This window comes from Hordeum vulgare, chromosome 6H (genome assembly GCF_904849725.1).
Source record: "Hordeum vulgare subsp. vulgare chromosome 6H, MorexV3_pseudomolecules_assembly, whole genome shotgun sequence".
In the NCBI taxonomy this organism is placed as follows: domain Eukaryota; kingdom Viridiplantae; phylum Streptophyta; class Magnoliopsida; order Poales; family Poaceae; genus Hordeum; species Hordeum vulgare.
Genome location: NC_058523.1, coordinates 407605548 through 407677636, shown reverse-complemented (window position 1 = coordinate 407677636; position 72089 = coordinate 407605548). Strand labels below are relative to the sequence as shown.

The 72089-nt window shown below is 44.6% G+C and overlaps 2 protein-coding genes across 3 annotated transcripts; one reads left to right on the top strand and one right to left on the bottom strand.

Annotated features, from left to right (window-relative positions):
* The first annotated feature begins 36549 nt into the window (after positions 1-36549).
* Positions 36550-48478, top strand: LOC123406397 (transcription initiation factor TFIID subunit 4b-like). Its single transcript, XM_045099901.1, has 13 exons — positions 36550-36859; positions 40041-40558; positions 41172-41267; positions 41443-42108; positions 46067-46170; positions 46281-46368; positions 46455-46590; positions 46688-46743; positions 46812-46868; positions 46953-47093; positions 47543-47608; positions 47676-47895; positions 47990-48478. The coding sequence occupies exons 1-13, from the start codon at positions 36805-36807 to the stop codon at positions 48163-48165; spliced, it is 2379 nt and encodes a 792-aa protein (XP_044955836.1). The 5' UTR covers positions 36550-36804; the 3' UTR covers positions 48166-48478.
* Positions 48356-52472, bottom strand: LOC123406398 (serine/threonine-protein kinase D6PK-like). 2 transcript variants are annotated; one of them, XM_045099902.1, is made up of 3 exons: positions 51999-52472; positions 50354-51718; positions 48356-49457 (listed from the first exon to the last, which is right to left on the bottom strand). In XM_045099902.1, exons 2-3 carry the CDS (start codon positions 51481-51483, stop codon positions 48575-48577), a joined length of 2013 nt encoding a protein of 670 aa, XP_044955837.1. In that variant the 5' UTR covers positions 51484-51718; positions 51999-52472; the 3' UTR covers positions 48356-48574. The 2 variants fall into 2 exon arrangements, with proteins under 2 accessions (XP_044955837.1, XP_044955838.1); XM_045099903.1 differs by having other exon boundaries at positions 50354-52472.
* Between the last annotated feature and the right edge of the window lie 19617 nt (positions 52473-72089).

Genomic DNA, 72089 nt, shown 5'->3' with positions numbered 1-72089 from the left:
GACTCCGTTCTCCGGAACGATGGAGCGTGCAAGTGACTTGTTGGAAATCATACATACCGATGTGTGTGGTCCAATGAGCGTGGAGGCACGCGGCGGATATCGTTATTTTCTCACCTTCACTGACGATTTAAGTAGATATGGTTATGTCTACTTGATGAAGCACAAGTCTGAAACATTTGAAAAGTTCAAGCAATTTCAGAGTGAAATGGAAAACCATCGTAACAAGAAGATCAAGTTCCTACGGTCTGATCGTGGGGGTGAATATCTGAGTTTCGAGTTTGGTACTCACTTAAGACAATGTGGAATTGTTTCGCAGTTAACACCGCCTGGAACACCACAACGTAATGGTGTGTCTGAACGTCGTAATCGTACTTTGTTAGAGATGGTGCGATCTATGATGTCTCTTACTGATTTGCCGTTATCATTTTGGGGTTATGCATTAGAAACAGCTGCATTCACTTTAAATAGGGCACCATCGAAATCCGTTGAGACGACACCATACGAACTGTGGTATGGCAAAAGGCCAAAGTTGTCGTTTCTTAAAGTTTGGGGATGTGATGCTTATGTCAAAAAGCTTCAGCCTGAAAAGCTGGAACCCAAAGCGGAAAAGTGTGTCTTCATAGGTTACCCAAAAGAGACAGTTGGGTACACCTTCTATCTCAAATCCGAAGGCAAAGTGTTTGTTGCAAAGAACGGAACTTTTCTCGAGAAGGAGTTTCTCTCGAGAGAATTGAGTGGGAGGCAGATAGAACTTGACGAGGTTGTCGAACCTCTCATCCCTCTGGATGGTGGCGCAGGGCAAGGGGAGACCTCTGTCGTTGCGACGCCAGTTGAGGAGGAAGTTAATGATGATGATCATGAAACTCCAGTTCAAGTTTCTGTTGAACCACGCAGGTCGACGAGATCACGCGCTGCTCCAGAGTGGTACGGTAATCCCGTCTTATCAATCATGTTGTTAGACAACAATGAACCTGCAAATTATGAAGAAGCAATGGTGGGCCCAGATTCCAACAAATGGCTAGAAGCCATGAAATCCGAGATAGGATCCATGTATGGGAACAAAGTGTGGACTTTGGAGATACTACCTGAGGGCCGCAAGGCTATTCAGAACAAATGGATCTTTAAGAAGAAGACGGACGCTGACGGTAATGTGACCGTTTATAAAGCTCGACTTGTGGCAAAGGGTTTTTCACAAGTTCCAGGAGTTGACTACGATGAGACTTTCTCACCCGTAGCGATGCTTAAGTCCGTCAGAATCATGTTAGCAATAGCTGCATTTTTCGATTATGAAATCTGGCAGATGGATGTCAAAACGGCGTTCCTTAACGGTTTCCTTAAGGAAGAGTTGTATATGATGCAACCCGAAGGTTTTGTCGATCCTAAAAATGCTGACAAGGTGTGCAAGCTCCAGCGATCCATTTATGGACTGGTGCAAGCATCTCGGAGTTGGAACAAACGCTTTGATGAGGTGATCAAAGCATTTGGGTTTATACAAGTGGTTGGAGAATCTTGTATTTACAAGAAGGTGAGTGGGAGCTCTGTGGCGTTTCTAATATTATATGTGGATGACATATTACTGATTGGAAACAACGTAGAGCTTTTGGAGAGCATAAAAGGTTACTTGAATAAAAGTTTCTCTATGAAGGACCTAGGAGAAGCTGCTTACATACTAGGCATTAAGATCTATAGGGATAGATCAAAACGCCTGATAGGACTTTCACAAAGCACATACCTTGATAAAGTTTTGAAGAGGTTCAAAATGGAACAGTCCAAGAAAGGGTTCTTGCCAGTGTTACAAGGTACGAGATTGAGTAAGACTCAGTGCCCAGCAACTGATGAAGATAGAGAGCATATGCGCTCCGTCCCCTATGCTTCGGCCATAGGTTCTATCATGTATGCAATGTTGTGCACTAGACCGGATGTTAGCCTGGCCATAAGTATGGCAGGTAGGTTCCAGAGTAATCCAGGAGTGGATCACTGGACGGCGGTCAAGAATATCCTAAAGTACCTGAAAAGGACTAAGGAGATGTTTCTCGTGTATGGAGGTGACGAAGAGCTCGCCGTAAAAGGTTACGTCGATGCAAGCTTTGACACAGATCTGGACGACTCTAAGTCGCAAACCGGATACGTATTTATTCTTAATGGGGGTGCAGTAAGCTGGTGCAGTTCCAAGCAAAGCGTCGTAGCAGATTCTACATGTGAAGCTGAATACATGGCTGCCTCGGAGGCGGCTAAGGAGGGTGTCTGGATGAAGCAGTTCATGACGGATCTTGGAGTGGTGCCAAGTGCACTGGATCCAATAACCTTGTTCTGTGACAACACTGGTGCCATTGCCTTAGCGAAGGAACCAAGGTTTCACAAGAAGACCAGACACATCAAACGACGCTTCAACCTCATCCGCGACTACGTCGAGGAGGAGGACGTAAATATATGCAAAGTGCACACGGATCTGAATGTAGCAGACCCGCTGACTAAACCTCTTCCACGGCCAAAACATGATCGACACCAGAACTGTATGGGTGTTAGATTTATTACAATGTAATTCACATGGTGATGTGAGGGCTAGATTATTGACTCTAGTGCAAGTGGGAGACTGTTGGAATTATGCCCTAGAGGCAATAATAAATGTATAGTTATTATTATAATTCCTGTATCAAGATAATAGTTTATTATCCATGCTATAATTGTATTGAATGAAGACTCATTTACATGTGTGGATACATAGACAAAACACCGTCCCTAGCATGCCTCTAGTTGGCTAGCCAGTTGATCGATGATAGTCAGTGTCTTCTGATTATGAACAAGGTGTTGTTGCTTGATAACTGGATCACGTCATTGGGAGAATCACGTGATGGACTAGACCCAAACTAATAGACGTAGCATGTTGATCGTGTCATTTTGTTGCTACTGTTTTCTGCGTGTCAAGTATTTATTCCTATGACCATGAGATCATATAACTCACTGACACCGGAGGAATGCTTTGTGTGTATCAAACGTCGCAACGTAACTGGGTGACTATAAAGATGCTCTACAGGTATCTCCGAAGGTGTTAGTTGAGTTAGTATGGATCAAGACTGGGATTTGTCACTCCGTATGACGGAGAGGTATCTCGGGGCCCACTCGGTAATACAACATCACACACAAGCCTTGCAAGCAATGTAACTTAGTGTAAGTTGCGGGATCTTGTATTACGGAACGAGTAAAGAGACTTGCCGGTAAACGAGATTGAAATAGGTATACGGATACTGACGATCGAATCTCGGGCAAGTAACATACCGAAGGACAAAGGGAATGACATACGGGATTATACGAATCTTTGGCACTGAGGTTCAAACGATAAGATCTTCGTAGAATATGTAGGATCCAATATGGGCATCCAGGTCCCGCTATTGGATATTGGTCGAGGAGTCTCTTGGGTCATGTCTACATAGTTCTCGAACCCGCAGGGTCTGCACACTTAAGGTTCGACGTTGTTTTATGCGTATTTGAGTTATATGGTTGGTTACCGAATGTTGTCCGGAGTCCCGGATGAGATCGCGGACGTCACGAGGGTTTCCGGAATGGTCCGGAAACGAAGATTGATATATAGGATGACCTCATTTGATTACCGGAAGGTTTTCGGAGTTACCGGGAATGTACCGGGAATGACGAATGGGTTCCGGGAGTTCACCGGGGGGCAACCCACCCCGGGGAAGCCCATAGGCTTTGGGGAGACACACCAGCCCTTAGTGGGCTGGTGGGACAGCCCCAAAGGGGCCTATGCGCCAAGAGAAAGAAAATCAAAGGAAAAAAAAAAGAGGGAAGAAGTGGGAAGGGAGGGGGACTCCTCCCACCAAACCAAGTCCAACTCGGTTTGGGGGGGGAGTCCTCCCCCCCTTGGCTCGGCCGACCCCTTGGGAGTCCCTTGGACCCCAAGGCAAGGTCCCCCTCCCTCCTCCTATATATATGGGGCTTTTAGGGCAGATTTGAGACGATTTTCTCACGGCTGTCCGACCACGTACCTCCATAGTTTTTCCTCTAGATCGCGTTTCTGCGGAGCTCGGGCGAAGCCCTGCTGAGACGAGATCATCACCAACCTCCGGAGCGCCGTCACGCTGCCGGAGAACTCTTCTACCTCTCCGTCTCTCTTGCTGGATCAAGAAGGCCGAGTTCATCGTCGAGCTGTACGTGTGCTGAACGCGGAGGTGCCGTCCGTTCGGTACTAGATCGTGGGACTGATCGCGGGATTGTTCGCGGGGCGGATCGAGGGACGTGAGGACGTTCCACTACATCAACCGCGTTCTCTAACGCTTCTGTTGTATGATCTACAAGGGTACGTAGATCACTCATCCCCTCTCGTAGATGGACATCACCATGATAGGTCTTCGTGCGCGTAGGAAAATTTTTGTTTCCCATGCGACGTTCCCCAACAGTTAGAGATGCTATTTTGCCTGATGATGCTATGCTTGATACTGCTAGAGATACTACTTTGCCTGATGTTCCACTAGGGGTATTCCTTGATACTCATATTGCTAGAGTTACTGCCAATGCTCGTGATGCTTCTGAAACTGCCGATACTATTGAGATAGAACCTGCTTTTGCTCCTGCTAGATCTAGCTCTCCTAGATATGAATTGCCTGATATACCTGAGGGTTACGTTATGGAGGGAGAGATAGCTGAGGATTTTCTTGCGTGTAAGGATGCCTATGACGCTGAGAAATTACTTCTCAAGTGGAAGGAAAAATCTCTGAAAGCTAGGATGAAATACGACCCAAAGTTTGCCACTTCACCTATCTTTATCACCGATAAGGATTATGAATTCTCTGTCGACCCTGAGATAATCTCTCTAGTCGAATCTGATCCTTTTCACGGTTATGAGTCTGAGACGGTCGTAGCCCATCTTGCCAAACTACACGATATAGCCACCCTTTTCGCTAATGAGGAGAAGATCCGCCACTACTATATCCTTAAGATGTTTCCTTTCTCTCTAAAGGATGATGCTAAAGCCTGGTTCACCTCTCTTGCTCCTGGATGTGTGAGTAGTCCCCAGGATATGGTCTATTACTTTTGTGGGAAATATTTCCCTCCCCATAAGAAGCAAGCTGCCTTGCAGGAAATATACAACTTTGCTCAACTCCAAGAAGAGAGTCTTCCACAAGCTTGGGGGAGGCTCGTCCAGCTACAAAATGCTTTGCCTGATCACCCTCTTAAGAAGAACGAGATACTTGATATCCTCTATAACGGACTTACCGATGCTTCTAGAGACCACCTAGATAGTTGTGCCGGTTGTGTTTTTAGGGAACGAACTGTAGAACAAGCTGAGACCCTACTGAATAACATCCTAATCAACGATAATGCTTGGACTATTCCCGAACCACCTCCTAAGCCAACTCCGAAGAAAAGAGGTATTCTATTCCTTAGTCCCAAAGATATGCAAGAAGCTAAGAAATCTATGCAAGAGAAAGGCATTAGATCTGAAGATGTCAAAAATCTACCACCTATCGAAGAGATCCATGGTCTCGATAACCCGATACAGGTAGTAGAAGTGAATTCTCTGCTAGGTTTGATGAGAGTGATATTCCTTTTGACAAACCTGCTAGCCTATGCTTTGATGAATTTGACAACTTTGTTGCCAAACAACAGAGTTTCAATGATTATGTTAGCAGACATTTGGAACAAAGTACTCGTATTCTTAGCCATTTAAGTGCTTGTGTAGATAGAAATGTCAATGATCTGAAGCTTCTGAGTAAACATGCCTCTATGGTTACTACTCAGGTAGAACAAGTACTTAAAGCTCAGAATGACTTGCTCAATGAATTAAATGACAACTGTGTCAGAGTCATTACTAGAGGAGGCAAAATGACTCAGGAACCTTTGTATCCTGAAGGTCATCCTAAGAGAATTGATCTAGATTCTCAAGGAATAAATGCTGATACACCTAGTCATCCTAAGGAGAAGAAGAAGGATGGTAGAAACCTACATGCTAGTTCACCAAATACTGTCACACCTGAAGAACCTAATGATATTTCTGCGTCTGATACACAAACACAATCTGGTGATGAACATGAACCTGGTGACAACATGGACAGTGATGTTCATAATAATTCTCAACCTAGCAATGATGAGGATGTGGAGATTGAACCTTCGGTTAATCCTGATAACCCACAACCTAAGAGATACGATAAGAATGACTTTACTGCTAGGAAGCATGGTAAAGAAAGGGAGCCATGGGTTCAGAGATCTATGCCCTTTCCTCCTAAGCCATCCAATAAAAAGGATGATGAGGATTTTGAGTGCTTCGTTGAGATGATAAGACGCATCTTTCTGCAGATGCGGTTAACTGATATGCTCAAAATGTCTCCGTATGCCAAGTATATGAAAGATATCATGACTAATAAACGGAAGATACCAGATCATGAGATCTCCACCATGCTTGCCAACTACACTTTTAAAGGTGGAACTCCTAAGAAACTTGGTGATCCCGGAGTGCCCACTATACCTTGCTCCATTAAAGGAAACTACGTAAGAACTGCCTTATGTGACCTTGGAACCGGTGTTAGTGTTATGCCGCTTTCTCTTTATCGTAGACTTGAATTGGATAAGTTGACACCCACTGAAATTTCTCTGCAGATGGCCGACAAATCAACTGCTTTCCCCATCGGCATTTGCGAGGATGTGCCTGTTGTGGTTGCTAATACCACTATCTTAACAGACTTTGTTATCTTGGATATTCCCAAGGACGATGCCATGGCTGTCATCCTCGGAAGACCCTTTTTAAACACTGCAGGGGCTGTTATAGATTGCAACAAAGGCAATGTCACTTTCCATGTCAATGGTAATGAGCACACAGTGCACTTTCCGAAGAAACGATATCAAGTACGTCGCTCAATGCTATCGAAAAAACTTCATCGATTCTTATTGGGAGCTTTGAATGCCCTATTCGTCGTGTCAAAATGAAGTATGATTTGCTTGTTGGGGAGATACATATCCCCATTCAGGTGACTTAGTGGCTATTTGAAAATTCTCCATTCTCTCTTGAGAATCGAGAAGGTTTTGTCATGAGGACTTGATCAATCTCATTGATGGATTTCTTTCGATGACCATGAAATGGATGAATCAAAGAGTCACATACCTCTGTTTTGAGATTTCATTTTTTGTTGCTTAGAAGAAAAATGATGGAATTAGTTTAGTTTTTCCTGTTTTCCGTTTTAGCGTCCCGGAGAAAAATACCTCGAAAATAAAAGTTCTCGGATGGTCCTGATAATTTAGTATGATTTTTTCTGGAATTTTTGAAAATTACTGGGCCTGAGAGCTGGCCTGGGGGCTAGACCAGTGGGCCACAAGCCCTGCCACCGCCACCCCCTTGGTGGAGGAGGGCAAGCTTGTGGGGCCCACAGGCACCCCCTCCACTCATTCCAGCTCCCAGCCTCTTCTTCCACCTCCAGAAAAAATTGTTTCGCAGCTGAAACCCGTGTTCTTGCTCATTTGGCTGTGATTTTCGATCTTCTTGCTCAAAGCAGCATTCTCCGAACCGTTTTGGGGAAATTACACCTTGGTAAGTGACTCCTCCATTGGTCCAATTAGTTTTTGCTCTAGTGCTTTATCCTTCGCATATTCTTGCTACCTTGGTGACCCTGTTCTTGAGCTAGAACGGTTGATTTTAGCTGGTCCCAAGTAGTTTTAGCGTGTGATATAGTCTCTAGGCACTAGTAGGAGTAGTTGCTACAAGTTGGGTTAATCTTTATTCACTTTTCTTTCGAAGCCTCTAAAAATTTCAGAATTTTTCAGAGCTAGAAAAAGGAAAAGATGAGGAGGTTCTTGAGAGGCTCTTCAAGCCGTACCCCAAGGAGGATGAGAAGAACCACCCCAAGTACGTAGTCCCTCGAGTCACAGAAGTTCGAGCGTCACTGGGCTTTATGAAGACTTTTATTACTTGGTGGAGAACACAGGTCTTACTACGTTCGTTGCAGATAAGTGCTCACAATACCTCCTCCTCACCAATATTTTCGTTCAAAGCTTCAAATTTTATTCGAGGAAGAATCCTCCCATGGTTGAGTTCATGATATACGATGTTCCCCAGTGCATGACACTACAGGATTTTTGCAATGTATGCAAATTACCTTATGTTGGGGATATCCATGACCCTCGTCCACGGGACTTGGAGGATTTCATTGGTACTATTGCCGTTGGAGAGGGGAGAGGAGTGTCTCGTGCTAGAATTGCTAGCATACATTTTCCTATGCTTCGGTACTTCTCACTATTTGTGGGAAAATGTTTGATTGGCCATGGGGAGACTGGATCACTTAGTTCTCGAGACCTTGCAGTTTTGCGCGAGGGCCTTTATAATGATAAGACTTACAGCCTAGGTGCTATAGTGGCCCAGCGGTTGAACATCAACCGTTCCAAGGGTGTCATCTATGGAGGTATCTACGCTACTCATCTTGCCAGACACTTTGAGATACCCATTAGACTGGGAGAGGAAGGAGATATGCTTCTCCCTGAGAAATATCTGGATTATGACAGCATGGTTCCCCATGATTTTCTGGATATAGATGCTAGTAGACGGATGATTTATAACCTGGTATTTAGTCAGGGTACTCGATAGACTATTACCTTGCCTGCTCCTTCTTTGTTCGATCTTCATGCAGGCAGGTACACTATTATGCCCTCGGACATCTACGCATATTGGGGCTTGGCCCAACCACAGGCGTCCGTGCCCGAGTCGTCAGTCGAGTACCAGACGCCAGTTTATCAGTGGGAGCCAGAGGAGCTCATACAGCAGTGGCATCCACAGTCTGCTCCGGAGTATCCTGGAGCTGGTGATTTCCCACCATGGGAGTAGGCCAAGCTAGGCCAAAAGCCTAAGCTTGGGGGAGTACGTGTTCTCACCGACTTTACATTCATGCTTATGCTTTCACTTTGTTAGCCAATGTTAACACTTTGCCACTGTATTATCCATGCTAGTTTATTTTCGTTTTCTTGTTTTGTGTCCTTTTGAGAAAACCCAAAAAGATTTTTATTTCTTCTTTTGCTTGTTGGGAGCTTTTCCGTGTAAATAGATTTCTTTTTCTTTGGGTCAAGGTAGAAGATATTGGTTTCAATGTTTAGTGGTTCTTGCATGCTTACTTGTTTAGCTTTCAAAGAGCCATATTACTTTGTCTTCTCCTTTGTGTTTGCCTGCAGATTCAGCTTAGTCCAATGCACGAGCACTCTTATTATTGTTCACATCGTTCGATCGTGCAAGTGAAAGGCAATAATGATGATATATGATGAAGTGACTGAGACTGAAAAGCTGGTATGAACTCTATCTATTTTGTTTTTGTAAATATGACTAGCTTGTCGACCCAGATTTAGCTTTGTTGTGAGAGAACCATGTTTGCAATGACAACTTAGAGATCATAGTTTCTGATGCCATGCTTATTTAGCTGAGAGTTTATAATGGTTTGTCTTGAATGCCAACATAGATTTTGAAATGACTATGATGTAGTATGATAGGATGGTATTCTCCTTTGAATGTTTCAAGTGGCTTGACTTGGCGCATGTTCATGCATGTAGTTGAAACAAAATCAAAATAGCCTCTATGATGTTCGTGTTCATGGTGATTTATATCATGTTCATGCTTGCATTCAGTGTTAGTCAAACTCATTGCATCTTGATGACTGTTGTCGCTCTCCAGTTGGTCGCTTCCCAGTCTTTTGCTAGCCTTCACTTGTACTAAGCGGAATACTGCTTGTGCATCCCCTTCCATAAACCCAAAAGTTTTTCCACGAGAGTCCACCATACCTACCTATTTGCGGTATCTACCTGCCGTTCCAAGTAAATTTGCATGTGCCACTCTCTAAACCTTCAAGAAATAATCTGTTTTGCATGCCCGAACCGCTTATGTAGTGACAGGGGGCTATTGGTATCTTCCATGCTAGGAGTGTTATCCTCGACATGTGTTTATTCACTGTCATTCACGAGAAAGGGGCCGGTAATTGGAATGCCCAGTTCCACGCTTAAATCGAAAACATAACTGTAAAACAAGACTCCCCCGGATTGATGTTAGTATGGACGGTACCCGAGGATTCGGCTAGCCGTGGAGTGTGATTGATTGGTGGTGGGAGAGTTAAAACTTTACTTTTCTGTTTGGGAACCGCCTATAGCTTGAGTAGCATGGAAGATATTGAGAACTCTTGGTCATTGCGTTGACAATGAAAGCATGCCACCCAAAATTATTATCTCTGTTTTCAAAGCTTGAGCTCTGGCACCTCTGCAAATCAATGCTTCCCTCTGTGAAGGGCATGTCTATTTATTTTCCTGTCGAGTCATCCTCCTCTTATATAAGCACCAATTAGAGAGCATCTCTGTCATTTTTATGATTTGCTTTTGATTGATATTGAGTATGACTATGACTGGATCTTCGTTGCTATGAATTACAATGTTTAGTCAGCCCTTGATCTTTGAAAGTGCTCCGCATTTATGTTTTGCAGTCTCAGAAAGAGCTAGCGAGATACCACCTATTCATATTGCTTCATGCTTGTTTTGATTGAAGTGTTGGTATTTGAAACTCATTATTATTTGCTCGTTAGCTGATTATGCCATTGATATTAGTTTACCGTGAGACCTTTGTGTCACTTGCTTATGTGGTTAACTTGTGATCTTGCTGAAATTCTGGTTATGAGTTAGACATAGTTGCAACAACAAGATCAAACAGAGTTTGTCAAAGTTTTTCTTTCTCTCTCAGTTTGTCAACTGAGTTGCTTGAGGACAAGCAAGGTTTTAAGCTTGGGGGAGTTGATACGTCTCCATCGTATCTACTTTTCCAAACTCTTTTGCCCTTGTTTTGGACTCTAATTTGCATGATTTGAATGGAACTAACCTGGACTGACATTGTTTTCAGCAGAATTGCCTTGGTGTTATTTTTGTGCAGAAACCAAAGTTCTCCAAACGTCCTGAAAATTTACGGAGAATATTTCTGGAAAATATGAAAAATACCTGCGCAAAGATCCACCGGAGGGGATGGGCCAGTGGGCCACAAGCCCTGTAGCCGCCACCCCCTGGTGGCGGCTAGCAAGCTTGTGGGGCCCACGTGGCTCTGTCGCCCCCAAACTCAGGTCTATAAATTCACTTTCGTCCCAGAAAAATCAAGAGAGAAGATTTCGTCGCGTTTGCGATATGAAGGCGCCGCCACATCCTATTCTTCATCTGGAGGACGGATCTGGAGTCCGTTTTGGGCTCCGGAGAGGGGAAATCGTCGCCATCGTCATCATCAACCTTCTTCCCTCTCCAATTCCATGAAGCTCTTCGTCGTTTGTGAGTAATCTATTCGTAGGCTCGCTGGGCGGTGATGAGTAGCATGAAATCTATCATGTAATCGAGTTAGTTTTGACGGGGATTGATCCCTAGTATCCACTATGTTCTGAGATTGATGTTGCTACTACTTTGCCATGATTAATGCTTTTCACTAGGGCCCGAGTGCCATGATTTCAGATCTGAAATTATTATGTTGTCACCAATATATGTGTGTTTTAGATCCGATCTTGCAAGTTGTAGTTACCTACTATGTGTTATGATCCGGCAACCCCAGAGTGACAATAACCGGAACCACTCCCGGTGATGACCATAGTTTGACGAGTTCATGTGTTCACCAAGTGCTAATGCGTTGGTCCGGTTCTTTATTAAAAGGAGAACCTTAATATCCCGTAGTTTCCTTTTGGACCCCGCTGCCACGGGAGGGATGGACAATAGATGTCATGCAAGTTCTTTTCCCTAAGCACGTATGACGACACACGGAATGCATGCCTACATCACATTGATGAACGGGAGCTAGCCACATATCTCTCCGTGTTATAACTGTCGCATGATGAATATCATCCAAACGAACCACTGACCCATTGCCTACGGGTTTGTCCTACTGCTGCTGTTACTTGTCTTGATGTGCTGCTGTTACTTGTCTTTCTTTGCTGCTACTATTGCTACTACTGTTGCTACTTGCTACTGCTGTCACTACTGCTTTTCCTTGCCGCTGCTATTGCTCGTTACACTGTTGATACCTTCTACAATCTTGATTCGTTGGTCGTTGATGGGAACTGACAATTTCTGTCAACAAGGCAACTTGGCGCCATTGATACAATTGTTAGGAATAGTCTGCCGTCAACATATCGTTTCTGACACCGTTGTTATCATACTACTTTTCTACTGATACTTTGCTTGCAGATACTAATCTTTCAGGTGTGGTTGAATCTAACATATTCAGCTCCTAATACTTGAAAGTATCCTCTCACCTCCTATAGGAGTACCAACAAATTTGGGTCGAATACTCTACCGTCGAAAACTGCTACGATCCCACGCGCTGGTGGGCCGTTAACAACATTCTTCTAGTTTCAATTGCCGGAGAGTGCTAGCAGCATTCTTCTGGTGCCGTTGCAAGGCAAGGTCTGCTGTTGCGGAGTCAGACATCCAGGTCTCGCTATTGGATATTGACCGAGGAGTCCCTCAGGTCATGTCTACATAGTTCTCGAACCCATAGGGTGTGCACACTTAAGGTTCGGCGTTGTTTTATCGTATTTGAGTTATATGGTTGGTTACCGAATGTTGTTCGGAGTTCCGGATGAGATCACGGACGTCGCGAGGGTTTCCGAAATGGTCCGGAGACGAATATTGATATATAGGATGACCTCATTTGATTACCGGAAAGTTTTCGGCATTACCGGGAATGTACACGGAGTGGTGAATGGGTTCCGGATGATCACCGGGGGGGAATCCCACCCTGGAGAAGCCCATAGGCCTTAGGGGTGCCGCACCAGCCCTTAGTGGGCTGGTGGGCAAGCCCAAGAAGGCCCCTGCGCAGGAGAGAAAGAAAATCAAAGAAAAAAAAGGGGAAGTGGGAAAATAGAGAAGGACTCCACCTTCCAATCCTAGTTGGACTAGGATTGGAGGAAGAATCCTCCTCCCCCCACTTCGGCCGACCCCTTGGGGCTCCTTGAGCCTCAAGGCAAGGTCGCTCCCCTCCCTCCTATATATACTGAGGTATTAGGGCTGATTTGAGACAACTTTGCCACGGCAGCCTGACCACATACCTCCACGGTTTTCCCTCTAGATCGTATTTCTGCAGAGCTCGGGGGGAGCCCTGCTGAGATAGATCACCACCAACCTCCGGAGCACCGTCACGCTGCCGGAGAACTCATCTACCTCTCCATCTCTCTTGCAGGATCAAGAAGGTCGAGATCATCGTCGAGCTGTACGTGTGCTGAACGCGGAGGTGCCGTCCGTTCGGCACTAGATCGGAGCGGATCGTGGGACGGATCGCGGGACGATTCGTGGGACGGTTCGCGGGGCGGATCGAGGGACGCGAGGATGTTCCACTACATCAATCGCGTTTATTAACGCTTCCTGCTGTGCGATCTACAAGGGTACATAGATCGGAAATCCCCCTCGTAGATGGACATCACCATGATAAGTCTTCGAGCGTAGGAAATTTTTTGTTTCCCATGCGACGTTCCCCAACAGTGCCTTCATGAGCTAGGTTCATGCGTAGATGTCATCTCGAGTAGAACACAAAAGTTTTTGTGGGAGGTGATGTGCGATTTGCTTCCCTCCTTAGTCTTTTCTTGATTCTGCGGTATTCTTGGATCGAAGCAGCTCAGACCGACATTACTCGTACACTTACGAGAGACTGGTTTCATCGCTACGAGCAACCCCGTTGCTCAAAGATGACTGGCGAGTGTCGGTTTCTCCAACTTTAGTTTAATCAGATTTGACCGAGGAGGTCCTTGGAGAGAGGTTAAATAGCAATTTATACATCTTCATTGTGGTGTTTGCGTAAGTAAGATGCGATCCTACTAGATACCCATGGCAACCACGTAAAACATGCAACAACAATTAGAGGACGTCTAACTTGTTTTTGCAAGGTATGCTTGTGATGTGATATGGCCGACGACGTGATGTGATATATTGGATGTATGAGATGATCATGTTGTAATAGTTAATGTCGACTTGCACGTCGATGCTACGGCAACCGGCAGGAGCCATAGGGTTGTCTTTAAACTAACGTTTGTGTTTGCAGATGCGTTTACTATATTGCTAGGACGTAGCTTTAGTAGTAATAGCATAGCATACACGACAACCTCGATGGCGGCATGATGATGAAGATCATGATGATGGGGATCATGGTGTGGCGCCGGTGACAAAAAGATCATACCGGTGCTTTGGTGATGGAGATCAAGGAGCACTTGATGATGGCCATATCATGTCACTTATGAATTGCATGTGATGTTAATCCTTTATGCACCTTATCTTGCTTAGAACGATGGTAGCATTATGAGGTGATATATCACTAAAATTTCAAGACGAAATTGTGTTCTCCCCGACACTGCACCGTTGCGACAGTTCGTCGTTTCGAGACACCACGTGATGATCTGGTGTGATAGAGTCAACGTTCACATACAACGGGTGCAAAACAGTTGCACACGCGGAACACTCGGGTTAAACTTGACGAGCCTAGCATGTGCAGACATGGCCTCGGAACACAAGAGACCGAAAGGTCGAGCATGAATCGTATAGTTGGTATGATTAGCATAGAGATGCTTACCACTGAAACTATTCTCGACTCACGTGATGATCGGACTTGAGATAGTGGATTTGGATCATGTACCACTCAAATGACTAGAGAGATGTACTTTTTGAGTGGGAGTTCTTAAGTAATATGATTAATTGAACTAATTGTCACGAACATAGTCTAATGGTCTTCGCGAATTACGATGTAGCTTGCGCTATAGCTCTACTGTTTTTATATGTTCCTAGAGAAAATTTAGTTGAAAGTTGATAGTAGCAACCTTTGCAGATTGAGTCTGTAAAACTGAGGATTGTCCTCGTTGCTGCGCAGAAGGCTTATGTCCTTATTGCGCCACTCGGTGTGCTGCACCTCGAGCGTCGTCCGTGGATGTTGTGAACATCCGACATACACGTTTCTCATGACTACGCGATAGTTCAGTGCAAAATACTTAATGGCTTAGAAGCAAGGCGTCGAAGACGTTTTGAAACGTCACGGAACATAAGAGATGTTCTTAAGAGATGAAATTGTGATTTCATGCTTCTGCCCTAGTTAAGAGGTATGAGACCTCCGAAAAAAATCTTTGTCCACGAAGTAAAGGAGAAAAGCTCAATCGTTGAGCGTGTGCTCAGATTGTCTGAGTACGACAATCGCTTGAATCAAGTGGGAGTTAATCTTCCAGATGAGATAGTGATGGTTCTCCAAAGTCACTGCCACCAAGCTGTGAGAGCTTTGTGATGAACTATAACATATCAAGGATAGATACAATGATCCTTGAGCGATTCGCGATGTGTTGACAGTGCGAAAGTAGAAATCAAGAAGGAGCATCAATGTTTGATGGTTAGTAAAACCACTAAGTTTCAAGAAAGGCAAGGGCTAGAAGGGATACTTCGTGAAAAGAGCAAAATAGTTGCTGCACTAATGAAGAGACCCAAGATTAAACCCAAACCCGAGACTAAGTGCTTCTATTAAGAGGAGAATGGTCACTGAGGCGGAGCTACCCTAGATGCTTGGTAGATAAGAAGGCTGGCAAAGTCGAAAGAAGTATATTTGATATACATGATATTGATGTGTACTTTACTAGTACTCCTAGTGGCACGAGGGTATTGGATACCGGTTCGGTTGCTAAGTGATTAGTAATACGAAATAAAAACTACGGAATAAACGGAGACTAGCTAAAGGCGAGGTGACGATACGTGTTGGAAGTGTTTCCAAGGTTGATATGATCAAACGTCGCACACTCCCTCTACCATCGGGATTGGTGTTAAACCTAAATAATTGTTATTTGGTATTTGCGTTGAGCATGAACATGATTGGATTGTGTTTATTGCAATACGATTATTCATTTAAACAGAATAATAGTTATTCTATTTGCTTGAATAATTACCCTCAATGGTTTATTGAATCTCGATCGTAGTGTTACACATGTTCATGATATTGGTGCCAAAAGATACAAGGTAATGATGATAGTACCACTTACTTGTGGCACTGCCGCTTGAGTCATGTTGGTATAAATTGCATAAAGAGGCTCCATGCTGATGGATCTTTATACTCACTTGATTTTGAATCACTTGTGACATGCAAATCATACCACATGAGCAAGGCCTTGTTTTCATTGAGATGAAACAAGATAGTAACTTGTTGGAAGTAATACATTTTGATGTATGCAGTCCAATGGGTGCTGAGGCACGCAGTAGATATCATTGTGTTCTTACTTCAATGACGATTTGAGTAGATACATGAGTATTTACTTAATGAATCACAAGTCTGAAATATTCAAAAAGTTCAATTCTGTTTCAGAGTGAAGTTCGTCGTAACAAGAGGATAAATTGTCTACGATATGATCATAGAGATGAATATCTGAGTTGCGAGTTTGGGTACACAGTTAAGACAATGTGGAAGTTGTTCACAATTTATGCCACCCAGAACACCATAGTGTGATGGTGTGTCTGAACGTCATAGCCGCGCCCTATTTGATATGGTGCAAAATATGATGTCTCTTATCGAATTACCACTATCGTTTATAGGTTATGCATTAGAGACAACAACATTCACTTTAAATAGGGCACCGCGTATTTCCGTTGAGATGACACAATATAGACTATGGTTTGGAGAAGCCTAAGTTGTCGTTTCTTGAAAGTTTGGGGGCTGCGATGCTTATGTGAAAAGGTTTCAGTCTGATAAGCTCGAACCTAAAGCGGATAAATGCATCTTCATAGGATATCCAAAACAGTTGGATACATCTCCTATCTCAGATCCGGAAGCAAAGTGTTTGTTTCTAGAAATGGGTCCTTTCTCGAGGAAAGGTTTGTCTCGAAAGAATTGAGTGGGAGGGTGGTGGAACTTGATGAGGTTAATGAACCGTCACTTCAACCAGTGTGTAGCAGGGCGCGGGAAGATGTTCCTGTGGCGCCTACACCAATTGAAGTGGAAGCTGATGATGGTGATCATTAGAGCTTCGGATTAAGTTACTACAAACCTCGTAGGCCGATAAAGGTCGCGTACTACTACAGAATGGTACGGTAACCCTATCTTGGAGGTCATGTTATTGAACAACAATGAACCTACGAGTTATGGAGAAGCAATGGCGGGCCCGGATTCCAACAAATGGCGGGAGGCCATGAAATCCGAGAGAGGATCCATGTATGAAAACAAAGTGTAGACTTTGGAATAACTACTTGATGGTAGTAAGACTATTAAGTAAAGATGGATCTTTAAAAGGAAGACAGACGATGATGGTGATAAGTCACTATTAAGAAAAGCTCGACTTGTCGCAAAGATGTTTTCGACAAGATCAAAGAGTTGACTATGATGTGACTTTCTCACTCATAGCGATGTTAAAAGTCTGTTGGAATTATGTTAGTAGTTACTGCATTATTTGTGAAATATTGCACATAGGAGGTCAAAACGTTGTTTCCTCGACGGTTTCCTTGAGGAAAGATTGTATGTGATACAATCAGAGGGTTTTGTCGATCCTAAAAATACTAACAAGGATGCAAGTTCCAGCGATTCTTTTATGGATTGGTGCAAGCATCTCGGAGTTGGAATATACGCTTGGATGAGATGATCAAAGCTTTTGGGTTTGTACAAGGTTTATGAGAAACTTGTATTTCCAAAGAAGTGAGTGGGAGCACTATAGTGTTTCTGATAAAGTATATGTGGTTGACATATTGTTGATCAGAAGTAATGTAGAATTTCTGTGAAGCATAAAAGGTTGTTTGAAAGGAGTTTTTCAAAGGAAGACCTGGATAGAGCTACTTGGACATTGAGCATAAAGATCTATGGAGATAGATCAAAATGCTAAGCATAGTTTTCAAATGAAATGCATGCCTTGACAAGTTTTTGAAGGAGTTCGAAATAGATCAACAAAGAAAGAGTTCTTAGCTGTGTTGTAAGGTGTGAATATGAGTAAGACTCAAAAGCCCGACCATGGCAGAAGAAAGAGAAAGGACGAAGGTCGTCCCCTATGCCTTAGCCATATACTCTACATGTGACAGCCCGATGCCGACGATCCAGAATATTCCCCCTTTATTCCGTTTTTCGTCGTGTGTCTATTTTCTTTTGTCGCATCATGCGCATCACCAGCATTGCATCGGCATTCCGTTGCCTCCAGTTTTCAAAACTTGCATCCGTTAGTAGTTGCCGGTTCTCGTCGTTGTCCGTTCTGAGCCCGACCGCACACGCACGCGCCCGCGGCATCGTCAAACCTTGTTTTCCAAAAGTGTGTGTAAAACTTTCTCTGATAGAGTTGAGATTTGACGTGCGGTCTTATTTTAATATAGGTGGGCGTCTGTCAAATTTCGTCGCGATCGGAGTCCGTCTGGTAACCGAACGGTCGAGCGTAGCGGCACCGTATTCGGTCTATCGTCGGACGTGTTCCGGTGTTTAAAACAAATACGTAGCCGGGTGCCGTTTTCCCTCTCATCTCCGCCTAGCCCCTCTGCACAGTGCATCGACCCTATGCGCAGCCCAGTCCGAAAACCTCCCGGTACCCGAAACACACGGTCGTAACCGTTGGGTCCGGATCAACCCCGTTTTACCCTAAACTGTCATCGGTTTGTTCATTGGTCTCCCTAACCTAATAATTTCGACCGTTCGATTTCAATCGAAGGGATGAGATAACCCTGGCCTAATCCGAGAGTATATAGCAGCCCAACCCTAGCCAAGAATTCCGCTCCACCCATCCATCCCTAGTCCCATCGACCCGCCGCCGCCAGCCTCTCCCACCTCGGGATCTCGTCCCGATCCCCTCGTAGCCAACCAGCACCGCCCTTGCCCGACCCAGCACATCACCGACTCCCTCGCCCCACCTGGTCTCCTCCTTGCTCTGCCCGCCGAGCCAGCCTGATGCAACAACCTCCTATGCGTGCTAAGGACCTAGTCGAACAGCACCCTTGCGGTAGGAGCCTTGCCTCCCCTCACCGCATGCAGCAGAAGATCGAACCTTCAGAATCAGCCCCGTCGCACCCTATCCTTGCTGTGCTCTCTCCTTTCGTTCTCCTTCCTCCTCTTCTTCTCCCTCTCTCCCTAACCTTCCCTTCTCTCTGTCCTAACCCGCAGGTGCCATGGATCCCAAGGGGAGCTCCGCCCGTGCCGGCCCGGGCGTCCTTCGTCGCATCGCAGGCCAGATTCGGCCTAGTTCCGGCTCAGCCCCCTCTGCCCAGCGCACCTCTCTCGCGACCCCTCCTTCCTTCTGCTTCCTCCTCTGATCCCTCTCATCTATGCTTCTTTTCTTTCTTTCAGAGACAGAGTGACGCCTGCTGTTGCCGCCGTTGGAGCTCGCCCGTCCCATCACCTCAAGGCCCCTCGTCCCCGGGAATGGATTCCCCATGTCCGAATCCGTCAAACTCCGGTCCCTCTCCGCGTCAGCTCACCATAGCCGTGGCCTCTCTGTACCCCGATGTGAGCAATCCCCGTATCTGATCTATGTTTTTTTTCTTAGATCCATTCGGTAAGTGTAGGTTGTATAGGGTGGGTACTGCTCCTGTTAACGAGCAGCATGCTAGGTGGGGTGGCTAGCACAATCAATTCTTATGCAAGGGCTCCTAGGACTGAATCCCAGCTTGCCCCATATTTGTTTCTCCTCTTTCTTTCTGCACTAGGATTTTGTGAATTTCAGAAAAAAGCATCGATTTTCAAACACCCGTGGCTTTTAGACCGTGCATCGGATCGAGACGTGTAATATATGGTTTTGTGGTAGTTTTGCGTGTAGAATACGAATTTGAAGCATGCATAATTGTTTGACGTTGTTTAGCGTGCCGGATGCCTAGAGTAACGTGCTGTTTTAATAGGATGTGCCCCGTATTTCATTTTCGCGCAAGTCCGGATTGTTTGTATGGCGTATTAGAAATGCCTATGTTTTAAGGACCATTATTCCAGGTATTTTAGAGCGGTCATTAGTATTTTTGCGTGTATGGTTTGCCGGTAGTTTATTTTTCCCATGTATAGGTTTTTTATCTCGCATTTATGTGTGGCTATATTTTGTTGTGCAACCCCACATATTTTATATGTTTCCGGGGTAGACAAATCCCATGGATTTTTCTGTGCAATTAGTTTTAGCATTAGAGCAAGTTAGTTCACGAGATATTTTGCTAAGTTGCCCTTTTGTTTAATTCGTAGGATTTATTCTGTGCGTCGTTTAACGGAGTTGTCAACTAGAGAGTTGATCTTGGATGTTTTGTTTAGCCCCTGATATTTTTGGTTGCAATAGAAATGCATGTTTAGGTGTTGTTTGCTTGCTCTCAAGTTGCTTGAAATAGTGCTGATCTGGAGGAGCTGAAATATTTCTAAGTCTGGAATCTGTTATATTTTGTTGCTGTCTTGTCTTGCTTCTATCTTGTGATGTGTAGCTCTTTTGGGGTTGGTCCAATGGAGTTAGTTGTACCCCTTGTGTTTCTCTAGCATGCTGTAAAGTTTCATGCCATTTGGAGTCCTGTAGCTTAGGATTTTGCTGCTGTAAATATTGCTTCAGATCGAAAACTGCACTTTCATGAGGTGTAATTTTCACTAAGTCTGAAATAGTGTGTGAGATGCCATTTTGTGTCTTCTTTTCCTAGTGCTCCTTGCTGCCATGATAGTTGTTGTTAGTAGTTTGTAGTAGTGCGTCTTGCCCTCTTTCATGCCAGGCCTTGCTTGAGTTTATCGGAGTTGTGTAGCTCGTAGTTGTGGGGCGTAGAAAATGCTATGTGGCTGATTTTGGCAGATTGTAGTGATTTATTGTTTTGCCCGTAGTTTTTGAACCGTAGCTCCGATTTGATCGTGTCCCACATGTAACTTGCTTAGAATCTCGTGTAGTTTCATTTTCCCTTGCTAGTTGGATGTTTTGAAGTGCTCGTAGCTGCCGTTGCACACATTTTGCATTCATGCCATCATATCTTGCGGTGCTTGTAACTTTTGATCCGTAGCTCCGTTGGAGTTGTTCTTTATGTGTAGATTGCTTGCCTTGACACGTAGAATCACGTGGCCCTATTTGTTTTTCTGTTTAACAACTAATTAAAGGTATTAGTTCAGATCTGGACAGAATTGTAAATTAACATGTGAGGTCGTCTCGGAGATGCTATAACTCATTTCCGACCTCATTTAAAATGTCTAGATAGGTAGTTTACTTTCTGCTTCACCTCTTGCATGTTTGACAACATTATTATTGCCGTGTAAATAACCGGGAGTGAACTAAATAATAAACGTGGAGTTTCGTCAATATGCAACTCGTTGCATACTGAACTTCACTTAATGTGTAGTGTTTGATTGTGTGAATTGTCATGCCGTGACTTGCATGTATTCAGCTGCTCATGCATCATATGTGTTGTGCATCGTGTGGTGAATTCTGTGTGTTGATTTGTGTTTCCGGTTTGCTTCGTCTCGATAGAGTTCCGCAGCATGCCGGATTGTGAGGACCCGTTCGACTACGTCGGTTCGTCTGCTTCACGGAGGCATTCTTCTTCCAAGCGGGATCTCAGGCAAGATGATCATTTCCCCAGATACCATTACTATCATTGCCATGCTAGTTTTATCGCTTCTATCGATTATGTCTCGTTGCCTACCATATGTTACATATCAGCCTCTCTACAATGCCATGAAAACCTTCAACCTGTTTGACCTAGCAAACCACTGATTGGCTATGTTACCGCTTGATTAACCCTGTTGATAGCATTGCTAGTTGCAGGTGCATTGCTTCCATGTGAAAACATGGGTTCCTTGTTATATCACCATATTAAATGCTATTTAATTTAATGCACCTATATACTTGGTAAAAGGTGGAAGGCTCGGCCTTTCTAGCCTGGTGTTTTGTTCCACCTTTGCCCCCTTAGTTTCGGCTACCGGTGTTATGTTCCATATATGAGCGCTCCTAACACGATCGGGGTTGTTATGGGGACCCCCTTGATAATTCGTTGTAGATTAAAGCTGGTCTGGCAAGGCCCAACTTTGGTTCTACATTTGCGCAACATAATAGTTTTGATAAATTGAAATGCATAGGGAGTTAGCGCTACCCGAGGAGTAATTTTACATAAACAGGGGGGCCAGTGCTGATGGTGTTGGTCCCAAACGGTCTGCCTGCAGGGCCACCGCGAGGAAACTCGAGGTTTGGCACTCGTAGCTAGTTCCATCCGTCGTGTCCTGAGAACGAGATACGTGGCTCCTATCGGGTACGTCGACACGTCGGGCGGCCTTGCTGGATTAGTTTTACCTTTGACGAGATATCTTGTGCATCAGGATTCCCGTGATGCTTTGGGTAATCTCAGAGTTGAGGTTTTCCACTAGGGAATCCGACGAGATCGCGAGCTTCGTGATTGAGGATTTCTATGCGGCTTGTGGTAATTTGTGATGGACTAGTTGGAGCACCCCTGCAGGGTTAAATCTTTTTTGAAAGTCGTGCCCGCGGTTATGTGGCAACGTGGAAACTTTGTTTAACACTGGTTCTAGATAACTTGAAGTTAATTTAATTAAAATATGCCAACTGGGTGCGTAACCGTGACTGTCTCCTTCGTGAGTTCTTTCTCCGATCGAGGACACGGTGGAGTTATGTCTGACGTAGGTAGGTGTTCAGGATCATTCATTTGATCATCAGTAGTTCACGTCCGTTATGCGTAGATCTTCCCCCTCTTATTCTTGTACTCGTAAGGTTAGCCACCAAATATATGCTTAGCCGTTGTTGCAACCTCACCACTTAACCATACCTCACCCATTAAGCTTTGCTAGTCTTGATACATTTGGAAATGAGATTGTTGAGTCCCCTATGGCTCACAGATTACTACAACACCAGTTGCAGGTTCAGGTAAAGGTTACTTGACGCGAGCGCGTTGATTGTTCATTTGGAGTTGCTTCTTCTTCTTCTTCTTCTTCATCGATCTAGGATGGGTTCCAGGCCGGCAGCCTGGGATAGCAAGGATGGACGTCGTTCTTCTTTTGTCATTTGTTTTCGTCCGTAGTCGGACCCTGCTCTTACTCTTGATGATTATGTAATGTACTGATGTGACTCTGATGTAGCTTGTGGCGAGTGTAAGCCAACTCTTTATATATCTCTTCTTTTCAGTACATGTACTTGTTACGATATCCGTTTTTGCGACACGACGAGATGCGCTTCTATCCCTGACGAGGCCCTCGCGCCAAATTGAGGATAGGGTCGCATCTTGGGCGTGACAAGTTGGTATCAGACCAGTACCGACCTAGGAGCCCCATTGATTGATTGAACTTGGCCGAGTCGAGTCTAGTGAAAAACTACTTTGAGTCTAGTTATATATCGGAGAGTAGGACTCTTTTTTCTCCTCTTCTATGCTCTGGTGAGGAATCTTGACGTGATAATTTAATTCTACTCCTCTTCTCACTCAAAAAAAAATTAGGATCACGTGGATATTCTTGGAATCTATATGATGCCGATGTGACGGAGTTCTGTCTTGGTGCCTCCTATCTGCTCTAAGTCTCAGGGGAGTTGAGCTCTAGGGGATTCTTGAGCACATCGTTATCATTCAGATTTCTTAATATCCCAGGACGAAGGATGTTCGTAATTGCTTCAATACTAGTAGTGGCGAGATAACCCCGATGTCCCCAGTACGGGTGCAGATTGTTCGGGAGTACTGCCATACTTTGTATCGTTGTGATCACGAGGGTCTGTTGTAGATGAAGATCCGAGATTCTGGTCATGTGTTGACGGATGTGATACAAGTGACGGTTTAGTTTAGGAGTTGTGTGAAATACTCCTTGTATCCGTGTACCAGATTGCATGACCAGATATTTCGGGAATTCATAGGTGGGAATTCAAGTAGTTGCTTATAGGACAATCTTCCAACAAATGCATGATGTTAGGTTGGGGTTCGACATCTAGTGGATTCGTTTGTTCACGGTCGACTTATAGTGGTACACGTTGTGTCTTAAAGAGTCCTTGTAGCTTGCTACGACTCGGGGACGCTTCGTATGTCGGGTGCACTGCCTTGCACTTGATGGCTACTGTAAAATCGAGCCCGTGCGATCCTGTCCACGAAAATATCGGACGAAATCTTTCTCACGAGTTTGTTCTGGCTAATTGCAAGCCGCACCCTTTGTTTTGTTGAATGTGGTAATTTGTGTTGCTTCGATGTCAAGTGGTGATTTCAGATCTTTCCTATTCTGTGTTCTCATATTTTTATGTGAATGCTAATTCTTTGCTCAATCAATTGTCATATCAATTCTTGTCAACCGGAATCATCGTATCAATTTCATTCAACCGGTGTGTTTCTCTTCAAGTAATCCTATCCTCTCCAATTTTGCAAGATCATTCTCTCATTTTATTCCGGAGTTCATCTCATCCGTCCCAAGTTGTCTTTGTTTTTCCCCGCCCTCCCGCCCTTTTTCTTCAGTGATTGGATTTCATCCAACTGCATTTCATTTCAGTGATGCTTCCGCTATCTCTTCTTTCTTTCGTAACCGGTGATTCATCGTGAAGATTCTCATGAGCTTCGTGTCATATTTGTTCAATCTTGTCATCTTTTCCGGTGAATTTAATTCAGTTGTCCGTGTTCATCATATCCTTTTCATCCTTGTAATTCTTTCCTAGGTTGGAAATTTTTATTAGTCTATCTTCTTGTTGTCGTTTCTCTCTATTCTATCCGGAGCATTGAAGTTATCTCAGAATTCTTGTTCCCAATTCTTTAATTATTTCGGGGTGCTAACCTCATCTAGTCTTCATTTGTACCGGTGCAATATCTCTCTTCTAAGCAATCTTTTCTGACGGTGGTTTCTTGAGTGGGCCCATAACCCACAGGTTTTCCCAGGATCTTACCTGGCTCTTGTAATCTTCCGGAGATGTTTAATTCTTTTCAACTATGGCGTAAGTATGAATTTCATCAGTCATATCCCTTCTCCAAGATCTATTGGAATTTAATTCTCATATTGGCTCAACCTTTCATTCTTCATTATTCCGAAGTGTCTCAGTAGTTCTTGGTGTTGTTTTCTCGTCATCATTCTCAGCTTCGTGTTATCCTCTCATTGTTGTCAATCATGAGTATCCCTTTCTTGCTATCCGGTGCTTTTCTGAGTTGTTTTCATTCTCGTTCCTCCGAAGGCCATCATTTTAGAAGATTCTTCATTCTCAACTTTCAGCTTTCATCCTCAATTCTTCTCAATTGTTGTCCCTTCGTTCGTCTCTCGATTATCCGGTGCCTTGTTCAAGTTTTCTCTCAGGTGGCTTATGATCTCTTCATTCTCTTGTATCTCCATTCATTCATGGTTGCCTCGTTCATTTCAATTCTCACCGGTGTTTCTTGCAACAATTCTTCTAGTTGTGCTTATCTCTTTGTCTCTTCAAGATCATTTCAAGAGGAATAAGTTGTATGCTAAATCCGTTGCTTGTCATCAATTAAACTTGATGAAGAATTAGCATAACATAATTCTTATTCTTGTTTCATCAAATGATTTCAATTCTTCTTTCGGAGTGGCTCATGATATCAATTCCTTTCTCTCAATTGTTCTTATCTTTTCTTTTCCGGAGTTCCAAGTTCTTTTACGTATCTCTTTGTGAGGCTTCATCTTAGTTTTGGCAAGGTCATAATCTTATTCTTTTCTACCTTGTTATCTTTGCTTCATTCATTCGTATACAGAGGTCCTTCATGGTGGCTCATCAAGGTTTCAATCCATTCTAAATTGTTCTTCAAGATTCTTGTTGGAGAACCTCAAGCATTCTTTCCCTTGAATTTCAGTGCATTTGTTCTTCCTTTATCCTTTGAGGTGGTATTATAGCCTTCTTGTTAGTGTAGGAGCTTCGAAGAGTTTTCCTTTCAAGAATGAGTTAATTAAACCCACCAATTCTTTGATCATGAGTTATTTCAACCCATGATTTCTTCATTGAGCTGTCTTGGTTTGGATTTCACCTAAAGCTTTTCCTATGGATTGTTGCTATCATGGTGCTTGTCATTAATCCAAGTTCTCAATGTATCATCTTGAAGTAAGAAATTGTTCATATCTTGTTTCTCCCAATCTATCCTTGTTTCTTTTAGTGGTTGGTTGTCACCTAATATTGGTTGAGATGATCTTCATAAGCCCACTTCTGTCTTGTTCTTCGTTGTTGGTTTTCCAACTACTAAGTCAATTCTCTGTCCGGAGGCTCTTCAATTCTATTGTGATGATAGTTGTCATTCTTTTCTTCATTCTCTTCTTTCGTATGAGCTAGTTCATATTCTCTTGTTCCGGAGGCTTTGTGATGTTGTTCTTTTGGGTCAATCTTGTTGTTCTACCAAGATCATGGTGTTCCCTTCCTCTATTTAGTTGTTTGTTATGTATATTGTCTAATTTTTCCACCTTGTCGAATTTTTTGTCCCATTTTCCTACCGAAGTGCTGCCGAAATTTTCCGTGAATTCTTGCTTCTTTGCCATATCACTCCTCATCTCGTTGCAACATTCAAGGATCGTTGGTTTCACTCGTTTGTCAAGAAGCGACTAAATTTTTACCTCTTGTTCTTTCTCATCCTCCTCCCCTTTCATTCTTAGATCTCGGGGCGAGATCCTCATGTAGTGTAGGAGAGTTGTGACAGCCCGATGCCGACGATCCAGAAGATTCCCCTTTATTCCATTTTTCGTTGTGTGTCTATTTTCTTTTGTTGCATCATCATCGCATCATGCGCATCATCAGCATTGCATTGGCATTCCGTTGCCGCCAGTTTTCAAAACTTGCATCCGTTAGTAGTTGCCGGTTCTCGTCGTTGTCCGTTCTGAGCCCGACCGCACACGCACGCGCCCGCGGCATCGTCAAACCTTGTTTTCCAAAAGTGTGTGTAAAACTTTCTCTGATAGAGTTGAGATTTGACGTGCGGTCTTATTTTAATATAGGTGGGCCGTCTGTCAAATTTCGTCACGATCGGAGTCCGTCTGGTAACCGAACGGTCGAGCGTAGCGGCACCGTATTCGGTCTATCGTCGGACGTGTTCCGGTGTTTAAAACAAATACGTAGTCGGGTGCCGTTTTCCCTCTCATCTCCACCTAGCCCCTGTGCACAGTGCATCGACCCTACGCGCAGCCCAGTCCGAAAACCTCCCGGTACCCGAAACACACGGTCGTAACCGTTGGGTCCGGATCAACCCCGTTTTACCCTAAACTGTCATCGGTTTGTTCATTGGTCTCCCTAACCTAATAATTTCGACCGTTCGATTTCAATCGAAGGGATGAGATAGCCCTAGCCTAATCCGAGAGTATATAGGAGTCCAACCCTAGCCTAGAATTCCGCTCCACCCATCCATCCCTAGTCCCATCGACCCGCCGCCGCCAGCCTCTCCCACCTCGGGATCTCGTCCCGATCCCCTCGTAGCCAACCAGCACCGCCCTTGCCCGACCCAGCACATCACCGACTCCCTCGCCCCACCTGGTCTCCTCCTTGCTCTGCCCGCCGAGCCAGCCTGATGCAACAGCCTCCTGTGCGTGCTAAGGACCTAGTCGGACAGCACCCTTGCGGTAGGAGCCTTGCCTCCCCTCACCGCATGCAGCAGTAGATCGAACCTTCAGAATCAGCCCCGTCGGACCCTATCCTTGTTGTGCTCTCTCCTTTCATTCTCCTTCCTCCTCTTCTTCTCCCTCTCTCCCTAACCTTCCCTTCTCTCTGTTCTAACCTGCAGGTGCCATGGATCCCGAGGGGAGCTCCGCCCGCGCCGGCCCGGGCGTCCTTCGTCGCGTCACTGGCCAGATCCGGCCTGGTTCCGGCTCAGCCCCCTCTGCCCAGCGCACCTCTCTCACGACCCCTCCTTCTTCTGCTTCCTCCTCTGATCCCTCTCATCTATGCTTCTTTTCTTTCTTTCAGAGACAGAGTGACGCCTGCTGTTGCCGCCGATGGAGCTCGCCCGTCCCATCACCCCAAGGCCCCTCGTCCCCGGGAATGGATTCCCCATGTACGAATCTGTCAAACTCCGGTCCCTCTCCGCGTCAGCTCACCATAGCCGCGGCCTCTGTGTACCCCGATGTGAGCAATCCCCGTATCTGATCTATGTTGTTTTTTTCTTAGATCCATTCGGTAAGTGTAGGTTGTATAGGGTGGGTACTGCTCCTGTTAACGAGCAGCATGCTAGGTGGGGTGGCTAGCGCAGCCAATTCTTATGCAAGGGCTCCTGGGATCGAATCCCAGCTTGCCCCATATTTGTTTCTCCTCTTTTTTTTCTGCACTAGGATTTTGTGAATTTCAGAAAAAGGCATCGATTTTCAAACACCCGTGGCTTTTAGACCGTGCATCGGATCGAGACGTGTAATATATGGTTTTGTGGTAGTTTTGCACGTAGAATACGAATTTGAAGCATGCATAATTGTTTGACGTTGTTTAGCGTGTCGGATGCCTAGAGTAACGTGCTGTTTTAATAGGATGCGCCCCGTATTTCATTTTCGCGCAAGTCCGGATTGTTCGTATGGCGTATTAGAAATGCCTATGTTTTAAGGACCATTATTCCAGGTATTTTAGAGCGGTCATTGGTACTTTTTCGTGTATGGTTTGCCGGTAGTTTATTTTTCCCGTGTATAGGTTTTTTATCTCGCATTTATGTGTGGCTATATTTTGTTGTGCAACCCCACATATTTTATATGTTTCCGGGGTAGAAAAAGGATTTTTCTGTGCAATTAGTTTTAGCATTAGAACAAGTTAGTTCGCGAGATATTTTACTAAGTTGCCCTTTTGTTTAATTCGTAGGATTTATTCTGTGCGTCGTTTAACGGAGTTGTCAACTAGAGAGTTGATCTTGGATGTTTTGTTTAGCCCCTGATATTTTTGGTTGCAATAGAAATGCATGTTTAGGTGTTGTTTGCTTGCTCTCAAGTTGCTTGAAATAGTGCTGATCTGGAGGAGCTGAAATATTTCTAAGTCTGGAATCTGTTATATTTTGTTGCTGTCTTGTCTTGCTTCTATCTTGTGATGTGTAGCTCTTTTGGGGTTGGTCCAATGGAGTTAGTTGTACCCCTTGTGTTTCTCTAGCATGCTGTAAAGTTTCATGCCATTTGGAGTCCTGTAGCTTAGGATTTTGCTGCTGTCAATATTGCTTCAGATCGAAAACTGCACTTTCATGAGGTGTAATTTTCACTAAGTCTGAAATAGTGTGTGAGATGCCATTTTGTGTCTTCTTTTCCTAGTGCTCCTTGCTGCCATGCTAGTTGTTGTTAGTTGTTTGTAGTAGTGCGGCTTGCCCTCTTTCATGCCAGGCCTTGCTTGAGTTTATCGGAGTTGTGTAGCTCGTAGTTGTGGGGCGTAGAAAATGTTATGTGGCTGATTTTGGCAGATTGTAGTGATTTCTTGTTTTGCACGTAGTTTTTGAACCGTAGCTCCGATTTGATCGTGTCCCACATGTAACTTGCTTAGAATCTCGTGTAGTTTCATTTTCCCTTGCTAGTTGGATGTTTTGAAGTGCTCATAGCCGCCGCTGCACACATTTTGCATTCATGCCATCATATCTTGCGGTGCTTGTAACTTTTGATCCGTAGCTCCGTTGGAGTTGTTCTTTATGTGTAGATTGCTTGCCTTGACGCGTAGAATCACGTGGCCCTATTTGTTTTGCTGTTTAACAAATAATTAAAGGTATTAGTTCATATCTGGACAGAATTGTAAATTAACATGTGAGGTCGTCTCGGAGATGCTATAAGTCATTTCCGGCCTCATTTAAAATGTCTAGATAGGTAGTTTAATTTCCGCTTCACCTCTTGCATGTTTGACAACATTATTATTGTCGTGTAAATAACCGAGAGTGAACTAAATAATAAACATGGATTTTCGTTAATATGCAACTCGTTGCGTACTGAACTTCACTTAATGTGTAGTGTTTGATTGTGTGAATTGTCATGTCGTGACTTGCATGTATTCAGCTGCTCCTGCACCATATGTGTTGTGCATCGTGTGGTGAATTCCGTGTGTTGATTTGTGTTTCCGGTTTGCTTTGTCTCGATAGAGTTCCGCAGCGCGCCGGATTGTGAGGACCCGTTCGACTACGTCGGTTCGTCTGCTTCACGGAGGCATTCTTCTTCCAAGAGGGATCTCAGGCAAGATGATCATTTCCCCTGATACCATTACTATCATTACCATGCTAGTTTTATCGCTTCTATCGATTATGTCTCGTTGCCTACCATATGTTACATATCAGCCTCTCTACAATGCCATCAAAACCTTCAACCTGTTTGACCTAGCAAACCACTGATTGGCTATGTTACCGCTTGATTAACCCTGTTGATAGCGTTGCTAGTTGCAGGTGCATTGCTTCCATGTGAAAACATGGGTTCCTTGTTATATCACCATATTAAATGCTATTTAATTTAATGCACCTATATACTTGGTAAAAGGTGGAAGGCTCGGCCTTTCTAGCCTGGTGTTTTGTTCACCTTTGCCCCCTTAGTTTCGGCTACCGGTGTTATGTTCCATATATGAGCGCTCCTAACACGATCGGGGTTGTTATGGGGACCCCCTTGATAATTCGTTGTAGATTAAAGCTGGTCTGGCAAGGCCCAACTTTGGTTCTACATTTGCGCAACATAATAGTTTTGATAAATTGAAATGCATAGGGAGTTAGCGCTACCCGAGGAGTAATTTTACATAAACAGGGGGGCCAGTGCTGATGGTGTTGGTCCCAAACGGTCTGCCTGCGGGGCCACCGCGAGGAAACTCGAGGTTTGGCACTCGTAGCTAGTTCCATCCGTCGTGTCCTGAGAACGAGATACGCGGCTCCTATCGGGTACGTCGACACGTCGGGCGGCCTTGCTGGATTAGTTTTACCTTTGACGAGATATCTTGTGCATCGGGATTCCCGTGATGCTTTGGGTAATCTCAGAGTTGAGGTTTTCCACTAGGGAATCCGACGAGATCGCGAGCTTCGTGATTGAGGATTTCTATGCGGCTTGTGGTAATTTGTGATGGACTAGTTGAAGCACCCCTGCAGGGTTAAATCTTTTTGGAAAGCCGTGCCCGCGGTTATGTGGCAACGTGGAAACTTTGTTTAACACTGGTTCTAGATAACTTGAAGTTAATTTAATTAAAATATGCCAACTGGGTGCGTAACCGTGACTGTCTCCTTCGTGAGTTCTTTCTCCGATCGAGGCCACGGTGGAGTTATGTCTGACGTAGGTAGGTGTTCAGGATCATTCATTTGATCATCAGTAGTTCACGTCCGTTATGCGTAGATCTTCCCCCTCTTATTCTTGTACTCGTAAGGTTAGCCACCAAGTATATGCTTAGCCGCTGTTGCAACCTCACCACTTAACCATACCTCACCCATTAAGCTTTGCTAGTCTTGATACCTTTGGAAATGAGATTGTGAGTCCCCTGTGGCTCACAGATTACTACAACACCAGTTGCAGGTTCAGGTAAAGGTTACTTGACGCGAGCGCGTTGATTGTTCATTTGGAGTTGCTTCTTCTTCTTCTTCATCGATCTAGGATGGGTTCCAGGCCGGCAGCCTGGGATAGCAAGGATGGACGTCGTTCTTCTTTTGTCGTTTGTTTTCGTCCGTAGTCGGACCCTGCTCTTACTCTTGATGATTATGTAATGTACTGATGGGACTCTGATGTAGCTTGTGGCGAGTGTAAGCCAACTCTTTATATATCTCTTCTTTTCAGTACATGTACTTGTTACGATATCCGTTCTTGCGACACGACGAGATGCGCTTCTATCCCTGACGAGGCCCTCGCGCCAAATTGAGGATAGGGTCGCATCTTGGGCGTGACACTACAGTATGCCATGCTGTGTACCGCACCTGATGTGTGCCTTGCTACAAGTCTGTTAAGAGGTACAGAGAGTGATCCAGGATTGAATCACTGAACATCGGTCAAAGTTATCCTTAGTAACTAATGGACTATGGAATTTTTCTCGATTATGGAGGTGGTTAAAGAGTTCATCGTAAAGGGTTACGTTGATGCAAGCTTTGACACTAATCCAAATGACTATGAGTAGTGAAACAAATTCGTATAGTAGAGTAGATATTTGGAGTATTTCCGAATAGCACGTAGTAGCAGCATCTATAAGATGATATAAAGATTTGTAAAGAACACACGGATCTGAAAGTTTTAGAGCCGTTGACTAAAAACCTCTCTCACAACCAAGACGTGATCAGACCCCAGAACTATATGGGTGTTGGATTCGTTGAAATCACATGGTGATGTGAACTAGATTATTGACTCTAGTGCAAGTGGGAGAATGTTGGAGATATGCCCTAGAGACAATAATAAATTAGTTATTATGATATTTCTTTGTTCATGATAATCGTTTATTATCCATGCTATAATTGTATTGATTGGAAACACAATACTTGTGTGGATACATAGACAAAACACTGTCCCTAGTAAGCCTCTAGTTGACTAGCTCGTTGATCCAAGATGATCAAGGTTTCCTGACCATGGGCAAGTGTTGTCACTTGATAACGGGATCACATCATTAGGAGAATCATATGATGGAGAAGACCCAAACTATGAACGTAGCATATTGATCGTGTCGTTTTATTGCTATTGTTTTCTTCGTGTCAGGTATTTGTTCCTATGACCATGAGATCATATAACTCACTCGCGCCGGAGGAATACCTTGTGTGCATCAAACGTCGCAACGTAACTGGGTGACTATAAAGGTGTTGTACATGTATCTCCGAAGGTGTCCATTGAGTTAGTATGGATCAAGACTGGGATTTGTCACTCCATGTGACGGAGAGGTATCTCGGGGCCCACTCGGTAATACAACATCACACACAAGCCTTGCAAGCAATGTGACTAAGTGTAAGTCACGGGATCTTGTATTACGGAACGAGTAAAGAGACTTCCCGGTAAACGAGATTGAAATAGGTATGCGGATACCGACGATCGAATCTCGGGCAAGTAACATACCGAAGGACAAAGGGAATGACATACAGGATTATATGAATCCTTGGCACTGAGGTTCAAATGAGAAGATCTTCGGAGAATATGTAGGATCCAATATGGGCATCGAGGTCCCGCTATTAGATATTGACTGAGGAGTCCCTCGGGTCATGTCTACATAGTTCTCGAACCCGCAGGGTCTGCACACTTAAGGTTCGGTGTTGTTTTATGCGTATTTGAGTTATATGATTGGTTACCGAATGTTGTTCGGAGTCTCGGATGAGATCACGGACGTCACGAGGGTTTCCGGAATGGTCCGGAGATGAAGATTGATATATAGTATGACCTCATTTGATTACCGGAAAGTTTTCGGCATTACCGGGAATGTACAGGGAGTGACGAATGGGTTCCGGATGTTCACCGGGGGGGGGGGGAGCCCACCCCGGAGAAGCCCATAGGCTTTAGGGGTGCCACACCAGCCCTTAGTGGGCTGGTGGGCAAGCCCAAGAAGGCCCCTGCGCAGGAGAGAAAGAAAATCAAAGCAAAAAAAGGGGAAGTGGGAAAATAGAGAAGGACTCCACCTTCCAATCCTAGTTGGACTAGGATTGGAGTAGGAATCCTCCTCCCCCCACTTCGGCCTACCCCTTGGGGCTCCTTGAGCCTCAAGGCAAGGTCCCTCCCCTCCCTCCTATATATACTGAGGTATTAGGGCTGATTTGAGACAACTTTGCCACGGCAGCCCGACCACATACCTCCACGGTTTTTCCTCTAGATCATATTTCCATGGAGCTCGGGCGGAGCCCTGCTGAGGTAGATCACCACCAACCTCCGGAGCACCATCACGCTACCGGAGAACTCATCTACCTCTCCGTCTCTCTTGCTGGATCAAGAAGGCCGAGATCATCGTCGAGCTGTACGTGTGCTGAACGCGGAGGTGCCGTCTGTTCGGCACTAGATCGGAGCGGATTGTGGGACGGATCGCGGGACGGTTCGTGGGACGGTTCGCGGGGCGGATCGAGGGACGTGAGGACGTTCCACTACATCAACCGCCTTTATTAACGCTTCCTGTTGTGCGATCTACAAGGGTACATAGATCGGAAATCCCCCGCGTAGATGGACATCACCATGATAGGTCTTCGTGCGCGTAGGAAATTTTTTGTTTCCCATGCGACGTTCCCCAACAGATATTGCATTGCCATAGGTGCAACTCCTCATAAGTATAATTCAGACATGCCTGTTAGATGGAACTCTACATATTTGATGCTTAAGGCAGTAATTCGAGACAGAGTTTTGTTCAATGGCTTTATTATTGCAAATTATGGGGTTGAACCTCTAATCACCGATGAAACTTGGCATGTTATTACAACATTGACTGCATTTCTTGAGTTGTTCTATGATGCAACAATACTTTGTCTCGGGTTTATTACCCCACATCTCCTTTGATGGTGCATACAATATTAGACATTGCTAGTCATCTGAAAGCATATGAAGGTGATGGATTATTACTTAATGTTGTTGCTGACATGAAAACAAAGTATTTAAAATATTGGGAACATATTCCACTGTTGTATGCATTTGCATTTATCTTGGATACCAGAGATAAACTTGAAGGGTATCGTAGTGCACCCAATGTACTATCCGCATCACTAAGTTTGGATTATACTGATGACTTCAACATGGCCCGTGACAAGCTATATGAAGCTTTTGCTAAGTATGAGCAAAAATATTCCGGAGTTCGAATGCAACGACCTCCACCAGCACCTACTATAGGTAAAAAGAGAGGAGCATGGAGCAAGATCTTTGGTTCTTCTTCTTCGTCCTCCTCTACCGTCGGAAGCTCTTCTACTTCAACATCTTCGATTCAAGCTGTCGGGGAGTTATCAAAGTACCTCAACAGTGAAGAAGTCATGTCCGATTTAGATAGTGAGGAATACTTCAACATACTGCAATGGTGGCAAGAACACAAACGTACATTTCCGGTGCTTTCCATATTAGCATGTGATGTGTTATCGGTACCCGTCTCTACGGTGTCATCGGAGTCTGCTTTCAGCCTTGCTGGAAGAATAATTAAGGAAAGAAGAACTAGTATCATGCCTGATATGGTGAGAACACTGATGTCCATGAAAGATGGGGAGCTATCAAGAAGGAGAGCCCAACACACTGCAAAAAACATGGAACTAATAGCCATGTTTGAAGACATGGGCTTTGACGAAGACTCGACATCCGACCTATCGGTAGATTAGTGGTGTAGTGTACTCCTTTTCTATTTCTTTTGTAATTTTATTTCCTTTTTGTAATTCTGAGCGTGGCTTTGTATTCTTTTACTTCCCAGGGATGGAAGGTTTTAATGAGGCAGCCACTAATAAAGTTCAAGATTTATCCCACATACCACATTGCCTATCGTGTGTGTCGTGCCTATCGTGCTTGTCGTGCCTATCATGCCTATCGTGTCATTTTTGGCTATAAAAAGGGATGCCAAGTTTCTCATTTCTAACTTCATCTCATTGTACACACACAAACATGGCCGATGCAAATAAAAACTGGCTTGATGGTGTTGTGAGGCGCGGTCGGGGTCAGGGTGCAATTTGGAGTTTCTACGATGAAGAAATAATTAGAGGTAAGGATGGTCTCGGCCAGCTTTTTGCAAAGTGCAAACAATGCGGTAATAAGTTGCACGTAACGACACACGTGAAAGAGGCAGCGAACGCGACCGACACGTTGGCTATAGCTGTGGCTGCAGGGAAAGGTTGATGGATTTCTAGAAATCCAAAGCATGGCATGTAATGTAGTATTTGTATTTTTTCCCTTTCTCTATATTTTCTTCTTTTTGTATTTCTACTTTTCTAGAGAATGATTGTACTCTTTTACTTCTATGAGATGGAAGGTTTCAATGAGGCAGACGCTAATAAAATTATAGATTTATCCCATGTAGTACTATGTCAAAGTAGATATTTTTTAGATTTTTTATTTTTTTCGGGTTTTTTGGTCTGTTTAAAAAAAGGGACGACTAGCGTGCTCAGCGTGCCCCAGCGTGTCGTGGGCCGGCACGTTTACGACGCGTGTCGTGCTTGGGCTTGGACCCCGGACACGTGGGCCGGCATGACACGACCCGTTTAATAAACGTGCCTCGGCGGACCGTATCGTGTCAGACACGATTCTGGCGGGCCGTGCCAGGCCGGCCCGTTTGGCCAGATATGGTCCCTGTAAACTGAAGCCCACCAGGCCGCGCCAAACGGGCCGGTCCGGCACGGCCCGACACGGCCCGTCAGAATCGTGCCTGGCACGGCACGACCCGCCGAGGCACGTTTATTAAACAGGCCGTGCCGTGCCGGCCCACGTGCCCGGGGTCCGGGTCCAAGCACGACACGGGGGCTATACGGGCCAGCCCGTCGGCACGTCAGGCCCGCTGGCCTGCTAGAATTTTAGTATTTAGGCCGTTATTTGGGCTGATTTCGCCTGTTCGGTTATTATTTGGGCCGATTTTGACATAGTGGGCTGTTTTTTAGGTTGATTTTGATCCATTAGACTTTTTATACATAAAAAAATAAAAATAAAAAATAAAAACGGTAAACGGATCGTGCCGTGCCGGCTCGCGTACTCAACCTCTAGGCCCAGACACGGCCCAAGCCATGCTTCATATCGGACCCGAATACGATTAGTCCGTGCCGGGCCGGGCCTGTATCGTGCCACGCACGCGGGCTGCCGGCCCGGCCTGGTTAGACGCCCCGTTTGGCCAGATCTGGGCCGCGCCGCCGTCGCCACCCTACCTACCCTTCCGCGCCGCACGCGACGCGCGTGGGCCCGTGGCTCGAGACCGTGACCGGCGTCAACACACTTCGGCGCTGCCGCCCCCGCCGTCTCCACTTCGCCGCCGAGGAAACGTGTCAGATCCCCTCGATTGCTCCGCCGCGGCCTACGTGCGGCAGCGCTCCCCGGTGCCTCTGCGGCGGACTAAGCGTCGCCGCCCCGCGAAACCCTAGAACGCCGGAGCCGCGTACGGCTCGTGTTTCCGGGCTCGCCGCTTGCTGCCGTCCATGTCCTCCCGGCCGCCGGAGGCTGTGGGGGACGCTGGTGCCCCTTCATCCAGCGGTATAAGTCATCACCCCCCCTCAGTGCTGTGTAATTAGCTCCCGAGGACCAGGTTTTGGTCTATTTGCACAATTAGGTTGTCTGGATTTGCTTTTCGATTGTTAAGTTTAGTTTCTGTCTCCATGCAAGGTTTGTTTGCCGTGTAGTGGGAACCTGCTGGGCTAGTAATTCATTCGCAGCTGCATGCTGGCATGCAAGTTTGCCCTTTCCCCCTTTTTTGGCGTGGAGGCACGCAAGAATTCGTGGCTGGCCCTCGAGCTGTCTTGTTGCTAAGCGGCTTATTTGGCGCCATGGAAGAAATCCATATCTTAGGTTATGGGCACCTCGCTCCTCCGCAAACTTGTGAAATCAATCCTGCAGTGCATTGGTAACTGTCAAAACCACTGCTGAAAGTTTGGCGGGTTGTCGAGGAGGGTAAACAATTGGAAATAAATGTTTTATTACGATATTTATGAAGGAATAAAATTCCGGTAACAGTCACGATGTTGTTTTGTCGAAATAGACTAATGGATATTACTAGTAAAAGGGCCCGTGCGTTGCAACGGGTGAAAAAAATACCAGACGGTTTTAATCTTTTTATAATCATTTTGATTTATATTAAAATAATAAGCTAACTAACTAATGTAGTCAGTCCTATCCTATTTTGTTGAGAAATCAATCCGTCCATTGTTAATTCCACCATGATGAGAAATTGAGCGGGACAAGCAAAGCAAAACAAAGAGGCTACGTGAATTGATCAATGGACTGTTATCTTATTTCACCCATGGGGTAGAGAATGTGGGATTAGATCACAAACTGAAGGTGGTGTTCCATTCTCTGTCTCTACAACAATACAATCTTACATTCAATACATTCATTCATCAGCAAACAAATCCCCACAAAACAAAATTTCTTGCCGGTGCTTGGCACACGGTTGGAGGCATGGGGAGGGGATCTCACCACATGACGAGTTCCTTCCGGAGGAGGGGATACGATGAGGGGAGCAAGGGTTAGGCGCCTCTATCTAGCCATAAGGAGTCGTTGTTGCCGCGCCATAACCTCGGAGTTCCCCGTGTGAGCCATGGAGGCCCGCCTCCACCAGCAAGTACTTCACTCCGCTGCGCCTTATCCGCGCGCCGCCGCCGTTCTGCATCGAGCAGACGCATCATCCCCAGTCACTGTAGCTGTCGCGTTGATTTGATCCAGAAGCTGTGCTCGAGCGCCGAAACGGGGGCAGCAAGCGGACAGAGGTACGGCCGCGGAGGCGGGTGGGTTGAGATCGACAACAGTGATGGTTGAGGTCGGCCGCGGCGGCGAGTGGTGTGGCAGCGGCCTGGGCACAGGCCAGGATGGACCAGGGTCGACGCGATGCGCTCGAGCGCCGCAACAGGGGCAGTGAGCGGGGAGAGGTACGGCCGCGGAGGCGGGTGGGTTAAGATCGGCAGCGTTGGCGGTTGAGGTCGGCTACGGCGGCGAGTGGTGTGGCGGCGGCCTGGGCACAGGCCAGGGTGGCCCAGGATCGACGGGAGGAGGCGATGCGTACGGGTATAATTTTTGCAGCGAATCGTTTTTTCCTTTTGCGTTGCAGATAAATGATGAAGCGCTGGTTGAATAATAAAAGTTTTAGGGTTTTTTTTTGTAAAAATGTCGCGGTGGGTTTTCCGACGGAAGCAATAGCCTCTTTATTATTATTAGGTATAGATTATAATTTTATATGCTGGGGAATACATATAAGATACATACGGAAGAAATCAGGTCCTCTTATGACCGGTTTACATTATAACTGGAGAAGGCCCAGTTAAAGAGAGCTGGCCCAGTTATCTTATCGTATTAGGGGCTTAGCCCAGTTTATTATAACTAGCAAAAGGACCCATGCGTTGCAACGGGAGAAAGAAATACCACACACTCTTAATTTATAAAAAATGGTCTATAATCTGAGAATTTGCAGTTACGACACAAACAAAGATGGTCTTATCCTACAAAAATGCAGTTCAAAATTTCACAGGTCTTCTATTTTAACACGGCTTGCATGTAGATTTAATACGTACAAAGAATCAGTCAAGTGACCTTCAGTTTCATCTCCAATCTTGATTTTGTTGACGTGTTAATCCCCAACCCGAATGAGTACCGTATGAAAGAAAGACGAATAATGACTTATTTATTAAGATTGCACCCTAGATAGTATTTTTATTGAACGTTTAACAGATAAAATAATATCATATTTAAATTCTAAATATTTTTCTAATCAAATTTCATATATAATATGTTAAATTTGGAGTTACTGTTTAAAAGATATGAGTATTTTAAAAAACATTTAATATATACTACGAGTTTAATATCATAAACAGCAAGGGTTTTTTGTAAAATTACCTCGGTGGGTTTTCCGACGGAAGCGATAGCCTCTTTATTATTAGGTAAAGATTTCTAGCCTAGAGAGATTATATATACTCATGTAAAGGACTCCGTTTCAATCAAGCAAGATCAATCTATTTGATCGGCTCCTAGCAGGAGTCGGCGCCCTAAACCCTAACCGCCCCAGCTCCTTCTCCCTCTCTCGCGATCACGGCGCCCCGGCGCCGTCGGCCGCGATCATCGCCATGCCAACCACTCTTCCACCCCTATAACCTGCGACCTAGACCTGGTAGGGATTGGGTACCTATCAGGTCCACTGAAAAAGCCAAGACGTTTATGGAACTAGTGCTGTTTTTGGCAAAAAGGTTAGAGCGTTGGAATCGGTGCAGCAAACACAGCATGTTAAAACTTGAAAACGCGAATGAATTGCTCATAATTTGAAGGATTATTGGTAGCATCCTGTATTGGCACAATTCTGCAGCCTGTATCCACGTCAGTCAGTAGTTTGGAAAAGTTTCAGCAGCTCGTATATGGGTGGAAAGAATAATTAATTAGTACGGCACACTTATCGGACCTTGCAAAACACTTAATGAAATCATGTCAGAAAATTGATGGTACTTATGCCTAGTCATTGTCTGATTCAGATAAAACGTTTCTTGTCTTTCTTTTTTACCACTATAATGTTTCTTGTCTAATTCTGAGGAGTTGCGTTTTCAACAATGCGCTTTTTATTTGTAACTTGCTATTCACAGGGACTCTGGGTGTCCTAGCTATTCAATAATGTGATGGTCACTGCCTTTTGCTGTTGAGTCTCTGTGAAACATGAACATTCTCTATTTCTGCATTCCAGGTACTTTGCCTCAGGATATAAGTGACGTGTCCAAATCTACAGCTGGTCAGCTGCAAGCAGCAGATCAGAAAGGAAGTGCCCAGTCAAGCCAGCAGGCAGGGCTACCACGTATGAATCCATCAGATCAGTTGTCTCAACCAAAATCGGAAACTGGAGATTCAGAAAATGAGAACTTTATCAAACAGGAGGAACACTTTTACCAGCCAGAACAAGAGCAGTCACGTTCTGAGAATCAACTGCAGCAGGCAGAAACAAATAGCTTCCAGTTGGCAGAAAAAGGAACAGACTATGTTGCTCAACAGAGTTTGACAGGCTCCATGGAAGATGCTGCTCAGCCTTCAGGAGATCAGCGGCATGTAAATCCAGTTGTTGGTCAGCAAGCACCTCATGGTGCGCAGGAAACAAGGAAGAGGGGATATCAGCCATCTATACCATTTAATATGTTGATTCCAATCCTACAGGCGCATCTTGACAGAGATAAAGACATGCAGCTTCAATCTGTATGGGCAAAACTTAGGGTGCGTTTTTGTTCATTACTCTGTTATTGCATGACGTGTTCCATAAAAAAAAGACTGGAGAGAAATTACAGATGCCAATAATGGTGGAGGGTATAGTAAAACTCCATATTATATTTATTAATGTGGTCATACTTATTTATTTCTTGTATTGCTACAACGCTATAGACTTGTGAAGTGTATTTGTTGCAAAAGCTGGTAGAGCAAAAGGCCATAATGAACACTACTGGAGGCCGATAATATTTACTACTAAGAAAAAAAACAATGAGTTGCCCTCTTTTGACGCCATTTGACTGATAACATTAGTTGGGGCCACGTTTGGGTGAGGGTGTGGGTATGACAGATTATGCAGCCAATTTGTTATGCTCTCAGTATTAATAAAGGTCCCAGAGCATCTATTTATCAAATGGATGCTAAGGAGTAAGGAGAGTAATGAAAAGTCTGTATATTTCCTTTGTTTCCTTGTCTGACACAAGAGAAAAACATGTTGTAAAAGAACAGATTGCCATTCTTATTACATATTGTTGCACAAGTCGACGGAACTGATAAAAGAACAGTAACAAAGGCACCTCAACATTGAAACCATTTACTAAGATCAGCTACTCTATGTTTGCAGCGTAATGAAGTCCATAAAGATGATTTCTTAAGAGTTATAAGGAATATCGTTGGAGATCAAATGCTCAAGCAGGCGGCGCATAAAGTCTTTGCACAGGTGAATGCATGTTGTTAACACCATCACTGCCCTTTTTCCCTTGATAGCTAACTATTCATCAAGCTTGAGGAGCGTGGAGCCAGTTTGACTTTTTGTGTTTATTGAATGATTCAGTTCTTTGAGTAATATCTTGTATTCTCATGCCTATATTTGCTTTATTTGGTCTTGTTTGCAGATGCAAGCTCAGGCACAACGAAATAACCAGGGAAATGCAAATCAACATTCCTTGCCATCTCAAGCATCTTCTACACCGGCAAAATTGCCTGATCAGCAAGTTCGCATGCCCACCCCACCTAACCAGGGTCACAAAAGCCAGGCATCATCTTCACCTCAGAGCTTTGTGCCACTTTCAGGCACACAAATGCAAAGCAGTATGCATTACTTTGCTCACGATAATTCTATCCAAAAGCCAGATGTAAAGGGGGTGAATGCTCTGCCGAATCGACCACCTGGTATGAGCCTGCCAATTCAACTGCAGACAAGTAACAAACAGCTGCAACCCACAGAAATCCAGCAAGCCTCACAGCAATTATATGGAACTACTAACACCCCTCAGTCGTACCCTCGGCCAACCAGTGGTTCGATGCCTCTTAGACCACAGAGTCAAGCGCCTGAAACACGACCTCCCTTTCATCCTCATGGAAGGATTCCTGCAAAAGTCGGAACTGTTCCTACTCATCCGTCAATGCAACAGAATCCATTGGCACGCCAAATGCAACAAAATAAGGATATAAAAAATAATGCTCATAACCCAAGTGCTAATACAAAACAAGGTTCTGAGCCCGCAGGCAAGGCCCGCCAGGTTGGCACAGGTCCTTCGGCGAAATTGCAAGGAAAGCAGGTATTTTGTCCCTCGTTGCCTATTTCCAAATCTCAGTCCATTTAATTCATTTTATTTCCTGTGAATAATCTGAAGTACTTAATATGCAGTTCAACATGATACAAGGGGTAATTGCAGGAAAATAAACTCCTAGAAGTATATGCTTTCCCTCACATGCAGCGTTTTTATGAATACCAGAATAAACAGAAAAGGAAATCTCACAATCAATGTCCGTGAGCACCTTCATTGTATTATCTAGGATATCTGCCACTTCTATTGTACTAGCATCTTGCCAGAATGAACTTTTGAAGCATTTAATATCAGAAAATAGAACTGCTGTTGATCTGTTACACTAGAGTTGAAAGTATTGATTTACACTAAACATATATGAATTCATTTAGTAATTGTCTTTGATCTACCCCCTGTTATGTGGGGCAGTAGTATAAGCGGTGGGGCCACACTTAGCAATCCCGTGGTGCAACAACGTGTAGGTTTCCTTTTCCCAGAATGTTACCAAAGAGTTTGGTGCCCTTCAGAGCATCTCCAACAGCCGCCCAACCCACGGCGCACTAAAAATCAGTTTGCAGCGCGCCGTTCGCCTGTTTTGGCGCGGCGGCCAGCGCTGGCTCCAGCAGGCGCGCTAAAATGCAGCGCACGTGCGCTAAAATGCAGCGCACGCGAGCAGCCGGCGCTTGCCATATGTTGCATTTTGGACACATTTTGAACACAAAATGAATTTCAAACATCAAAACAAAGACATGGCATAATTTAAATCACACAAACAAGTTCATGATGACATAAAAAGTTCATGCCCACAAGTTCAAATTCATGCCCACAAGATCATCCAACCAAGTTCATGCCCACATAAAAAGTTCACACCAACGAATGGCCCATCAAGAATCAAGCCTCGTCCTCGTCTTCATCTTCATCTTCCTCTTCCTTTTCCTCTTCCTCCGATTCATCATCCGAAGAGGATTCTTCCTCCTCCTCTTCATTGTCGCGCGCGGTGTTGGCAAGATCTTCAACGGCATCATGCGAAGGTGTTGGCACACCGGAAGACATGCCCGCCCATGCTGCCCGGAGGTGTTCCCATGCCTCCCATGAGAGACGCAAAACTCATGCTTCCCATGCCGCCAATGCCACCCGGAGGTGCTCCGAAGCCACCCATGCCTCCCATGGTCTCCATGGTAGCTCCAAAGCCACCCATGGCACCCATGCCGCCCATGGTAGCTCCAAAGCCACCCATGGCACCCATGCCGCCCATGGTAGCTCCAAAGCCACCCGTCGCACGCCCTGCAAGTTTCTTCCTCGACGGCTTGGAGATGCTTAGGATTCTATTGGTTTGGGGTGTCCACATCTGTATAATGAGACACAATGTATTGAATAAGGGGACAGCAATAATTATAATAACTATAGCGCCTTGCTGCGGGAATTTATAGCAATACATTTTCTAGAATAAAATTAGAATATATGAGAATAATGGCCCTCTACTTTCTCGATATATGAAGAGTAGCAGTAAATGGAGGAGAGTTCACGCTATATGATTTGTTGCTAGAAAAAAGGAAGGTGACATGGAAGGCCTTCATGTGCCGTTGATGATGTACATGGCATGCATGTGGCGCAAAATGGAATATGAAGGGAGTGCATGTACTTGATGTGGAGGACTAAATGACATGCGTGGTGAGGTGGGATGTGTGCATGTTGAGAAAAATAGAAGTAGCGGGGCGCCATGGCACACCACCTACTTACTGGTACTCTTCATCATATCGAGAAAGTCATGTCCCCCGGGACGCAGAGTAGAGTAGCAGTAAGTGGCACAAAATAGAAGATCCTGCCTAGCTCCTCCATGGCACACCACCTACTTACAGGACACAAGACCCCCGGGCCCAACCATCATATCTTCTGTTCTGTCGATACCAAAACGGCTTGACAATGTGGATTGATTGGTATGTACATCACAAAGTATGGTTGTTGGTTGTCACATGGATAGTTTCAAGACCATTGCTATCAGGGATCACCCCGTTTACGCCTCATTGTCTAATCGGTTGGGGCTAGGTGTTTGAAGTCTTGCTTTTCGTGGAAATGATTAGGTAGGTACAATCTGCAAAAATACCTGTTGTTGCTGGCGATAGACATGGCAGACACATGGGTCAAACTAGGGTCTTAGGGCCCATCTAAATTAGCTCTCTATGAATCACATTGGCCCATCCCTCTCCTAGGTTAGGGACCTAATCTAAGAGGGTTGGACTTTGGAGCTCTTCACATTCTGTTGGAGCACCACTTCTCTTGTTACATGTTGGATCAGGTGGATGGAACGGGAAACTACAGACGGACGAGAAGACGCGAAGGCATGGTGGAGACTAAGGTGCTAGAGAGAAGCTCGTTTCTCCCGTGCCCGCTCCTTGTTGGACATGTGTTTGAACCAGGGGGCTACAAGTTTACCCTTCGGGCTTGTACCCGCCAACAATAGTAACAATTAATTTGGAAAAGAAGCTTTTGAATAGCAAAATACGCATATTCACAAATATTAACTTGTAACCAAAAAATATCACAGAATTAACTAATACTCCCTCCTTACCGGTCTATTGGGCTCATCTTGTGCAAATTATATAAACCAAGGAGGACCTACTTAAGTACTTCTGTTCCTTTATGTAATGTGTATTTTTTCGGCACGGTGATGAAGGCACATAATTGTAGAGAATTTAGGACGAAATTACCCTTGGCTAATTCGTTGGTTAGTGGCATGTAATTCAATTAGGCCGGGAAAGGAAGGGATATAGGCAATCGAGAGAGAGACTTTCCTTTTTTTGTGTAGAAGGAGAGATACAGGCTATCGCGAGAGAGATAGTTTCCTTAAAAAAGGAATTACGAGGAATTAGAAGAAATGCACCTTACATCATGGAATTTATCAGAAAACAAATACACCTTATATAAAGGAACAGAGGGAGTACCAGGCAACATATTAATGCTACATGCATGGCCCTCTCACTCCTTTATGCATTGGTTGATTTTACATTTGGAACAAAAGTTTGATTGGAATATAATGTGGACATATATTTGCATGTCCCCAAGACAATGGGCCTTACAAATTGAAATTTTCTGATTTTTAAGATAGGCCCTTTAAATCGGAAAGGAGGGAGTACTGTGTCAAATGCAGTACTGGGGATATTTTGTTTTAGCAATGTTTATGAAAAAAAATAGATGCTCCCTAATATTATATTTATATGTAGAAATGCTCGTTTTTTTAGTGCATATATATAAAGTTCCACTCTTTAATCAGCATATTTAAGGCTTCGTCCAGACTTATAAGTTACATACTTGGATCAGCTGAAGCGCAAGGTTTGTTTGCTATGAATTTTCTGAATGAGTGTCAGCCATGTAACATGTCTAAATAGGAGCCCCCACTTCCAGATTTTCCTGCAACCTCAGCGAGCCATGTCATCTGAATTGTTCTAGCCGTTGATGCAATATAGCCCAGCCATCTGCAGCCGTCTGATCTCTTCTCATCTTTGTGTTTACTCTCTTCTGCTCCACCAAACAATCCATGGTCACCGAAGCAAGGTGATCGGCTGCTTCCTCTTCTGCCTTCCGTAGCCGACGAGTGATCTCATGGTCACTGAAGCGAGGTGAGCGGTGCTGCCTCTTCTGCCTTCTGTAACCGACGAGTCAAGAGATTTCCTCTTCCACGGGTTATTACTCCCTCGACTATCCTCTCTCGCAAGGCTGCATCTCTCTCGATCCCCCATCTGTCTCTTTGCGTCACTCACGCTGCCAGCTGCCTCGCGGCGCACCCTGCCTTCGCTCTCATCTCCTGGCTCCCCCGTGCACCTAGCCATGTAATTTAGTTAAAATGAGGAGAAAAAAAATGTATGAGACTGGTGGCCATGCTGTGCATTTTTCTCATACCTCAAAACTTCACAATTTTAAAATACTTCTTCAAATATAATTTGTGCATCTACTCATCTGGCTTCACTGTCAGGCGGCCCCTAAAACATCTACACCACCTGCCGCAAGGACTACTAAGAAATCGGGTGGCCAGAAGAAATCATTGGAAACGGCTGGTTCAGCACCACCACCATCCAGGTTTCAGAGTTTGCGCCATCCCACTGGTTCCGTCTTGTTATCTGATGTATAGCTTACGGAGTACTTGCATTTTATGGATAACCCCAATCTAATTTCCTTTCTGTTTCTAGCAAAAGACAAAAGACAGCTGGAGCCTTCCAGGAACAAAGCATCGATCAACTTAATGATGTCACAGCTGTTAGTGGTGTTAATCTTAGGGTATGAATCTTCCTGGTTGATGTTTCGTTTCTAATACTACCTGTGTGTCTTGTTTATACTCTATTGGTACTTTTTTACTTGACTAGGAAGAAGAGGAACAACTGCTCTCTGCCCCCAAGGAAGAGAGCCCAGCCACAGAGGCCGCACGGAGAATCGTACAGGAGGAAGAAGAAAACCTCTTTCTGCAGAAGGGCCCTCTTGTGAAGAAACTAGCAGAAATCGGTTAATCCCTTTGAACTTATTAGACACCATAAAACTGTATGTACATACACCATATAAATATTTAAAGCAATACTGACTGATGACATGTTTTTGACAGTTCTTAAATGTAACTTGAAGAACGCTGGCGCTGATGTTGGGCGTTGTTTATCAATGGTAAGCTGTTCATAGGACCGCCTGTCAGAATTTTGTGCCAGTATGTCTAAACCTTAACTCTTACGTAGTGTGTGGAGGAGCGACTGCGAAGATTCATAAGTACTCTTATAAGAGTTTCAAAGCAGGTTAGCCATTTCACATTATTCAGTTATCGGGTTGTGGTATAGTTGGATATTGTGAGATACTAACCATGCTTGTCGTGTTGCTAGAGAGTCGACGCAGAAAAGACTGGTCATCGACTAGTTATTACTTCAGATGTCGGACGCCAAATTTTGCAGATGAACCAGAAAGCTAAAGAAGAATGGGACAAAAAACAAGCAGAAACAGACAAGAACAAGAAACAGACTGAGGTGCTCCATAATCTCCATTTTATGCATATTCAACTTGGATGACGAGCTTGCTGTGTTGAAGCATCATGCTATTAGATGATTGCATGGTATTCAAAGTTACTTAGAATTAATAAGTGTTTTAAAACAAGCAATTTTTGTTTATCCACACCTTTCTGGAATTTATACACATGTTGGTTCTAAATCCTTGAGAGCTCGTCAGTTCTAATTTGCGTCTTAGTAAAAAAAAACGAAAGAGAATAGAATTGAATCGAATCAATCTAGCTGTTCTATAGTGGCTTACAGTTTTTGGTATTTTTATCGTACTGAATGATGCTCTAAACTGAACAAGAGTGTTTGGTAATAAGTGTGCCCCAGTTTTGTACTGGAAGATCTACTTGCTCACTTATAGGTAGCAAAATCTCATTGAAATGCGTGTTGGTGACTTCAGTTCATTTTATGCTTGCGTACAGGATGGTAGCAGTGGTGGCGCAGAATTGGAGAAAGAAAAAGAGGAAAGCCGTCCAAAGAATGCGAAGGTAAGTATCTGATGTTGTCTCTCTAGTTTGACATCTCTTCTTTTCCTGATAACTTAATCTCTTGCAGCCCAACAAAGAAGAAGATGATAAAATGAGAACAACGGCAGCAAATGTTGCTGCTCGGCAGGCAGTTGGAGGAAGTGATATGTTTTCAAAGTGGCAGCTGATGGCCGAACAAGCTAAGCAGAAGCGGGCACCAGCTCCAAGACCATCCCATGTATCTGGAAAAGGATCGGCAGAACGCAGCGAGGCTTCAAAGAGGAGCCATCTTGCGGCCTTTGGAACTGGTAAAGATCCCCCCCCCCCCCCCCCCCCCCCCCCCGCGGCATTCTCTATTAGTGCGTTCGAAACTCAGGGCGCACATCATACTGTTCATTTCAGGAGGCACGGAAAGGCAAGGCAAGGGTTCATTCGCAAATCGCCACTCGCATGGGCCACAGCGAACTGTTTCTGTGAAGGATGTAATCTGCGTCCTGGAGAGGGAGCATCAGATGACGAAATCGCGGCTGATTTATCGGCTGTACGAGCGATTGCCTGGAGAGCCCACCACAGATTAGGATAAAAATATAGTCATTTGTTTAGCTTCACCTATAGTGTGTAAATGGTGTGCCCATGCGGTGTGTGGTGGTAAGGTAAAATTGATGACAGTGCCGGCTATAGTTGACATTACAGATCTGTTAACAGATAAGATGGTGAATAGCCACCAAAATGGTCATACAAACCCAGTCTAGAAAGGGAGAGTTGTCATGGGAATAAGATTGTGCAGTGTGAGTCTGTCGATGCACCTGACCTGCTTTCATCTGTTGTGTTCTGATACAGTGTCTCAGTTATACTACTATGATATGAGAAATCTCCTACGCTGGCTCCCAATAATGTGTTTGTACAAACTCGCAAGCTTAAGTAACACTGGTCGAATCAGAGCCAGGAGCAAACCGAAAAGGAAAATAAAGGCCCGCCCGCTGTGGTCTAAAAGAACTCGAAGTCGAGGAACTTCCCGCCGGACTTCACCTCGGCGCCGATCGCCCTCTCGCCGCAGCCGCTCGCCGGAGGCTGCTGGGTCGCCCCGCACTTGGCCGGCGGCTCGGCCTCGACGGGCTTGGGCACTTGGGGAGGCGTGCTGCACCTGATGAGCGCCCAGTTGACGCCCTCAAAGAAGGGGTGCTGCTTGATCTCGGCGGCGCCCCGCTTGACGCCGAGCCGCTGCTGCGGCTCCTTGACCAGCAGGCCCCTGACGAGGTCCCTGGCGGCGTAGCTCGTCGACGGCCACTCCGGGAAGCGCAGCTGCTGGCCGACCACGTTGAAGAGCGTGGCGCGGTTGCCGGACCCCTTGAAGGGCGTCCTGCCGTAGAGCAGCTCGTGCAGGAAGACGCCCAGGGTCCACCAGTCGACGGCGCTGCCGTGGCCCTCGCCCTTGATGATCTCCGGGGCCAGGTACTCGTGCGTCCCCACGAACGACATGGACCGCGCCGCCGTCGGCTCGGCCACCAGCTCCGGCAGGGCGGCGGCAGAGACGCCCTGCCCAGGCTCGGAGCCCCGCCGCCTCCCGCCCCTCCGGCCGAACAGCCCGGGCATGAAGCACGCGGGCTGGACGCAGGTCGCGGAAGGCTCCATGCAGGCGGAGGGCCGCGCGCAGAAGCCGCCCCCTGCGCTCCGGCGGTCGGAGTCGCACGCCGCCGGCGCCCTGATGAGCGTCGGCGACACCGCGCACTGCTGCAGCGACAGGTCGAAGTCGGAGAGCATGATGTGGCCGTCGTCGCGCACCAGCACGTTCTCCGGCTTGAGGTCCCGGTAGACTACCCCCAGCATGTGCAGGTACTCCAGAGCCAGGAGTATCTCCGCGGCATAAAACCTGCCCAGCACACGCGCTGATCACGTCAGTATACTTATTAGGGCATCTCCAATGGTGGTATGATCATCGTTGGTAAAATTATCACATAGATGATTTTGATGACATGACACATAATAAAAGAAGAAAGAGAATGAAATCGTATGAACTTGAAGCAACGGTTCACGCACAAGCTCCGAGGCAAGCATGGTTATTTCTTCACTATTTAGTGGACCCGCTTAGTTATTTTACATACGATTAACATACACTCCATTGAAGAGCTTGTATGATGTGTTGTTGGTTGTTGATGTGAACACTTATACCAACGATTGAACATACGGACTGTTGAAGATGCTCTTACTTCATCCGAAAGAGAGAATCCAGCATGGCCAATACGCTCAGTACCAGTAGTAATTACTCCCTCCGTCGCATAATTCTTGTCGTCGACGACAAGAATTATTGGACGGAGGGAGTACTATTTAACAGATGCTGCTGCTACCATTGCAACTGTGAATTAAAACAAAACTGAGCATGCTCGGTTGTTTGCCATGCTATTCATGCCGTAACTGTACTGCATGCACCGATGTGTCCTGATCCGTGGAGATCGCAGTGCAGTAGTACAGGGTAAGAATCAGGGACCGTATGTTCATAAATACTGTACTGTCCTTTTTTTTGCGAATTAAATACTGTACTCTTTTCATCAGTAAATAATCAGGGACCATATGTACCATTTCTCGAATACATTTTGATGAAGGCAGAGTACTACAGTATTATTTTCAAAACTAGACAATGTTTGAGCAAACATGTACCATTAAGATAGTTAAACTACACCGAATTCCAAAATTAAAGAGCACAAGATAAGATACCGACGTAAACAAACATGGCCATGAAGAAATGCATTTTCACCTAATAATAATTACCTCGCCGCGTGCTCGGAGAAGTGTTTCCGCGGCTGGCGCTGCCGGAGCGCGTGCAGGTCGCCGCCGGGGCAGAACTCCATGACCAGGCACGAGAAGCGGTCGGTCTCAAAGTGCGTGTACAGGGTGGGGAGGAACGGGTGGTCCAGGAGCTGCAGAATCTCCCTCTCCGTCTGCGCCCGGCTCAGCTTCTTCCTGCTCGCCAGCGACGCCTTGTCCATCACCTTCATCGCGAAGTGGCACCTCGTCCCGCTCAGCTCCGACAGGTACACGCTGCCGATGTCGCCGCACCCGAGCCGCCGGAGCAGCCTGAAGTGGCTCATCCCGAGCGCGCTGCCCCGGGCCCGGACGGCCAGGATCGCCCTCCACCGGGGGTCGTTGCCCTTGTGCGGCTTGCTGGCGGTTCCGGTGGCGTTGCTCCAGCTGCTGTCGTCGCTGCTGTCGCTCGCTTGGCTCGTGCTGGTGTTTATGCTCTCCATTGAGCTGCCCCGGAAGCCGTCCTTTGCGCTGTCATGTGTCCTCCCGGCGGTCACCACGGGCTCACCGGCAATGGATCCACTTCTGCATGTGCTTGCGCAGCTGTTCCTGATGCTTGTGGCAGCGACGGCACCGGCGCTGTCACTGCCGCTGCGAGGGCTGCCATTGCCACTGGGTGGGAGGGATGCACCCCGCACGCGATCCTTCTCCTCCGACGGCTGAGCTGAGGGCACGGCCTCGCCAGGAGGCTCTGGGACAGGGGCACCGGGCACCTTCACCTCTTCAACCACATTGGGTTCCACGTCTGTGGCATGGACAGAAATGTCTTCCATGGACAATCCTCTGGCTGACGGGCCTGGCAGCAAGCACTCCGGTGGCCCGGGCTTCTCCGCGTCGACTGCGACGTACACGGCGCTCATAAGATCCACATCAACTGGCTCCGGGGGGTGGCTCACCCCGGAGAACGAACTCCGGCCACCCTCACCCGACGATTCCTCGCCTTCTGCCGACAGGTCCTTCTCATCCGGCTGCCGTGTGCTCTCCCCTTCCCTAGCTGCATCTGTCACTGGTGATGCTGGCAGCTCTAAATTATTTGGCTGCTGAGCAGTGGCCACCCAAGGGCCCTCTGGCTCGGCAATCTTGGCAACCACCTCCATCAAACCATCACCAGCAATGTGTGGTAGCCCCTGCGCGATTCTGTCCACCGAATGAGGCAATTCTTCAAACAATCGACAGGATTAAAACTCTAATTTTCTTGTCACGAAACAACGCTCCAGGAGCAGGGAGCGCCGCAATTTCTCTGCACTTGAAATGGGTGCACCAAGATCCAGCCTTCTCCTCCTCCCGGCTCGAGGGCAAATGCAGGAGCCCGAAGCAGTGGAGCACTCCACTCTGCAGATAAAATACACAGGAAGCAGCTTAGTGCGTCGAATTGGACATGAATTTGTTGACCACACTCCAGTCCAAACCACCAAATTAGGACCAAGTCTCTTCAACCCAAAGCAAGGATCCCAAAATTTGACCGCGCAATCTGCAGCGGAACTAGGCGCATTGGGACATTTTCCCCGCATGAATGAAGGCAAGCAAAGAAACGAGAGCTAAAACTACATCTTCTCCCCCAGAAACAAGAACGGGGACATACAGACCAGGAGGGAAAAGAGTGAAACCACACCTTAAACAACTAAAATGGAGATCCCGGGGCGGCTTGAGCTCGGGTTTTTGTTTGGCTCTCCCTCCCTGCCGCTCTCTGCTGCTAGTGAGCTAGTCCCGAGTAAGTAGCTTCCCACTCAGACCACGCACTCCCGCGTCGCGTCGCGTGATGCGAGCAGAGCCAAGTGGGGAAGGAAAAACCAGAAAGGGTCGACGCGATCGAAGTGGGACGGAAAACGGAAAACTGCAACTGCAATCTATTTTTCTGCCAAGGACCTCATGACTATATTAAAAATTCGAGTGAATTCTGCTTTTTACCCTGTAGTTGTACATTTATGACACACATTACTCCATTTAATGAAATTTTTATCGAAGTATCAGATTTTGATGACTTGTAACACGGTATTTCCTTAGGTTTACATTTTTCTTGTTTAGGTTAGATAAGATCGGCATTGTTGCGTTAGTGATTCGTAGAAAAATCTGTAAAGATCAGAGGACATCGTTGACGATCATCTCTGGACTTTTCTTGTCTATCTATTTCATTCTTCGTCGTCGTTCATATATTTTTGAACCCTCGGCGTCATCTTACGTCTTGCCTGATGGACACGCATCAGAAAACGAGTGTTTAAAGCCTCCAAAAAGGGTATTATAGACGAATTTCCACTCGATGGGGGCAATTAGTGTCATAAGTGTACAACTACACGGTAAAAAACGAAATTCACCATCCATTTTCCAACAATATAAATTGTGTATCTCAGTTATAATAGGATTAGCCAACAATCACATTTTAAGTAGACACCGACACCCTGGTCCATTGAAATCCTCCTCCCACCCTCTTTTCCTTCACCCCGTCCCTCCCCCTTCCTATCATCCGCACCATTATTGTGTCATTGTACATGGCTGGCCTCCGCTCACGCATCCTCGGATGTCTGTAAATCCCATCCACGCGTCTGCCCACCTTGGACTATGTCGTTGTCCATTCATGAATCTCTCTGCATCCAGGTACCCTCCGCCCACTGTGACGCCGTCCATGGCGTAAGGTGTTCGGTCAAATGTCATTGATCTTTTTTTTTGAATTTTTGTTTTTTTGTAGAGAAGCACAATGATGAGGTACTCGGTGATTGAGGACGAGTTGTTGTGCAATGTGTGTTTGGTCATTTCTATGGACTTTGTAGGCATGAACAATGGCTCATTCTTTTGGCAAAGCTTGCATTCTTCGTTTCATGAACGAAAGAACTCCATGCTATACGACATGCATGTCATTCATGCACATAATGTGAAGTCGCTAACGTATCAGTGCTACATAATTTGCAACTCCTTCATGAAGTTTTGCGGCGCGATTCATCGAGTGAAGACAAGGTGGCCATTGTGCTCGTCAAGCATGAAGATCGTAAGTTTTGCTTCCTGTTACTCCATAATCTAGACACTAGCCACACATGACTCTGACACCATCGGCCCACGGAAATCCCCCTCCTAATTCCCTTTTCTTCCACTCCGTCTGGCACCATCGGCCCACGGAAATCCCCCTCCCAGTTCCCTTTTCTTCCACTTCGTCCCTGCTCCCCCCTCCTTTCATCCGGGCCCTCATTGTCGGACGACAACACTATACCTCTTCAATCTTCGCCCATGCATCCTCAGACCCCACCCATATGATTGCCCGCCTTCGACTACACTATTGTCCATCCAGGAATTCCTCCGCATCCAGGTACTCTTTGCACCACTGCGATGCCATCCATGGTGGAAACCACACCAGGCTTGTGTTCGGTCATGGCATTGATATTTTCTAACTTCTTGTTTTCTAGATAAGCACGATGACGGGGTAATCGACGATCGAGGATGAGTCGTTGTACAATGTGAAGAAGGGCCCGACCTTTTGGCAAAGCTTGCAGGCTTCGTTTCATGAACAAAAGAACTTCACACCCTACGACATACGAGTCAATTGCAAGAAACTACAACATATGTGGCTAGGTTGGCTGGAAATCACCAAATTGTCAGTCTGTTGCGAAAACACCAAACTATCTGTTAAGCTGATGCAAAAAGCATTGATCCGATGTTTAGCTGCGTTTGAACTCATTTTCGATAGGTAGGCCCGAAAAACTCTTACGTGTCTTAACGACTGGGCAGACGGCGCCGTTTGGACATACACGGTCAAGACCCCGCGCATGCCAGTCGTGGTGAGACAGTCCCCCTTGTGCCCCTCTCCTTTCTATCGTCCTCTCCTCTTTTGCCGTTTCTCACCTCCGATGATGGCCACCTCGCGTGGTGGTGGCGATGGCGACGGCCGTGATGTTGGCGACGCATCTGGCGGCGGCGGTCCTCCTGTAGATCCGCTAGAGTTTTGTGGCAGTTCAAACCCTTCTCAGGCTCCGCCTTCGCAGCCGCTGGCGCCGACTTACTGTGCTGGATACACGACGACGATTGCATTCGCCAAGATCATGCGGGCAGCCATCACTATGCATCCTCCTTCGGCGGCGTCCCGTAAGTTCTCTATTACCCTACCTCTATTTGGTTTCTCAGGTTAGGGTTCTAGGGTTCTAAGTGTACTTAGTTCTACCGTTCTAGGATTAATGTTGTAGGTTGTTTATGTGGTCAGACATGCAACTGAAATTTGAGTAGGCACCTAAACTTTAACTGAAATTTAACTCAATTTAACATAGCTAAACTTTTAACTAAAATTCAACAACTGAATTTGGACTGAACACAATATGTTTACAATATGCTATAGTTTGTTTACTGAATTTGAACTCGATGTTAACTGAATTTTTAACTGAATTTGAACTCAATGTTAACTGAAACTTCAGCTAAATTTGAACTCAATGTTAACTGAACTTTAACTAAAACATTAATCGAATTTATACTCAATGTTAACTGAACCTTTAACTAAAACTTTAACTAAATTTGAACTCAAACTTAACTGGATTTCAAACTGAAACTTTAGCTGAATTTGAACTCAATGTTAACTAAATTTTTAACTCAGACTTAGGTGAATGTTTATTGATTGTTTACTTTAACTAAAATTTACCTCAATGTTAACTTTTATTTGATTTGTAGCTTGAATGATGAAGTATGGGAAGTCAGATTTCATTTGTATGTCAGAGATAATCTTGAAAGAAGCACAAATGTGGTTGATATAACATTTTATAATCTCATTGCACTAATAGAGCTTGAAGGATATGGAATAACGGACTTTATGTATTATGTTACAGATCCAGGTGTTGGGGTTTCAAGAATGGAAGAACTGACAGATGATGACAAGGTGGAAGAAATGTTGGATGACCTAGCTCTCAAAGGTTAGAAGGTGGTGAACATAATAGTCATGAGAAGTGATGCTCCAAGACCTAATGATTTGAACATTGGACATGTTTGTGAAGAGAAGGTTCCATTGTCTGAAATTGATGTGTGAGTGGTGTATGAGATAGATATAATACGAGTATTGTTTCCTATCCCAACAAAGCCACAACCAGTTCTAGTGTAGTTCATTAACACATAAGACAGTTCATATTTGAAGCAGAAGTGTCCAGCAGTACCAAAATTTGCAATGGGCATTGGTGAAGAGAGGCATGCGTACTTCATATATGGAGCAAGACCAAGATCAAGAGCAAATTGAGAAACTGATGGAGCAGAAGAGGAATGAGATTGGAAAGTTCAGGAAAAATAGGAAAGAAAGTGAGAAATACAAGACATCTAAAAGAAAACTTCCAGAGTTAATGGCCGAAGATTTCACTAATAGTGACAGTGACACAAATTTACTAGCAGATGAGGATATAATTGCTAGGCTTGAGGCAATGAAGAAGCATAGAGATGATCCACATCATCATTTTGAAGGGGACACTGATGTGGATGAGCCATATGAACCAAATGAGGTGGAGGGGAGGAGGAGGAGGAGGCAGAAGAGGAGGAGAAGTCACCAAAGGACAAGGAGGTAGGGAGGAACATAGGAAGTAAAAGAAAGGGGCCAGCCACAAGATCTCATGCTAGTTTGGATGGCATTGTGGAGGAAGATTAGTTGCCTTCATCTGATGAGGAGAGCAACCCTGGTGACCTAAGTCAGGAGGACAATGATGGGGCTCAAAAACCATGTTTTAAGCTTCCAGATGATAGGAAGAGAAGGGCTAAAAAGAAGAAGCCCAGAGTTTTGTATGATGAGCAAAGGGAGAACGAGAAGAAAATTTATGAGGAAACTTTGTTTCCTAGATGTGACCTACTTCAGGAGGGCACTTCTTACCTTTCACATCTCACATAATATGAATTATGCCTTTCATAGGAACTGTCTAGACATGATTATAACAGTCTGCACATTTGAGGATTGTCCATTTTTCATCACAGCTTCTAAGATTGCACATGAGAGGACATTCTCTATAAAGAAACTAAAATTGCACCACAGTTGCCCAGTAATAGGAGAGAGCACAAAAGTGGTTGCTAATACATCTCCAACATACTGATAATTTATGAAGTATTCATCCATATTTACCTATGTTTACAATACTTTTATATGGTTTTGATGCCATTTATATGGTTTAATTAGAGCTAACCCGTACTAACGTTGTTTTCAGCAGAACTACCGTGGTGTTGTTTTTTGTGCAGAAAATAAAAGTTCTCGGAATCGCCCGAAATTTTTTTGACGATTTTTTCTGAAAAAATAAGAAATACTGGAGCAAAGAACCACCGGAGAGGTCCACCTGTTGGTTCGAAGACAACAGGGCACACCCACCCCCTGGGCGTACCCTCATGGCTTGGGACCACCTCATGGCTCCGGTTGACGTGATTCCAATGCTGAAAAATCCTATAAATCCAAAACCCTCCAAAAGTTAGCTAGAACTTCCGCTCCGCCGCCGCAAGTCTCTGTACAGAAGAAAACTCATCCAAAGCCCTGTTCCGGCACCCTGCTAGAGGGGGTAATCATCACTGGAGGCCATCTTCATCATCCCGGCGGTGTCCATGACAAGGAGGGAGTAGTTCACCCTCAGGGCCGAGGGTATGTACTAGTAGCTATGTGATCTCTCTCCCCTCTCTCTCTCTCTCTCTCTCTCTCCCTCGTTTTCTTGAGATGACATGATCATGATGTATCACGGGCCTTGTTAATATAGTTGGATCATATGGTGTTCTTCTTGTGTTATCTTGATGTAATGAATTGAGTCTTTCCCTTTGAGATTTCATTATGTTGGATTGAAAACTTTGGATATGTACACTTGATGTATGTCTTGCATGTGGATACTTATGGTGACAATGGGGTATTTTATTGATTCACTTGATATATGTTATGGCATCAACTTGCGGATTCTGGTGACCTTGGAGGATCTATGCATAGGGGTTGATGCATGTTTCTGTCCTACTTTCTCCAATAGAAATCTTGGGGTACTCTTGAAAGTTCCTTGTGTTGGATTGAATATGATAAATCTTAAATTGTTTGATGCATGTCAATTTTTTTTTTCACGAATAGGTCAAAGCGTATCATTTCATTGATAGGAAGGGAAGCGAGAGAGTACATGGGATCAGATTACACAAGCGTATTTGGATCCAGATGAGTAGGAAGAGAGGGAGGGGGAGGGGGTTGCACAACCCCTATATAAGAGTTTACGTATGTCTCGCAGGAATAATGGCCGCTAGGCCCCTGGCGCCAGCGGAGGCCCAAGTGTGAGCTTCTTCACGGATGAGCTGAGCGAGCCATGAATAAGATCTGTGCTCATCGTCGAAGGTACATGCGTCGCTGTGCTTCCAAATGATCCAAGCGACGAGGATGGCATGGGAAGTTTTGCCTTTCCATAGACTGGTAGGGGACGACGCCATAGAGGACGCCCATCACTCCAGGAAGTCCTTGTCACCAGTCGACGCTGCCTTCGTCGTCCTGCAAGCGGAGAGAATGTCGTGACAGATGGGAGCGAGAATGGACATCCGATGAGGAGGTGTTGCATCATCTCGGGGGCTTAATCGCAGAGCACACACCAGTCGTTGTGGGGGAGCCCATGGTGGGAGAGGCACTCTACGGTCCAACATCGATCTTGTAATGCGAGCCAGGTGAAGAATTTGACCCGCAACGGGCCCCAGGTACACTAGGTCATCTCGTGGTGCAGGGAAAGAGTAGAGTGTTGGAAATATGCCCTAGAGGCAATGATAAATAGTTATTATTATATTTCCTGTTTAAATATAATCGTTTATTGTCCATGCTATAATTGTATTCAATGAAAACATAGATACATGTGTGGATACATAGACAAAACAATGTCCCTAGAAAGCCTCTAGTTGGCTAGCCAGTTGATCAATTATAGTCAAGGTTTTCTGGCTATGTGCAAGTGTTGTCACTTGATAACTGGATCACATCATTAGGAGAATCATGTGATGGACCAGACCCAAACTATGAAGGTAGCATATTGATCGTGTCGTTTTATTGCTATTGTTTTTCTGCGTGTCAAGTATTTTTTCCTATAACCATGAGATCATATAACTCACTGGCACCGCAGGAATACATTGTGTCCATCAAACGTCACAACGTAATTGGGTGACTATAAAGGTGCTCTACAGGTATCTCCGAAGGTGTCCGTTGAGTTAGTATGGATAAAGACTGGGATTTGTCACTCCGTGTGACGGAGAGGTATCTCGGGGCCCACTCGGTAATACAACATCACACACAAGCCTTGCAAGCAATGTGACTAAGTGTAAGTCACGGGATCTTGTATTACAGAACGAGTAAAGAGACTTCCCGATAACGAGATTGAAATAGGTATGCGGAAACCGACGATCAAATCTCGGGCAAGTAACATACCGAAGGACAAAGGGAATGACATACGGGATTATATGAATCCTTGACACTGAGGTTCAACCGATAAGATCTTCGGAGAATATGTAGGATCCAATATGGGCATCCAGGTCCCGCTATTGGATATTGGCCGAGGAGTGCCTCGGGGCATGTCTACACAGTTCTCGAACCCGCAGGGTCTGCACACTTAAGGTTCGATGGTGTTTTACTATAGTTGAGTTATATGTGTGGTTACCGAATGTTGTTCCGAGTCCCGGATGATATCAAGGACGTCACGAGGGTTTCGGGAATGGTCCAAAAACGAAGATTGATCTATAGGATGGTTTCATTTGGTTACCGGATAGTTTCGGGCAATTCCGGCAGTGTACCGGGAGTGACGAATGGGTTCCGGGAGTTCACCGGGAGGGGCCCACCCACCCGGGAGTGAGGCCAAGGTCATAGGGTGGCGCCACATGTCCCTAGTGGGCTGGTGGAGTCAGCCCAAGGGGCCCATGGCACCACTTAAAGAAATTACAAAAGAAAAGAAAAAGAAAAAGGGAAATTGGGAGGTGGGAAGGAATAGGAGGACTCCTCCTTCCCCAAACCGAATTGGAGGAGGAGTCCTCCTCCTCCCTGGCCGGCGCACCCCTTGAGGGCTTGGCCCTCAAGGCAAGCCTCCTCCCTCTCCCTCCTATATATAGTGGTGTTTTAGGGCTGATTTGAGACAACTTTTGCCACGTGCAACTCAACCCTAGACCACATAGTTCTACCTCTAGATCGGATTTCTGCGGACCTTGGGTGGAGCCCTGCAGGAGTAGATCGTCACCACCACTGGCGCGCCGTCACGCTGCCGAAGAACTCATCAAATTCTCCGTCTTGCTTCCTGGATCAAGAAGGCCGAGATCATCGTCGAGCTTTACGTGTGCTGAACGCGGAGGTGCCGTCCGTTCGACACTAGATCGGAACGGATCGTGGGACGGATCACGGGACGGTTCGTGGGGCGGATCGAGGGACGTGAAGACGTTCCACTACATCAACCGCGTTTCTTAACGCTTCCCGCTGTGCGATCTACAAGGGTACGTAGATCCAAATCTCCTCTCGTAGATGGACATCACCATGATAGGTCTTCGTGTGCGTAGGAATTTTTTTGTTTCCCATGCAACGTTCCCCAAGAGTGGCATCGTGAGCTAGGTTCATGCGTAGATGTTATCTCGAGTAGAACACAAAAGGTTTTTTGGACGGTGATGTTCGATTTGCTGCCCTCCTTAGTCTTTTCTTGATTCAACGGTATTGTTGGATTGAAGCAGCCCGGACCGACATTACTCGTACGCTTATGAGAGACTGGTTTCATTGGCTAACATGCAACCTCGTTGCATAAAGATGACTGGCGGGTGCTACGGCGACATAAATCTTCTGTCGTCTCTTGAGCTTGCGTTGGTTTTTCCCTTGAAGAGGAAAGGGCGATGCAACACATGAGCAGTAAGTATTTCCCTCAGTTTGAGAACCAAGGTATCAATCCAGTAGGAGAATCTCGTCAAGTCCAGAGCACCTGCACAAACACAAAAGAGCTTGCACCCAACGCTATAAAGGGGTTGTAAATCCCTTCAAGATTGATTGCAAAGTGAGATCTGAAGGCGGAAAGTGCAACGAAGAAAAAGTGTAAGGCTGAAAATATGGTGTGAAGTAGACCCGGGGGCCATAGTGTTCACTAGAGGCTTCTCTCAAAATAGCAAATATTACGGTGGGTGAACAAATTACTGTCGAGCAATTGATAGAACCGCGCAAAGTCATAACGATATCTAAGGCAATGATCATACATATAAGCATCACGTCCGAGACAAGTAGACCGATACTTTCTGCATCTACTACTATTACTCCACACATCGACCGCTATCCAGCATGCATCTAGTGTATTGAGTTCATGACGAACAGAGTAACGCCTTAATCAAGATGACATGATGTAGAGGGATAAACTCAAACCAATGATGAAAACCCCATCTTTTTACCCTTGATGGCAAAAACACGATGCGTGCCTCGCTACCACTTCTGTCATTGGGTGAGGTCACCGCACGGTATGAACCCAAAACCAAGCACTTCTCCCATTGCAAGAATCATAGATCAAGATGGACAAACAAAACCCACAACTCGAAGAAAATTACAAGGATATGAAATCATGCATAAGAGAGATCAGAAGAAACTCAAATAAGATTCATAGATAATCTGATCATAAATCCACAATTCATCGGATCTCGACAAACACACCGCAAAAGAAGGTTACATCGGATAGATCTCCATGAAGATCATGGAGAACTTTGTATTGAAGATCCAAGAAAGAGAAGAAGCCATCTAGCTACTAGCTATGGAGCCGTAGGTCTATGGTGAACTACTCACGCATCATCGGAGAGGTCATGGTGTTGATGAAGAAGCCCTCCATATCCGACCCCCCCCTCCGACAGGGCTCCAGAACGTGCCCCAGATGGGATCTTGCGGAGACAGAAGCTTGCGGCGGCGGAAAAGTACTTTCGATGATCTCCTAATTTTTTCTGGGATTTTAGGGAATTTATAGGCGAAAGACCTAGGGCAGAGGTGGCCTAGGGAGCCCACAAGCCTGGGAGGCCTGCCCCCTGGCCATGGCTTGGGGTCTTGTGGGGTCCCCGGTGGCCCCCTGCCTTGGTTCTCAAGCTTCCTGATCTTCTTCTGTTTCAGAAAAAAATCTTTTTGGAAGTTTCGTTTTGTTTGGACTCCATCTAAAATCCTCCTCTGAAAGGGGTCAAAAACACGGAAAAAACAGGAACTGGCACTTGGCACTGAGTTAATAAGTTAGTCCCAAAAAATGTAAAAGGCATACAAAACATCCAAAGTTTGACAGGATAATAGCATGAAACCATCAAAAATTATAGATATGTTGGAGACGTATCAAGCATCCCCAAGCTTAACTCCTGCTCGTCCTCGAGTAGGGAAGTGATAAAGACTGAATTTTTGATGTGGAATGCTACCTAGCATAGTTGTCCTTTGCAACTTATTTCATGTGACATGAATGTTCAGATCCGTAAGATTCAAAACCATAGTTTGCTATTGACATGAAAACAATAATACTTCAAGCAAACTAGCAAGGTAATCATGAACTTTCGAAATAACAAGGCCAAGTAAAGTTATCCCTACACAACTAATTTAAATCATGCACAACCCCGATATTGGCCAAGTAATTGTTTTTGCACTCTTACTTTCTCAAACCTTTTATAACTATCACACAGTACATGAGCGTGAGCCATGGATATAGCACTATAAGTGGAATAGAGTGTGGTGGTAGTTGTGAGACAAAAAGGGAGGAGATGGTCACATTGACTCGGCGTATCAAAGGGCTATGAAGATGCCCATTAATAGATATCAATGTGAATGAGTAGGGATTTCCATACAAGGGATGCACTAGAGCTATAAGTATGTGAAAGCTCAAAAGGTGAACTAGTGGGTGTGCATCCCACTTGCTTGCTCACGAAGACCTAGGGCAATTTTGAGGAAGCCCATCATTGGAATATACAAGCCAAGTTATATAATGAAGATTACCACTAGCATATGGCGGTGATGAAACGAGAGGCTCTCAATCATGAAGAACATGGTGCTATAATGAAGCACAAGTGTGGAAAAAGATAGTAGCATTGTCCCTTCTCTCTTTTTCTCTTTTTTTTATTTGGGCTCTTTGGCCTCTTTTTTTAATATTTTTTTATTTGGGCTCTTTGGCCTCTTTATTTTTATTTCCTCACATGGACAATGCTCTAACAATGATGATCATCACATTTTTATTTACTCACAACTCAAAGCTCAGAACGACGATGACTCTATAGGAAATGCCTTCGGCAGTGTACCGGGATGTGCAACGATCTAGCTTGGCGTATGATGTTGAAACATCTCGCTAGCTATCTTACGATCATGCAATGGCAATATGAGAGTGACGACACAAGTCATGAGACGGAACGGTGGGAGTTGCATGGCAATATATCTCGGAATGGCTATGAAAATGCCATAGTAGGTAGGTATGGTGGCTGTTTTGAGGAGGGCATATGGTGGGTTTGTGCACCGGCAAGAATTGCGCGGCACTAGAGAGGCTAGCAATGGTGGAAGGTGAAAGTGCATCTATACCATGGACTCACATTAGTCATGAAGAACTCACATACTTGTTGCCAAAGTTTTTATTAGTAATCGAAACAAAGCGCTAAACGCATACTCCTAGGGGAAGGGTTGGTAGGTGTTAACCATTGCGCGATCCCGACCGCAACACAAAGGATGACAATCAATAGATCAATTATGCTCCGACTTACTAACATAGCGGTTCACCATACGTGCATGCTACGGGAATCACTAACTTCAACAAAAGTATTTCTAGATTCATAACACCCTACTAACATAACTCTTAATATTACCAAATCCACGTCTCAAAACTAATTGAGAGGAATCAAAACCTCTCTTTCCACTCAATGCACATGAAGATGGAGGTTTTTGTATCTTCTTTGGGTACCTGTCACCTTTGGGGACTACTTTCATAGCATAAGCCAACTACCAAGTCACGCACCACCGTGCTCTAAAAGATCTAAGTGAAGCATATAGAGCAAAATTATCTAGCTCAAAAGATATAAGTGAAGCACTATGAGCATTCTAGAAAAATCACGATGAGTGCATGTCTCTCTCAAAGGGTGTGCAGCAAGGATGATTGTGACACAACAAAAAGAAAAGACTCCTACGATACAAGACACTCCAAGCAAAACACATATCATGTGGTGAATAAAAATATAGCTCCAAGTAATGTTACCGATGGATTGAAGACGAAAGAGGGGATGCTTCCCGGGGCATCCCCAAGCTTAGGATTTTGGTGTCCTTGAATTTGGCTTGGGATGCCTTGGGAATACCCAAGCTTGAGCTCTTTCCTCTCCTTATCTCTTTGTCTATGAGAACATCACCCAAAACTTGAAAACTTCACAACACAAAACTTAAACAGAAACTCGTGATAACATTAGCACAGGGAAACAAACTACCACCTCTTTAGGTACTGTAGCAATCTTGATTTCTATTTATATTGGTGTTGGATTACTGTATTCTCACTTTTCCATGGCCAGTACCCCTGATACTATCCATAGTTTCATCAAAACAAGCAACCAACTCAACAAAAACAATTTTTTTCAAAAACAGACCAGTCTGTAGCAATCTGTATACTTCGTATACTTCTGGTACCTAAACAATTCTGAAAAAATATGACTGCATGGGAAAAAGTCATATGAACCAGCAGAAAAAATAATAAACTCAAAATCTCTTTCTAAATAAAAATGAAAAATAATATCGTGAACAAAAAGTTTCTGTCTTTTTCCAGCAGGATCAAACAACCATCACCAAGATTAGTCATAAAGGTTTTTCTTGGCTCAAAGACAAAAAGAAACACAAAATACACAATCACAACAGAATTATGATAGTGTGGACGCAAAAAAACAGAAAGAAAAAGATAAATTCATTGGGTTGCCTCCCAACAAGCGCTATTGTTTAACGCCCTTAGCTAGGCATAAGGTCATGGAATCACGTATCGTCGTCTTTGGTGCTCAAACCATAAGTAGCCCTCATCAGGGATTCATAAGGCAATCTTATTTTTTTCTAGGAAAGTGGTCCATGCCCTTCTTTAAAGGAAATTTAAATCTGATATTCCCTTCCTTCATATTGATGATAACACCGATAGTCCTTAAGAAGGGTCTACCAAGAATAATAGGGCATGTAGGATTGCAATAATGTCAAGCACAATGAAATCCACGGGTACATAGTTCCTATTTGCAATAATAAGAACATCATTGATCCTTCCCATGGGGTTCTTGACAGTATAATCCGTAAGATGCAAGTTAAGGGAACACTCCTCAATCTCATTAAAACCCAGAACATCACATAAAGACTTTGGAATCGCGGAAAAACTAGCACCCAAATCACACAAAGCATTGCATTCATAGTTTTTGATTTTGATTTTGATAGTCGGTTCCCACTCATCATGAAGCTTTCTAGGGATAGAGACTTCCAATTCAAGTTTCTCTTCAAGAGATTTTATCATAGCTTCGAGGATATGATCGGTAAAGGCCTTGTTTTGGCTATAAGCGTGTGGAGAGTTTAGCATGGATTGAATCAAGGAAATGCATTCAATGAAGGAGCAACTATCATAATTGAATTCCTTGAAATCCAAAGTAGTAATTTCATTACTGCTCAAAGTTTTAATATCTTCTACTCCACTTTCAATGCTTTTAGCATCAAGATAGATGGACTCCGAATCATTGGGGCGTTTTTCAACCAAGGTGGATTCATATCGAGCCCCATCATCATTAGGTTTGACACAAGAAAACAAAGATTCAATGGGAGTCACACCAAGCACTTTAAGATCTTCGTGATTCTCATCACGAGTTTCAGGTTTAGCAGCCATTTTATTGACTAAGGTAGCCTGCTTATCAGAAATCTGACCTACCAACTTTTCAAGACGAGCAAACTGAGAATTTAGCGCAAGGAATTCTTTGGCCATATCATCAACTTCTTTATTCATAAAGGCCAAAAAATAATTTTGCTCCTTCAGTTCCCTATGCAAGTAACTGTTATAATCAAACTATGTAAACATGAAGCCTTTAACACTAGTTTCAATCTCTTCCAACCTCACATAGTGAACATCAAAATCCCTTGGTTGGGCCATACAGGTCTTAGCACACACACAAGCGAACAAAAAGCAAGCGAGAGAAAAAGGCAAACGAAAAAGGAAAATGAAGAAAAGGGCAAACGAAAAAGGCAAATATTTTTTTGTAAATTTTTGTTTTTCAGAAGTGGGGGATAGGAAAACAAGAGGCAAAAAAGGTAAATGCAAGAGATGAGTTTCTGACACTTACTTGGATGAGTTCTTGACTTGATCCTCCCCGGCAACGGCGCCATAAATTCTTCTGCTACGGCGACAGAAATCTTTTGTCGTCTCTTGAGCTTGCGTTGGTTTTTCCCTTGAAGAGGAAAGGGCGATGCATCACAGGAGCAGTAAGTATTTCCCTCAGTTTGAGAACCAAGGTATCAATCCAGCAGGAGAATCTCGTCAAGTCCAGAGTACCTGCACAAACACAAAAGAGCTTGCACCCAACGGTATAAAGGGGTTGTCAATCCCTTCAAGATTGATTGCAAAGTGAGATCTGAAGGTGTAAAGTGCAACGAAAAAAGGTGTAAGGCTGAAAATATGGTGTGAAGTAGACCCCGGGGCCATAGTGTTCACTAGAGGCTTCTCTCAAAATAGAAAATATTACGGTGGGTGAACAAATTACTGTCGAGCAATTGATAGAACCCCACAAAGTCATGACGATATCTAAGGCAATGATCATACATATAGGCATCACGTCCGAGACAAGTAGACCGATACTTTCTGCATCTACTACTATTACTCCACACATCGACCGCTATCCAGCATGCATCTAGTGTATTGAGTTCATGACGAACAGAGTAACCCCTTAACCAAGATGACATGATGTAGAGGGATAAACTCAAATCAATGATGAAAACCCCATCTTTTACCCTTGATGGCAACAACACGATGCGTGCCTCGCTACGCCTTCTGTCACTGGGTGAGGTCACCTTACGGTATGAACCCAAAACCAAGCACTTCTCCCATTGCAAGAATCATAGATCAAGCTGGCCAAACAAAACCCACAACTGGAAGAGAATTACAAGGATATGAAATCATGCATAAGAGAGATCAGAAGAAACTCAAATAAGATTCATAGATAATCTGATCATAAATCCACAATTCATTGGATCTCGACAAACACACCACAAAAGAAGGTTACATCGGATAGATCTCCATGAAGATCGTGGAGAACTTTGTATTGAAGATCCAAGAGAGAGAAGAAGCCATCTAACTACTAGCTATGGACCCGTAGGTCTATGGTGAACTACTCACGCATCATCGAAGAGGTCATGGTGTTGATGAAGAAGCCCTCCGTATTCGAATCCCCCTCCAGCAGGGCACCAGAACGTGCCCCAGATGGGATCTTGCGGAGACAGAAGCTTGCGGCGGCGGAAAAGTACTTTCGATGATTTCCTGATTTTTTCTCGAATTTATGGGAATATATAGGCGAAAGACCTAGGGCAGAGGTGGCCCAGGGAGCCCACAAGCCTGGGAGGCACGGGCCCCCCTGGCCGAGGCTAGGGGGCTTGTGGGGTCCCTGGTGGCCCCCTACCTTGGTTCTCAAGCTTCCCGATCTTCTTCTGTTTCGGAAAAAATATTCTTGGAAGTTTCGTTCCGTTTGGACTCTGTTTAATATGCTCCTCTGAATGGGGTTAAAAACACAGAAAAAACAGGAACTGGCACTTGGCACTGAGTTAATAAGTTAGTCCCAAAAAAATATAAAAGGCATACAAAACATCCAAAGTTTGACATGATAATAGCATGAAACCATAAAAAATTATAGATACGTTGGAGACGTATCAGCGGGTGTCGGTTTCTTCAACTTTAGTTGAATTGGTTTTGACCGAGGCGGTCCTTGGAGAGGTTAAATAGCAATTTGCACATCTCCGTTGTGGTTTTTGCGTAAGTAAGATGCGTTCATACTAGATACCCATAGCAGCCACGTAAAACATGCAACAACAAATTAGAGGACGTCTAACTTGTTTTTGCAGGGTATGCTTGTGATATGATATGACCAATGACATGATGTGATATATTGGATGTATGAGATGATCATGTTGTAATAGTTAATATCGACTTGCACGTCGATGGTATGGCAACCGGTAGGAGCCATAGAGTTGTCTTTAAACTAATGTTTGTGTTTGCAGATGCGTTTACTATATTGCTAGGACGTAACTTTAGTAGTAGTAGCATAAGTAGCACGACAACCTCGATGGCGACACGTTGATGGAGATCATGATGATGGAGATCATGGTGTGGCGCTGGTGACAAGAAGATCGTGCCGGTGCTTTGGTGATGGAGATCAAGAAGCACATGACGATGACCATATCATGTCACTTATGAATTGCATGTGATCTTAATCCTTTTATGCACCTTATTTTTCTTAGAACGACGGTAGCATTATAAGGTGATCTCTCACTAAAAATTTCAAGACAAAATTGTGTTCTCCCCGACTGTGCACCGTTGCTACAGTTCGTCGTTTCGAGACACCACGTGATGATCGGGTGTGATAGACTCAACGTTCACATACAACGGGTGCAAAATATAATATTAATGATGTGGGAATTATTGACAACTTGGGTATGAGAATTGGTTGGTGGAACCATCTCATTAACAACCAACCATGTAGTAATATTTTGCTTTTAGCTCTCTCTTATTGTAGGAAAAATTTGCTTTACGCAAAACTTAGCTACAACCCCACCTGCCATATGTGCATATAGAATAGATGATATTTTCACCCTCTCTTTTGTGACTTGCCGACATATTCAATATGCTGACCTACACGACTGCAACATCTTATGTTGCAGATATTTTCTTCGACGAATAAGAGTACGATTCAGGGTTACGGTGTACACTCAACCTGCCGTTGGTGTTTATTGGGACTCCACTCCCTTGATTGTTTCCGCCGAGATTTTGAGGTATATATATATATATATATCAAATTTTATGTTATTTACATGTGGTTGCACTTTGATATATACATTGATGTACTGTGTGTGCCAGCATACTGATCCATGGATGGCAGAGATACACAGAGGCTTGACTCTTTTCGAGTCGGGTCGCTATAGATATGGTATCAGAGCACATGTTGACTGTAGGACGTGACCCTAGAAACTGGAAATCCCTTAGGAAAGGTTCTCTCAAAAATTTTATTTTCAAGAAAATCCTTTACTTCTCATCCCTTCTGATTTCATCGAATGTTCTCTCTCGCCTCAAATAGTTAGACAATACCTTTTCCCCTTTGAACACATGAAGGATCAACGGAGTCCCACTTCAAAGTAAAGAGAATTTCACCGTGCATTTGAAGAGTTGAAGCTGCACCAATTGAAGACTCTCAAGACTCAAAGAATTCGAAGACCCTGAAGCATTCGAATATTTATATGACCATTAAAAGTCCAAATCCCTGTTATATACTCACGTTAGATACGATGATTTGTGAGCCGTCATTGGTGTGTGTTTTCTGACAGCCACAAATAAAACCTATTCTCAAAAATATTGTTTGTATTGTGTGTATCTCCCTCTCTCTCTTACCCATCTCATCCCCAAAACCTCAACCCTACCAGATGGAGTATGAAGCTGGACTTGTAATCTCTGGACCAATGACCCAGCTGGAGGCTGATATATGGATTCAGAACATGGAGAACCACTTCGGGAGCAATTCTATTTCAAGGAAATATGAAGTGGCACACGCTCTTCAGTACTTTACCCAAGGTGCTCATATCTGGTGGAAAATCCATCATGCCATACAAGGATTTAGTGGAGCAAAAACTTGGGACAAATTCAAGAAGACTCTGTTAGGATCCCGTGTCGTTCAAAAGTGCTATGATAACCCGATGAACAAGCCTTTTGCATGAAAGATCTGTGGAGAAATAGGACACACCCAGGAAGAACACAAGGATGGATGCCCTCATTGTGAAGAAAATCACTCATCAGAGGATTGCCCAACTAGTCAGGTGACTTGTTTCTTGTGTGAAGGAACCACCCACTACCCAGCCCAGTGTCACATCTACCCCAAGGTGCAACAACTTGTCAAGCAGCAAAAAGAAGCAATGAAGGAAGCACTCAAGAAGAAGATTTTAGAAGAACCCGTGATGAAGGAAAATATAGAAGACCCTGATGGACAAGGCCTAACTAGATTTTTCTCCAATGCCTGTTACTCATGTGGAGAAGAAGGACATTTCTCAAAGGATTGCACGAAGGAAAGCCATAAATATCTGGGAAACTTCCCGACAGAAAAAGTAGAGTTTGATCCACATGAAATGGAAGAACTGGCTAGAACGAAGGAGTCCGTAAAGAAGAGGAAGTACACCAGCCAGAGTAAAATCACTACACATAAAGAGCTGAGTCATATCAGATGTTTCAAGTGTATGGAATTTGGCCACTACAAAAATATGTACCCAAAAAGGAAGCAGGAAAACCAAGGAGTAATAGCCAACTCCAAGAAGCCACGAGACTTGTCAGAGCTCATTTTTTTTCATTGCAAGGAAGTAGGACATTATGCTAGTAATTGTCCACAGGGGAAGAAAGCTAAAATGGAGTAGTTAAGTTTTGACAATGACAATAAGTGTAAGCACTCTTGTTTTCATGAGATTATGGAGTTGAATTTTGTAGTAGAAGACTCAAAGATTGTAATAACTTCATGAATCAATAAATTTATTGTGTCATGATTTCCTATGTTGAAACTGTATGCGTTGTTTCTCTATGAACAAAGATCTCTGAACATTTATAAGGACATGGGAAAATATGGTCTATGCAGGCATGAGTATATTTCATTTTAAGTGTGGTAGTAATCGGTAAACCCACATGATCCAATGAGTAGGAATGTACCATGCATACCAAGGAGACACATACATTCCTCTGAGTACCCATTTTCTAACACCTGCAGATGACAACCCTCTACGAGTCCTTCCTTAAGGGCTCAGAAACGATCATGACCCTGACTAGTGATCATGATTACCCGAAAATCCTGAAGGACATGATGAAGCACATTCATATTAAAGGAGATGTAGTCTACAAAGGCTACCCATTCATGGAAAGTGGAGTGGAACTTTGGTATGTGGAAGTACACCTCCACCATGTGAAAGGAGTTTGTCCAAAGACTACGAGGCAATACTTTTTCATTTCACGTGTACCACGAGCAACCTTCTTTGATGCTGTTCGTGAAGCTGCCATGGAAGCCATACGTCAGATTGGAGAAATACTTGAAGCAAGACTCCGCCATACCCAGGAATACCTGAGTGAAGTGCATGCGGAGATGATGGAGATGAAGCTCATGGCCACCATGATAAAGCAAAAGATGGATGATTTCAAGGAGCACCTCGGAAAGTTCCAGTGGGACTAAGTATCTCCAAGGTAGACGAATGAATAAAGTTGGCAGAAATGCTTGACCATACCGAACAATGTGGATGGCAGCATTTGTAATAAAGTACTTTTGAATTGAAGTTTTGAGAAGAAATTAACGATGTAATAAAGGATTGAATATGAAATGAATATGATTTATGGATGAACCAATATTTTTAATGGTAAACACACCAATGGAAAAAAAATCCCACAGAGTGGAGTGTGTACCAAAAATAAGTCTGAGGATTATTATTGTATGGTGGTTACCCCAAGAGTATGACGGAATGAAACACTATAGGATTTAAAGGCGGAGTAATTCCAAGTATGAGTTAAAATGGGCCCGCAACACACATACCCCGGGACTAATAAGGATCAGTCACTACCTTTATGAAGAAAGAAACTTGTAAGAAGCTATGATGGATCGACAAACATTTTTCTTAGGAGCATGCGTAAAACCTGAGAGTGGTAAAGAATACGATAGATGTTTTGTTTAGCTTGCAGAACCAATGGATTCGTACGAACTTCGTTCGTGTACAAGAGAAATTTTGCAATGCTTGTGAGGACGCCCAAGTGTTAGAATACGAGATTCACTAAGCCTTATACAAGGTAACGATTTCAGTGCGACATGGCTTGGCTACCATGGCGACATACTCTTATCATTCTCTTGCTATTCAGAATGGTAAATCTGAGAGACTTACCCATAGTGAGAGACGACGTTCTTCGAAGCTTTTGTTTAAGCCTTAGAATGGTATGATGAAAGACCATGTACATGGAAATTTTTGTCACCCGTAGGAAATTTTACGGTGAGGATGAAACCAAGACCCCTCTCTCTGCAGGATAACCACAAATGGTAGACCACCATGAGAATCATCGATAGGTTATTTAGAATTGATCACGAGACTGTCAGTTAAGGAGACCCAGTGACAGAAGAAGCTTATATCAACAGAAGAGCATTTGATTTTGATGGAAAACATTATGAATATAATGGAAGAGCTTCACCAAAGTAGATACCATGAAGAATGTGAGGAGTCAGACGCCAAGACCCCAAAAAATTGTTATAATTTTTGAGGGACCAGTAACTCTCATTCTAAGTGTGGTAGCATCCCACTTTGCCGGAGGTTGGATTTGTTTGAAGACCTCCAAAAGCCTAACCTTTTCTTTCTAGCCTCTTCGAATCTCGAGGACGAGATTCATTTTTAAGTGTGGTAGGTTTGTAACATCCCAAATTTTGGGATGTTAATATAATTATTAGATTGATTGTTTGTTTGTTTGAGTGATTGAAACTTGGGTGAAGTGAAACTTTTTAAAACTTTTGAATTAGAGGGAATAAAATGACTTTCCCCTTTTTTATGTGAATTCAAATTCATCCATTT

Excerpts from the sequence above, each read along its gene's own strand:
- LOC123406398 (XM_045099903.1), bottom strand. The coding sequence starts at position 51,483 with ATGGAGGTGGTTGCCAAGATTGCCGAGCCAGAGGGCCCTTGGGTGGCC. Across the intron at positions 49,458-50,353 it reads TTCTCCGAGCACGCGGCGAG|GTTTTATGCCGCGGAGATAC; the intron begins GTAATTATTATT and ends TGTGCTGGGCAG.
- LOC123406397 (XM_045099901.1), top strand. The coding sequence starts at position 36,805 with ATGTCCTCCCGGCCGCCGGAGGCTGTGGGGGACGCTGGTGCCCCTTCA. Across the intron at positions 42,109-46,066 it reads CGAAATTGCAAGGAAAGCAG|GCGGCCCCTAAAACATCTAC; the intron begins GTATTTTGTCCC and ends CTTCACTGTCAG. Across the intron at positions 46,171-46,280 it reads TCAGCACCACCACCATCCAG|CAAAAGACAAAAGACAGCTG; the intron begins GTTTCAGAGTTT and ends TTCTGTTTCTAG.